This window comes from Phoxinus phoxinus, assembly GCF_949152265.1.
Source record: "Phoxinus phoxinus genome assembly, chromosome: 5".
Taxonomy (NCBI): Eukaryota; Metazoa; Chordata; class Actinopteri; order Cypriniformes; family Leuciscidae; genus Phoxinus; species Phoxinus phoxinus.
The window spans coordinates 3,231,729-3,303,817 of NC_136880.1; the positions used below are offsets into that span (position 1 = coordinate 3,231,729).

A 72,089-nucleotide genomic window follows, 5' to 3' on the forward strand; every position below is an offset into this window, starting at 1 on the left:
TTTTAAACTTCTTAAATCAGTTTAGGAATTATAGAATGTCAGCCAAACTAATTATCTCTTTACACACTATTAGCATGAACACATATTACATTTTTTCTTATGAACCAACAGATTCCTTTTCTTTAAGCACTGTCACCTGTAACTTAACTGTTAAATTAGTTCTCAAAAACACCAATATGGTATTAATTCACTCCGTTTTCACATTTCTATGACCGCATGGTCTCTGCCATCAGTTTAACATTCACCCATTGTACACGTGATACACACGCGGTCAACTTGAACCGAACTTATAGACATATATTTATATTACAATGAATACACTTCAAACAATGACACTTGCCATTTTTCACAGCCCTGACTTATATAAAGTGTATTTCTGCTACAATTTACTAATATCATACCTGGTTAGGGGAGATATAGAGTCAATAAAAGACACAGGACACGGAGCTGCTGCAATATCTTCTGAGTCTCTGTATTGTCTGAGCAGCGCACCCCCTCCCCCAGCAGGTGAAAGTCCCAAGATAAAATAATCAAATGATCGATCATCCATGCTAGGCAAGGAATACCAATCGCCATCATCCAATATCATGCATTAATGACATTCAGTTTATTTTTCAATGACAACAACATATTCTGATGACACTAATTATTATTAGTTTTATTTTCTCTTTTCCTTTATATATTTTTGTAACCACCATATGTGCGAGTCTTAAAGGGGAAGCAGTAAACGTGCTGCTGCTTGACCTTAAAGGGATGGTTCAACCAAAAAGTGGAGAAAAAGGGGAAATAGGCCCTATGCACCGCTGCACTACTTCCTGAACTTGTGCAGGCTCCTTTGTTTCCTGTCTGCCAGGATTGGCCAAACTGATTAATCCAGGTGTGTCTGATTATTGTTGTTGGTCAGACACACCTGGATTTAATCAGTTTGGCCAATCCTGGCAGACAGGAAACAAAGGAGCCTGCACAAGTTCAGGAAGTAGTGCAGCGGTGCATAGGGCCTATTGGTTTTGCTATACTGCTCAATCCCTTGAAAAATCATAAAACCAACATGAAAAATTATCGTGAATCATGTTTTTTTCTGAAATTATTTTTGCCCACCCTACCTGCATGTCATTTGAAGTAATCCCAACAACCGGAATCATAATTTACTAAATTGGGGTTAAACAAGAAAACTTAAATAATGAGGAATACATTTATTACTTCTGTGGTATCAGTAGTTTTGCCTTTTGTAAACCATGTTTCATACAATTGCACATTTGATTGCACATTTGATGACACTTTTAACTTTCTCAAGTAAATGTGATTCATTTAAAAAAAAAATTATGCCCTCCTAATATGTGGACACCTCTGCACTGCAAGACCTAAAACTCCCAATAGTAGAATTATTGGGAACTCACATGGAGGCTGTGACCCAGCAAATACAGAACATTGTCTCCAGTGCAGAGCGAGCTATGCCAAGAACACTTGGGACAGCCCTAAAGGAAACTTTTTCTTGTTCGATTTGCACTGGTATGCAAATTGGTCTCCGCACACCAGCCTTTGTCTTTTATATAAAGTTTCTCAGTACATCTGCACAATATTATAATTCTTATCTAATAACTTGCAATGCACAATTTGGTGGATCCTTAATATCCCATTGGGGTTCATCTTGGCATTGATGTGCATTTTGTGTCTTTACACCCTGCATTCGAATGCTTCTCCAATCTGATCTAAATCTACCCCCGACAACCTCCTAACATTTGCTTCAATTACATTGATTGTAATTGGATTGATGTATTGGGTGTATTTAAACTGATCTTTTAAGTTAAGTTTACACAACAACGATATGCTTAAAACTGAAGTTTTCTTCCGCGCACAGATGACACCATTGTCAAAACGATCTGCAAAAACGACTAAAAATGCTGTTTCTGCTGCCAGGCCATTAGATGGTGATGAAACCCTTTAGACTGAACATGAATGTGCATGATGCTATTTTCAGAGTTTCATGTTTTTGTTTACAGAGACTGTTTTAAAAAATGTGTACATTCAAACCGGTTTTCAGTTCCACTTCCTGCTCAGCTACTGTTCGGACGCTCTTGCTTACTGCTCCGCGCTTTGCTCTATCGCTTTTATATTTTTTTATATTTTATCTTCTTTTATCAACTAATTTTAACCTCAGCAAATCAGCACAGTGCTCAAACGCTTGGATTACTACAAAAAAAGCTGAATTATTTTATTCGACCAGCCTCCCACTGAAAGCTTACATTCCGGGGAAGAGAAAACACAACTGCATAAGGATAAGAGAAAATGCCTCTTCTGGAATCTACTTGCTGCACAAACTGCCACAGACTTTTACAAAGGATTGCAGTTCTTGAAACAAAGTTATTTGCGGGACTACCAAACCAGACGGAACACACAACAGAGCTCCGTCATGGACGCCCTCAGCATACCGGTGAGTGCCATGAATCTACTGCTCCTCAACAGGCCATACTGAGTGTAGAGAAACAAGCCGATCGACTTACAAATCGATGGCACACACAGGGAGCGAGACCCAAAGGCACCCGAGACATCAGATTGTCACGAATATCACATATTGCCGCAGTAGCATCCTCTACCCCAGATATGGCTCTGACAAGGATTGCAAACACTGGTCTCCTACCACCGCCTATACATCTTGAGAACAGATTTGAAGTATTAATGAATGTAAATGAGGAATCTCCAAACGTGATGAATGTGATCGAACACAGACTGGATAAGCCAGTAGCTAACACTGATGCTAACTGGCGCTCAAGGTCGAGCAGACAGCGGCACACAGCTCAGAGCCTAGCCGGGCACACGACTCTGATAGTGGGCGACTCCATTATCCGAAACACTAGTAGCAGGGATACAACTACGTGCTGCCTTCCACAAGCAACAATTTCTGATGTAAACAGGGAACTTGAGAACATTCTGATGAAACATAAGACTGCAAATCGACTCATCATTCATGTGGGGAGAAATGATATTCATAAAGAGCAGTCTGAACTCCTCAAGAAGGATTTCAATGAACTTTTTGAAACACTTAAAAGACTGAAAGTACAAACATTCATCAGTGGACCACTCCCAGCAAGAGGAACAAACAGGTTTTCACGGTTGCTTGGGCTTAATACATGGCTCCAAAAAACCTGCAATATAAAAGGAGTGAACTTCATTGACAACTTCAATCTTTTCTGGAGTCAGAGGCAACTGTTCCAACAGGACGGCCTCCATCCAAACAAACTTGGTTCAAGAGTGCTAAAGGACAATATCTACTTCTCCCTCAATCATCCTTCTGCAGTGTGTGCCAATCCACTCAACCTGAATGGCACACACACACCTGGACACAGTATGGATGACCACAGGACTTCACTCCAGCACCTGAATGGACATGCGGTTGACACGTCACCCAAGGACAATGATAACACCACTCAGCCACAACAACTTCTGCTCACGGACACAATCTCAGCTGAGCCCTGCCCACAGAGCTCAACACCACAAACAGACTGTGACATACTAGAACTGCTCCAAGATTCAGCACCCAAGGACGACTTCCTGGAAAACAGCCAGGGAAACCAGGACAGCATATTACAGCCTCCGATAACACCAGAGACCCTCTCACCAGACACGCTATCTCTATCTCCAGCATCTCCACTTCTGTGCTTCTCAGAGAGAATGGAAAAACTGGTCTATGCTGGAACCAAACTATCCCACTCTTTTGCAAGCCCGCAGATATCAACCAAAAAACGGCAGGCCCCAAAACCACCAAAGCCAGCTGGCCCCGCTCGCCCTCCCCCTCCTCCTGCAAGAGTTCTTCGGGCTCTGCCACAACGACAGAGCTCACACCCTCCTCCTTCTGCTCGAGGTGAACTAAAAACAACTGATACCAGCTCTCATTGATATGTGCCGGGTCCCCGCTATGATAACAGTAACTTTCTCAAATGTTTACAGAACAAGCGGGAACCCTGTGTGCCTGTATCTTTCTCTATTGCTGTTCGATTACATGATAGAAAGTCTAAGGCCTTCAAAAGCCGTACAGCAAACCCATCTAATCTGGTGCCTATTACACGCCAAACTAAGACTGCTGTGCGGACAAAAAGTAAGACTGTTAAGTTAGCACTCTTAAACATCTGCTCACTTAAAAATAAATCACTTCTAGTCAATGACTTAATAACCACATACAACCTGGATTTTATGTTTCTAAATGAAACTTGGCTAGAAGACAACTGCAGTGCAACTGTCCTCAATGAAACATCCCCTGATAACTATACTTTCATGAGTGTCTGCAGAGCGGGTAGGAGAGGTGGGGGAGTAGCTGCTCTTTTCAAAGATGTCTATCCATGTAAGCAAATATCATTTGGTAATTACCCGTCTTTCGAATATCTGGGTATTGTGTTAAAAGGTGCTCCACGCATTTTAATTATCAATGTTTACAGGCCTCCAAAATACTCTTCAGCTTTTGCTGAGGACTTTACAGAACTGTTATCAACCATTTCCTCAGAGTTTGACTGTTTTGCTATTGCTGGAGATTTCAACATCCACATAGACAATGCAGAAAACAATATGGCAAAAGAAATCAAAACTGTTTTAAAAACTTTTGATCTGACTCAGCATGTACATGGACCGACACACAATCGTGGACACACTCTAGATTTACTTATCAGTAAGGGTCTAAACATTTCATCGATTGTTATTAAGGATGTAGCACTGTCTGATCATTTCTGTATTTTCTTTGATATATTGATCTCTCCTGCCATTGAAGCTAGATCTGTGCCTGTCAAGAAGAGATGCTTAAATGAGAACACTAGTGTACTATTTATGAAGGCTATATCTTTAACACCAAGCATATCTGCTGACTCTGTTGATTTTCTCCTTGATTCTTTTAACTCAAAAGTTAAAAGTGTAATTAATGACATTGCTCCTGTGAAGGTCAGGAAGAGTGGTAGACAAAAGGCACCTTGGAGAAACTCAATAGCAGTGCAAAATATGAAAAGACAATGCAGAAAAGCAGAGCGCATGTGGCGGAAGACAAAACTTGTAGTCCATTATAACATCTACAAAGACACCATCCATGCTTTCAATATGGAGCTAGGCAAAGCTAGACAGACTTTCTTCTCAAATATTATAAACAGCAACTTAAACAACACACGCACTCTTTTTGCTACTGTAGAGAGACTGACAAACCCCCCGAGCCAGATTCCCAGTGAAATGCTCTCAGACAGCAAGTGCAGTGAGTTCGCTTCTTTCTTCTCTGAGAAAATCAATAATATCAGAAAGGTGATCAGCACATCCTTGAGTTGCACTGGGGTCAGACAGATCAGACCACAACCTGAGAAAGTAGTTACTATGTCTGATTTCAAAGAAATTGATGGCAAAATTTTGGAAGAAACCGTACAGCACCTTAAAACATCAACCTGCGCCCTTGACACTCTTCCCACATCTTTCTTCAAAAGTGTGTTAAACAGCTTAGAAGCAGATCTCCTAGAAGTGGTAAATGCCTCACTTCTCTCTGGAAGTTTTCCAAACTCCTTGAAAACTGCAGTTGTCAAACCCCTCCTAAAAAAGAGTAATCTTGATAAGACTATATTAAGCAATTACAGACCGATCTCAAATCTTCCTTTCATTGGCAAGATCATTGAAAAAGTTGTTTTCAATCAGCTGAACAAATTCTTAAGCTCTAATGGATACTTTGACAATTTTCAATCTGGTTTCCGATCGCATCACAGCACAGAGACAGCGCTCATAAAGATAATTAACGATATTCGCTTAAATACTGATACAGGCAAATTATCAGTGCTGGTACTACTCGACCTCAGTGCTGCATTTGACACTGTCGATCACAACATACTTCTTGACAGGCTGGAAAACTGGGTGGGGCTTTCTGGGATAGTCCTAAAATGGTTCAGGTCATACTTAGAAGCGAGAGGTTATTATGTGAGTATAGGAGACCATAAGTCTGAGTGGACATCCATGACATGCGGAGTTCCTCAAGGCTCAATTCTTGCGCCACTCCTATTCAACCTGTACATGCTTCCAATGAGCCAAATAATGAGAAAGAACCAAATCTCTTACCACAGCTATGCAGACGACACACAGATCTACTTAGCCCTATCGCCTAACGATTACAGCCCCATTGACTCCCTGTTCCAATGTATTGATGAAGTCAACAGTTGGATGTGCCAAAACTTTCTTCAGTTAAACAAAGACAAAACTGAAGTCATTGCGTTTGGAAACAAAGATGAAGTTCTCAAGGTGAACGCATACCTTCACTCTAGAGGTCAAACAACTAAAAATCAAGTCAGGAATCTTGGTGTCTCTCTAGAGTCAGACCTTAGCTTCAGTAGTCATGTCAAATCAATAACTAAATCAGCATACTATCATCTGAAAAATATTGCAAGAATTAGATGCTTTGTTTCCAGTCAAGACTTAGAGAAAATTGTGCATGCTTTCATCACCAGCAGGGTGGATTATTGTAATGGACTGCTTACTGGCCTTCCCAAAAAGACCATAAGACAGTTGCAGCTCGTACAGAACGCTGCCGCCAGGCTTCTGAGCAGAACCAGAAAATTTGAACACATCACACCAGTCCTCAGGTCTTTACACTGGCTTCCAGTCACATTTAGGATTGATTTTAAAGTATTATTACTGGTATATAAATCATTTAATGGCCTAGGACCTCAATACATTGCAGATATGCTCACTGAATATAAACCCAACAGATCACTCAGATCATTAGGATCACATCAACTAGAAATACCAAACGTTCACTCAAAGCAAGGAGAGTCCGCTTTTAGCTATTATGCCAGCCGCAGCTGGAACCAGCTTCCAGAAGAGATCAGGTGTGCTCCTACAGTAGCCAGTAGCCACATTCAAATCCAGACTCAAAACACTTCTGTTTAGCTTTGCATTTACTGAATGAGCACTGGGCTACTGTGCGTCCGACTGTTTGCACTGTATTTTATTTTTATTTTTTACTCTAAACTGTTTTAATTATTCTTATTTCTTTTGATTATTTTAATTTCTTCTATGTAAAGCACTTTGAATTACCATTGTGTATGAAATGTGCTATATAAATAAACTTGCCTTGCCTTGCCTTGCCTTGCATCCAAAACAGTTGCCGTAAAACGTTTGGCCATGTAAAATGTGGTCAATTGCTATCTGATTGTGATATCACAAATGCATGTTAATTCCAGGTGTATGGGAACCATTGACAGAACTCAAATTTACAAGATGATACATCAATGTATGGCTGGTTTGTAAAAGAGAGGGTTTTCTAAAATCTAGTACTGTTTTCTACTTTCTAACTGCGATTAAACTGTGGTGAGCTCTTTTGGTGTCTATTGCTCATGTTTTACTCTGTATATTTCACTTTCTTCCAGGAATTATGGAAAACCCAGTTTTGACATCATGCTGCAGGAGCATTGTGGGGTGCAAGCTGTGCGTCAATCAATGGGAGGCAACATCTACACAGTGCCCTAAATGCCGCTCCGAAGAGTACAACATCACCGAGGTTGCGGGTCTCTCCAGTGCCCTGGACGCAATTAAAAATCTGGTTTAATTGTCAATGCAGATCCAATAGTTTTAAACTTCAACAGAGGACCGCCTTCAAGGAAGTTAACGCTTGTCAATGGAGAGAGGCCAGACTCTCTGTACAAATGAAATGTAGAACCAGGGGCACGTTCAAGTTCAAAACGGTGCGCAGCGTTTTGCTACGGTTTCCGGGTTGAACGTCATGTTTCCTGGAAACGGCGTGCACCGGTGTGCACCGGGGTTAGAGATACGTTTTCTCTTGTTTGGTGGGTGTGTCAGAACTGCAGTCCAATCAGCAGCAACATGTATATAAAGCACGCTGTATTAAAGTGAACTCGCACAATGGGTTCAAGGAAAGTAATTTACAAATGTGTTCGATGCAGCTCGGTATACGCAACAACTGAGGATATTAGAAGACGTTTGTCTTTTCATCCTAAAATGCGAGGCAAATGTTGTATCACAATAATGAGGAACCACAGTTTCCACAAATCCCTTCACTCGATTGGGATGTTCTCTTTTGCTCTGTGCGGCAAGTGCAGTAACTGTAACATCGGGCATATTTTGTAGTATTAAACACATATTTATATATATATATATTTATATCAGGCTCCGAACATTCTTCACAAAGAACACAAAGAATGGCCTTCTCAGCTGCCATAGTTGCAACTCTTGCGTCATCAGAACAGTGTGTTCAACGCATCACCAGGCTACATTAACATCAACATAATTATGCTATAACCTTACAGTGCACGTACAGTAACCTGTGGATGAGAGCTTCAATTAACAACATGTTATATTTCATTTTTACTTAAGACTCTGCTTTGGCCAGTAGTGATGAGTCGATCAATAATGATTAGTTCATTGTTTTTTTAATAAACTTTTATATGGCTCATGAATAAAGTTGATTAGTTCACCTCCCGAGTCACGTGATGTGACATAAGGGAGAGAGGCACAACCTAACGCTTTTTGACATTCTCAGTTTGTGTAAATCTACTTAGGGTTCAGAGTATTTATTTTTTCCCACATTAATTTCCCACATGTCTAGTACAAATATGTGGTTTTGTTTTATTAATACAGTGTATACTTTTTTCTTGATATAGCCGAAAGAATTGAAGTGAAATGTGACAACATGCCCCATGTACGTTATAACATGTGAGAGGCACATTGTAACATGACCATATGACAGATTAAATAATAAATAATAATACATTTAAAGTCCCTGTAAAGTCAAAATTAAGTATGTATTCTGAGTTTGTCATATCACAGAAAAATGTGTTATTAGCCACCCAGACAAATTTGAATGATAAAAAAAGCCGGTAAGTACATACAATAAGCTATCAAAATCTTGAAAAAATGAGCAGTAATCTCAGCTCTCAAACGCTGGGGGCGTGTCCGCCGGCTGCACTGAAACCTGTCTGACTGACAAACAACTTCTCGAGTGACTTTATGCATGAAAGACTCAGTCTCTTTTGTGGTCGGAAGGGACTGGTTTGTGAACAGATAATAGTTTAAATGACTTGGCTAAGGAATCATATTGATCATATAAATAAACAAAAAAAATCACGTTAGAGGGTTGCAGAATTTAGTAGGCTAGCCTACTTACTGTGGACTACCTACTATAATTATAACATAAGCATAAAAAAGGCAGCCTACCCTCATTGGTGGGCACGCACTGCCGAGGATGGCACCAGGTGTCGGCGCGACGGGAGATAGTCGGTTCGTCCCCATTCACCAGTAACAGCGGATTATCAGAGCATCCCAGTTGTCTCCGACGAAAGTTTATAAAACTATCCCGTGTAAAGGCCAGAGGCGGGTTTTGGTGGTGATCCTCAGCTCTCCATCAAGGTGGCTCTTCACAAAATGAATCCACCTCTTCTTGATATGTGATCGTTTTTAGGAAATTTAAATAAGGACACCGATCTGTTTCATACATGATCGCATCCAGGTAGTAGCCTACGCATTTCCGTGACGAAGGCATAGCTAACTAGCAAAGGCTGTAGTATAATAACAGTACTGACAGTAACTCGCGATTGAGCGCCAAACTGATGCGAATATGCTTTATTTATATTGTTAGGAGCGGCAGCCTCAGGGGCTCCAGTGCGTCATCAAGTAGGGGCGTGTCCAGTAGCTCAGGGGCTCCAGTGCGTCATCGAGCCCCTGTTTTAGCCCCGCCCAAAAAAATCCGGAAAATAGCAATGGTGAAAAACTGTTTAATGGTCTAACTCCACAATTCAGTACTTCGCAGTTCACAGTCTTTGTAATATGTTTTAGCAATACATTTCTAACATTTATAATGTGTTTAGAATTTTTTTTAGAATTGCCTTTACAGGGACTTTAAAATTTAAACATTTAATTGTTCACTTTTGGTAAATGTATTGTTTAGTTCACTGTTTCCCGGGGGTACGTGGGATGATTTTCAAAACAATATAATCATGTTATAATTAGGGCTGGACCTGAATATTTGAATATCTGTCGGTGGGTTGGTATTCGATTTGAAAATTTGACATTCGAGTATTCGTTTTTTTTAGTTTTTTTTTTGCACACCTGGCATCCCCCTCGAAACAGTTCTCATTCGCGCTTGAATATGTTTTACATTTACACTATAAAATCTGGTGAAATGTAATTACTTGTATTTTGGGTTAAGCTGCGTTGCTTTGACATTGTGGAAAATAGAATAATAGAAACAAAATGTATTCTTTTTACCCGTTATTATTAATCTAAATTAATCTACTGCGAAATATAGGAAACTTTGAGATTTTACTGGGACGTCTGGCATCCCCCTCGAAACAGTTCTCATTCAGGCTTGAATATGTTTTAAATTTACACTATAAAATCTGGTGAAATGTAATACTTAACATATACCTTCGTTATAGCTACTTAATAAGTATATTTGCTTCTTCTTGTAGCCTACTACTAAAGTGTTCCTGCAACGGGAGTATTCTCTGGCTAGAGCGCAGAACTGCGCAGTTTGTATGGACAGAAGTGCCTGAGCTTGTATTTTGGGTTAAGCTGCGTTGCTTTGACATTGTGGAAAATAGAATAATAGAAACAAAATGTATTATTTTTACCCGTTGTAGGGTATATGCCTCGGACTCTGGGTCCATATGAATTAGCTCAAATGATCTATAGGGAATTTTAATAACTAATCATGAATATGATTAATATATTGCATATTACAGTTACATTAAATTATGGAAATTGAAGATAGACTATATGAATATATGAATAATCAATCACAACGAATTATAATTCCTCATTCATATATCAATAATCTTATTTAACTTCGATTATGAGATAACCTTTAAGGGAAATTCATGTAATGATCAAATAGGTGTTTGTCCCGCAAAAACCATCAAAGATCACCCATCAACCTCTTAGTAAGGCTATCCCTCCTCATAAACTCCAAGAAATATTAACTCTCTGGCCGTGAACCTTAATTTTCTTGTGTTTATAAAATTAAAACTACTTAATGTAGTAAATAACGAGCGCGGTATAGCTCTTGGATCTATCTCATTGACGTTTGTATTTTTACAAGCATTTTCACAGAAACAGTTGAATATATTGTTTTAATAAATGCAAAACTACAGAATATACGAACTACACATACTGATTACACTTTATATGTCTTTGTACATATCTTACAGGTGAACAATAAGACAAACGGATAACAAATGAGAGAGAGGGAGAGTTGGAGAGAGAGAATGAGAGAATGGGGGCGCGCGCGCCGAAGCACGCGCTGAGGTTGTAGAGAGAGAATGAGAGAAAGAGAGAATGGTCACGTGTGACCATAGAACAGCTAAAATCACAGACCTTTGAGAGCCCTCAAAATGCATCGAACATTAAAAACTCGTTAGAGTGGATACTTGCAAAAGGATCGTTGTGTGCGTAATGTGTCTGAGGAGGAGCGCGCGTTCTCTCATGGAGCCTCGGACAGGGCGCGTGCTCTCGTGTCTCTATAGCGAGCTGTTCGCGGGAGTTTTGAAGAAGGCCTCTTTTGGAAGGGAAGTTGCTGAAGGAATCATTCACGCTAAATTCGTTCACTCTTAGGTGAAGGCGAACCAAGGAGAATTTGAAAATGAAACAAAAGAACTTAGATAAATAAAATAAAAATGGAGGGAACTCCTGGAAGGAGTTCAGGATCGGAGACTTCACATGATGAGCAGACGATGAAGGCAGGAAGCGAGAGAGGGAAGCAGGGGGCAGAGCGATTTTGGCTTTTAAAGAATGTATGGCTCCACCTTCGTTTGGCGCGAGCAGCCAATCACCTTCAGTGTTTCGAAAGCGGGAAACTCTCTTTGTCTTGTCGAGAAGAGACCCCCTGCTGTATAATTTATGATAGGGCTTTTAGTAATTCCTATGACTGGAAAGAATTCATATCGAAATAATCATATCATTGCAGTCTATTATCGAGATTCAACTCCGTTAGGTCTTAAGATTCAAAATGGTACTAAACACATCGGGTTACGGTTACAGGAATACAACGTTTGATTATTATGCATTAGTCTAGACATTTAAAGTTCGATTGATGTTACACTAGGACATATATATGCTTTCCTATGGTTTAGAAACACATCTTAACACAAAAAGAAATATATTTATTACATTTAAGAGTGACTGGTAGCAGTTATTTTCTCTGTGTGAAGACACGTGGGTGTCTTGGTGTGTGTGTGCTTCTTTGGGAAAGGAATGTTTGGGTGTCGCGTTACGGGTCTCTTTGTGTGTGTGTGTGTTGGAATGGACGAAAGAGACAACGCTCTCGTCTGGTCACACAACGAATGAAGTGTATTAGAGAATCACGATTCATTAATTTGAAAAGCAGCTGTCATTGTCAATGTTGCTACACCGTTATTATTAATCTAAACTGCGAAATATAGGAAATTTTGAGATTTTACTGGGACGTCACATATTTAGGCTATTACAGTTTGTTCATTTATTTTTCGTTTTTCTTTATTTAAATTTCGTTTTTCTTTATTTAAATTTCATTTTTCTATATTTAAATTTCGTTTCTCTATATTTCAATTTCTTTTTTTTTTCAATTTTGTTTTTATGTATTTAAAATTTCGTTTTTATTCATTTAAATTTCGTTTTTATTCATTTAAATCTACCCTACTTTGTCAGTTATTTGTTAGTGAGAAAAATATTATAAGACTACCTTATTAAAAATATTGCTTAAGTTAACAGACCTCCGATTCTCAGCTCACTTGTTCATGGCCGCGCGGTAGTGTAACCATAGCAACATAGCTTTGAGTAACGTTACGGTTAGAACACTAGCTAGCTATGGATCAATGGCTAAAAAAACGCGCCGTTCCAGCAGCAGCAGTGCTAGCGGCAGCTCAAGTGAACCTATGGAAAAAAGAAAGAAAGCTGATAAGTCAAAGTACCGGCAATTTCATGAACAGTATGTCGTTTTCGGTTTCATGTCCACACCTACTGAACCGCCTCAGCCGCTGTGTTTCCTCTGCGGGGATGTTCTCTCTAATAATAGCATGAAACCAGCCCATTTACAACGACACCTAAGTACCAAGCATCTTTCCTGTGTCGGTAAGCCAGCAGAGTTTTTTCAAAGAAAACTATCGGAATTTAAGGGAAGTCAAGAGAAATTAAAGAAAGCGACTGCAGTGTCAACCAAAGCATTGGAGGCCTCATATGCTGTGTCGCTACTTGTCGCTAAATCCAAAAAGCCATTTACTATTGCTGAGGAGCTAATTTTACCTGCTGCTGTAATTCTTGCAGAAACAATGATTGATAAGAAAGTAGCTGATGCACTGAAAACAGTACCATTGTCCAATAACACAGTGTGCCGTAGGATTGATGACATGGCCGCTGATATTGTCGATCAAGTAGTGGAAAAGTTCAAACTTTCTGGTTCATTCGCGCTGCAGTTGGACGAGTCGACAGATGTTAGCGGGGAAGCCCAGCTTATTGCATTTGTGCGATACAGAGACATTTCTGAAATTAACGAGCACATTCTATTCTGCAAGAGGCTAACGGGGAGCACTACCGGTAAAGATGTGTTTCACGTTATCGACACCTTTTTCTCAGAGCACAATCTGGATTGGAAGTCCTGTATTCATGTGTGCACGGATGGTGCAGCATCAATGACTGGGAGGGTGAAAGGATTAATAGCGCAGATTAAGAAAGTAAACCCCGACGTATCATCCACAGAGAGGCACTGGCCAGTAAGAGAATGAGTCCTGAGTTACATGAAGTTTTGAATGACGCAGTGAAAGTGATAAACTTTGTTGAATCGCGGCCTCTGAATCACAGACAGTTTGAAAGGCTCTGTCATGACAGTGGCGCTGAGCACCAACAGCTACTGCTTCACACCAATGTACGTTGGCTGTCGAAAGGGAAAGCACTACAGAGGCTTTTGGAGCTGCGCAACGAAGTAAGCGCTTTTCTGGCAGAACACTCACATCCCCTTGTTGTTATGTTGGAGAACACAGACTGGGTAGCCCACCTTGCATATCTTGCTGATTTGTTTAGCAAACTGAACAACCTGAATTTAACTTTGCAGGGTAAAGACACACACATCCTAAACATGTATGACAAAGTGTGTGGATTCATGAAGAAGATCAAACTGTGGGAGAGTAAATGTGAAGATGGGGACACAAGTAGTTTCCAGCAGCTCAACAGCTACCTTTCTGCAGGTGATGTTGACAGAGCTACTATAGTGCAACTAGTAAGCACACATTTATCCAGACTCAACAGTGAGTTCAACTCCTACTTCCCTGATATTGAAAGCAAGTCTGCCAAACTTGACTGGGTCCGTAATCCTTTCATGACTGAACGTACGGATAACAACATTCCTACCAGACTACAGGAAAATCTGCTGGATGTGTCCTCAGACCGTGGACTGAAGATGAGGTACTCAGAAACAAACCTGTCACAGTTCTGGTGTGATGTGGAGAAGGAATATCCTGATTTGGGGAAACATGCACTGAATGAACTCCTGCCATTTGGATCTACATATTTATGTGAAGTGACATTTTCATCCATGGCCATAATCAAGTCCAAGCACAGGAACAGACTCAACTTGGAGAAAAGCCTGATAGCTGCTGTTGCCACACTGCCCCCAAGACTGACCAAGCTTATGAGTGAGAGACAGGGTCAAGTTTCTCATTGATTGGTGAGACCTTTTGTGTCATACACAGGTCTAAACATATTTAGAGTAGGCTGCTACTATGTATATAAAATGTGATCTTTGTTTTTGTATAATTGGTCTGGACACGTGAAGATGTGAAAAAGTCATACAAATATGTAAAATAATCATAAATACAAGTATGAGTTATTATAGGAAGTAAAAATCATCATTATTTACAGGTAAAATAAGTATTATATATAATAATAAATAAATAAATATAAATGTTACACTGCAAACCTAAAATTTACACCAAATCTAAAAATCACACCGATCACATGCGCTTGTGGGGGTACTTCAGGCAGCATAAAGTGTTTTGGGGGTACAGTACCCTAAAAAGGTTGGGAACCACTGGTTTAGTTCACTATTTTGAGAAGCTTGTGGACATAGTGGCGGGTTATTTTTACAAGTACAGTTTTTTGATAGTCAAAGTAAGTAAGTCAAAGATAGGCACCTGCCCCCATTTCCCCCCTGTAGATCCGCCCCTGCCTCTCCTGAGTACTGATCACTTACACACCTGCACATTATCAGCACTGAAATCAACCCCAGCATTTAAACCTCACCTTCACTCTCAGTCTTTGTCCGGTATCGTTTGGATCAAGACGCTTACGCTGAGATCTCTACAGAGGACTACAACTCTACTTACCAGTCTCCCTGAAGATTCCTCCGAGTCTTCCTCATTAATCCAAGTCTCCGGTGAATCCTCCTGTGTCTCCGCTATTCAAGTGAATCTCTATTCCGATCTCCATTCTGCAAAACTGTCATTCTTATTCTATTCATCTGGATATCAACTCTACTACAGTCCTTCACCTGCACTGCTGACCTTTCACCTGTTGATCAATAAATATAACATTCCCCTGCATCCTTGTGTCAGTCCATTCTGTCCTGTAACAACACTGTTGTCCAAAAACATTTTACTTCACTTACCCGTGCATCCCGTTCTTCGTTCGCCATGTTGGATTACTGACGTAAAGGCTTCATTTATGTTCAAATTAATCCCTATATTGCACAAAAGGTGTGCAAAACCGTGCTCCTTGAATGCACTCTCAGTGGCTTCCATATATGATTAAGTCCCATAGAGAAAATGACCTTCGACACACACACACACACACGTAAGCTGCTCTTCAGAGTCACTTCACAAGCTTTTCCCCGTTCCATCTGAGGAAAACTACTGTCAAATACACACTGAAACTGTCTGATTACATCTTACAAGAAAGTTTTAATTCATTTCAAAAGACACCATATTTGATGATACATTTGTATTAAATCATAAAACATAGAATCCAGACAAATATGAATAAAAAACGAACTTTAGGGAAAAATAAAAAAATATTGGGCCCTAAATGAAAAGGTAGCTTAGGCTACTCTGTGGAGTTTAATTGTGAACAAACTAATTATGGATTAAATGTATAAAAATACAAACCTCAGGATGTCAGTCATTTACAATATCCAGCATCTTGGATAATAGTCCAGAAACAGGGAATTTAACAGATTCACAGTTGAAATGTCTAGTTAAGAGGTTTTAAACAGGATTTAGAGATATATGTGGTATAATGTCCCGCTCCAGTGCAGTAGGTGTCGGTGTGCAACTGTTCAGCTGTTACAAACCCTCCTGTAAAACACACGAAGAAGAGGAAAACGAAAGCAACAACACCTGTTGACACCTGAACCTGTTGCTCACTGGATTTAATTTAATCTATGATCCAGAAAACATTTCTACAGATGTCAATTTAGCACAATGGCTACCAAATATAATAACACTCGCGACCATTTATGTGTTTAATCCACAATCCATCGAGACCAGCGAGAGATTCTGAGAACGACGCGCGCGGACTGACAACAAGCGGAACTGAGTTTAAAATACTGATAAATTCACTTCTTAGTGGACAAGACTGCAAGTAAGTTTAATACATTCTCCATTACAGTCGTTTATAATGATTAGGAACTGCATATTGTATATTAAGCGTGATTTAAATGTGAAGTTACAGAAGCTGTTCTTCTGCTACTCCGAACAGAAGAAGAATCTGCCAGAAATGACAATCTTTTGAAGTAGAAACACTAAAAGTTTATTGAGAAAGGTTTATTGAAAACAAATATGTTTTTGAAAGTTTTCTCCCATTTCCTCTTCCGTGTTCGGCTGTTGTTTTCATGATGTGAAATCGAAAGTATTTTTGAAGCAGACATTTACAGTAGACAGACAGATGAAGCCTAACGTCAATGAACAACAATCTGCTGTTATTAAACTGAATTTATTGTGATTTATGAATTGTAGTTATAGTTTGACCATTATAATTCTGGTTACTTTTACTCAATAAGTTATTTTAAGATAATTTGAAAGTAATGAAATCAACCACCGTTGTGAACTTGAAGTAATGATTAAATGACATTTAATCGATTAATTTAAACGATTCAACAATTAATAAAGATTGGGTAAATATGAGTGTAAAATGATATTATACTGTAATAGAGAATATATCAAACTGGGTTCAGTTTTCCCAGCACAGTGTCAATTTCTGTTCCCCAAATTCATTCATATTTAGAGTCAGTTAAACTCATTAAACAATCAGAAATGATTAAGACCATTCGGTTATTTTACGTGGCAATATATTTGTTTGTAACTCACTTTATTTTATACATTGTTTTTGCTGTTGTTGATGATAACTCTGCATTAGATAAGATGTTGTTCATCTGTGTAAAATGGTGTGATTTGCAGGTGATGCTGAAGGATTGAGTGTTGCAGAAAGCAGTGCTGGTCAGTTTCCAGGGTCAGTTTAGCTGCAGTATGTCAGAGGAAAGAGGAAAGGACTCTCTCTCTCAGATGAGTCTCTCAAAGAAACACAGGTAAGACTGCGTCTGTTTCACACTAGCAGTTTAAACTCCACTGGACTTTGTGTTTCCCTGTCAATATCACAACTTTACGCATTGCTTTATATTTGCAAATGCTTTGCACAACTTCAATTTTTAACTTCTTAAATTAACAGTGACATATTGTCTATAAAGCCCTGTTTGCTCTAAAGAAAATATCACAGTTAATAATTTGTTAATAACGTTCTAGACGCTGAATTATTCCAAATAAATGACTTTAGTTTTTAGATGATAAAATTATTGGCAGACATTAGGAAACGACTATACACTTAATTTACACGGACATTTCTCCTCTCCATTTCTGTCAATAAACAAACACTTGAAATTTTCTCTGAAATTAAAGTATTTTTAACATGTTTAATATCACTCATGTATATTAAAGAAGTTGTTAAACCAGTGTGAGCCAGTAAATCAAATGGTGGTTAACTATAAAACTGTTGATTGTCTGAGTGTGTGTATTTCTGTGGAGGATTAGATAAAGACACAGATGTGTTTCAGACACAGTTGATCCTCCTTTACTAAAGTGTGTTCTCTCTCTCTGGTATGTGTGATCAGTGTAAGATCAGGCTCACATGTGTCCAGCTCTGTGTCTCTGAAGAGTGACCGGTCTAAAGGTGATCCTCCAAACTTCAGTGAGAAAACACCATCATCTAATAAAAGGTATTTTGTGTGTTTACATTACATTAGCATTATTTGTCCACAGTGGTTTATGTGATTGAACTTGACTGCATAAAACAATAAATCACAATAAAACTCAATTCTTGGGAACATTATGAAACTCATTCAGTAACACAATTACACAGGCATAAATTCACTATGGAAAATAGATCATGCAACTAAACATGTATATATTTATCCATCCAACCATGGTCATGAATGAACAAATACACAGCTATACTGCATGTGATTACTATTTGCAAGTGTTTTCTCTCTGTTCTTTGTGTGATCAGTGTAAGATCAGGCTCACATGTGTCCAGCTCTGTGTCTCTGAAGAGTGACCGGTCTAAAGGTTATCCACCAAACTTCAGTGAGAAAACACCATCATCTAATAAAAGGTAATTTGTGTTACTAATTTTTTGTCACACGTTGACTGTGTTTAAAAGTTGTATCAGTGAATACCAATCATGAAACATGTTTAGATCAAACATTTGTCAGTATTCACAGCTAATGTTTATTTCTCTTTCTGTAAAATATCAGTTAGTATTTTTTATAATTTTTTTTTTTTTATAATAAAAACATTTATTTTATTTAAATTTTTATTTTTTGGCTTTCCTGTAGCTCAAACAGTAGAGCGTTGGCGCTAGCAATGCCAAGGTCATCGGTTCATTTCCCAGGGAAAGCAAGAACTGACAAAATGTAAAAAAATGTGTACCTTGAATGCAATGTAAGTCGCTTTGGATAAAATAAATGCATAAATGTAAATGTAATATTTTACTAATTTGATTACAGGCTTCAATGTGAGACATTAGACTCAGACGTTCAGACTCACAGGAACCACAAGCATTTCAAAGACAATCTTCTAGGGATCTTCCAGGTAGGAAAACACATTTTTATAAATGTTTAATATTTCTAACAAACAAATATGTTATTGAACAAAAAAATTTAATAAAATTTTTCTTGATAACTTATTTTTAATTTTAAACACATTTTAGCACAACATTTTAACAGAATTTTTTAATTTACATGTATTATAATTATTGAATAAATAGTGTTGACCAAATGTAGATGTACAATTTGGCTTAAATTGTGTTACTCTGTCTTGTAGGGCTGTCAATCTTCCTCTATAAAACTATTCGAATTCCATTCCTTATTTTATTTAATATTCGAATAATATTCAAATATTAAATGCTCAAATTCATCCTATTATTAATATTTGCGACATTACACAGGCTTATGGATCGTCAATGCCACTATAGCATTTGGTTGTTGTTACACGTTCTGTCCACTAGAGGGTCAGCTAACATTACAATAAACATTTAGAAACGGGTGATCGCGTTTTTTTATTAACAATAAAACAGCGGAACAAAATGAATGACTTTAATTTGGCAACTTGAATGGACATTTTTCCACTGATCAGTTGTCTGATGTTGTGTCAGAGTTTCACAACTCTGTCAGTGATTGTTGCGCGGCTAGGAACCGTGTACCATTGGCTCAAGCTTGTGAATAAAATATTTAAATCCAGACCCCTGCGTGATGTTGATCGGTCTCGTATCTTTATAGATAAACAGTGTCAGTTTGTCTGTAATCGCCTTTTGGCAGACAGCTGGTAAGCCCCGTGATGAAGAGAGAGGCAGAAAAGAAGTCATTCTTGCCTGTTTTAGCAGCGGTTCCTTGGACAGATCGCCTATAGTTTGTCAGGGTGTAGCGTTGTCAGATGTGCCTTAAAGGAACACTCCGACTTTTTGGGACTTTATCCTATTCAACTTATCCCCCAGAGTTAGATAAGTCCATACATACCTTTTTCATCTCCGTGCGTGCTATAAGTCTGTTTGACGCACCCACCGCTAGTGGGTCCTTCTCTGAAGGCGAAGCACTGCTACTTGGGCGGAGTGATAACCGCAGCACCTGAGACGCGCCGTGGTTTGGAGCAGAGAGTTCGTTCAGAGCGCGTCTCAGGTGCTGCGGTTATCACTCCGCCCAAGTAGCAGTGCTTCGCCTTCAGAGAATATAGTTCCCAGTATTTATACAGTTAAAATATGTCTGTGTCTCATGTGACTTTGTTTTTTGTACACTCTGTGACTATACAAATCACAACATGTAAATAGGAAAATGTTTGCGTTATTTTGTGACTTATTTGGATTAGTATGCTAGCTGCAACCATTTACATCCAGTCTTTGTGCTAAGTTAGGCTAGCGGTGGGTGCGTCAAACAGACTTATAGCACTTACGGAGATGAAAAAGGTATGTATGGACTTATCTAACTCTGGGGGATAAGGTGAATAGGCTAAAGTCCCAAAAAGTCGGCGTGTTCCTTTAATGGTGCGTTCACACCGGACGCGAATAGCGCGTTAGGCGCGAGTGATTTCAATGTTAAGTCAATGCAAAGACGCGTTACGCTCTTGAGGCGCGAATGGACACAAAAGTGGTCAAGTGTATAACTAGACGCGGCAGGCTAGAATTTGACGCGCTATTCGCGTCCGGTGTGAACGCACAGTAAGGTTGCAAGTTGAGGAGTGATATTTCATTCAGATTTTGCATATTCTGCTAATTGCCACTTCTTTATTTGTGATTTAATTTTCCCATTTATGATTTGAAATCCAAACACCTTCCACACATCGCTTCTCAAATTGTCAGGAGTGGTGATCTCTGTTTCCATGGAGACAGTCCTCGCCGCCATTATTGACAGTATTGTTATGACGATGCAACGTGGATAACGCGCACAATTGTGTTACGATTCAAAAATGTATTGTTTATCAGACGAAACAAAAGCATTTCATTTCCGCATGCGTGTGTAACCCAAGTTGGCGAGAAAAGCAAGATTGCATATAATAAAAATAAATAAAAAAATTAAAAAGCAATATTCGAATAGTAACTTCAGCATTCGAATAGTATTGATTTTTTTAATATTCGAATTATATTCGAATTTCGGAATTCGTTCCAACAGCCCTACTGTCATTTCTCTTACTTTTGTTTGTAGGATCTTGAGAGCAAAATAATCACATTTCTGAAGAATGAACTGGAGAAGTTAAAGAAAATATTACAAAAAGAAAACACACAACACTTTGTGAAGGACTTTATTGAGAACAGATCCAGTATCAAAGAATCAGCTCTTGATCTCACACTACATTACCTGAGAGAGATGAAGCAAGATGAAGCTGCTGATGCTCTAGAAGGTGAGAGACTCATGATCATCTGTCTGATTGTCTCTTATAAATGTAGGAGAGAAAATAAGACTCAAACTATCTATGTTCTGTTCCTGTGTTTAGATGAGCTGTTCTTCATTCCTCAGCTGAAATGTGGCCTAAAGAAGAAGTATCAATGTGTGTTTGAAGGAGTTGCGAAGCAAGGTGACTCCACACTTCTGAATAACATCTACACAGATCTCTATATCACTCAGGGTGGCAGTGAACAGGTCAATACTGAACATGAGGTGAGACAGATTGAAGTGGCTTCCAGGCGCCATGAAGCACAAGAGATACAGGTTGAATGCACAAATTAGTTTGAAGCGCCTGAACAAAACAAGAAGATCCGAACTGTACTGACAAAAGGAGTCGCTGGCATCGGGAAATCAGTCTCTGTGCAAAAGTTTGTTCTGGACTGGGCTGAAGGAAAAGAGAATCAAGATATCAGCTTCATATTTCCTCTTCCATTCAGAGAGATGAACTTAAAGGAGAAAGAAAAACTAAGTTTGATGGACCTTATAACTAAATTTTTCCCAGAGACAAAAGGACTGAACCTTACAAGAAGGAATCAGTTCAAAGTCCTGTTCATCCTTGATGGACTGGACGAATGTCGCCTTCCTCTGAAGTTTGATTGTAATGAGACGTGGTGTGATGTATCGTCTCCAGCCTCTCTGGATGTTCATCAAAAGAAATAATGATGTGAAAAACACTCAGGCTGATGAGATCTCTAAAACACAGCAGGAATCAAACACTGAAGACACTCCCAAGACCCTGACACAAATGTACACACACTTTCTCCGCTTTCAGATCCAGCAGAGCCGCCGAAAGTATGATGGAGAATACACACCAGATGTTTCCTGGGATACAGACGCCATCCTTTCACTGGGGAAACTGGCATTTCATCAGCTGGAAAGAAGCAACCTGATCTTCTATGACACAGACCTGGAAGCCTGTGGTCTTGACGTCTATAAGGCATCAGTGTACTCAGGCATGTGTACCCAGATCTTTAAGGAGGAAACAGGGATCGTTCTTGGGACCATGTACTGCTTTGTTCACTTGAGCATTCAAGAGTTTATTGCAGCCCTTTATGCACATCTGTGTCTAGACATCAACAAGACAAGCGTGTTTGATCATGAGTCTACAGAACTGGAAAACAGAAATGAAACCATGATTGATTTTCTCAAGACTGCAGTGGACAAGGCGCTCGAGAGTGATAATGGACACCTGGACCTTTTCCTTCGCTTCCTCCTCGGTCTGTCACTCCAGTCCAATCGACGACTCTTACGCGGTCTGTTGACACAGCAAGACGGCAATGACCAGAGCAACAAGGAAATAGTTCAGTACATCAAGCAGAAATTAGAAGATGATCTTCCTGCAGAGAGATCCATCAATCTGTTCTACTGTCTGAATGAACTGAACGACCAAACTCTGGTGAAAGAGATTCAGACCCACCTTAGCAAAGGAAGTCTCTCATCTGGTGACCTTTCACCTGCCCAGTGGTCTGCTTTAGCCTTTGTGTTGTTGACATCAGAGGAAGAGCTGGAGGAGTTTGAGCTTCAGAAATTCAAGAAATCAGACGAGTGTCTCATTAGATTATCGGCAGTCATCAAAACCTCCAAAAGAGCTCTGTAAGTCTTTTATTATATTTTGTCATGTTTAGCTCTCATCTAAAATGCATTTATCTACATTACTCTATAGTGATTCCCCATCATAAACATGAACCTATACCTGTAAAGCCTGACATCGCGCCTGTTTTTGTGTGTGTAGACAGTTTATCAAACCTTAAGACAAAATATAAAATACCATGTAAAAATGTTTGCATGTTTGTTTTGTATCATATAATACACCATATTTGTATGACTTATAGAATATTATATATATAAAATATATATATATATATATATTAAAAAAAAATATATATATATATATTAGCTCATACTCATATTGAGGAAGAAAAAAATACATATTTTATTCATATATCCAAACTGGGGGGAAATAATGTAATTTGGTACAGATGTTATTAATATTGCCAAAAAGTTAGATGAAATTCTGAAAGGTTATAGTATAAAACATTGAGATTTTTATAAAACAGGATACTTAAATAAAGAACTTATATATTACCACATCATATATTAGTTGTCCCTCTGTTTCTCCCAGTAATTAGATATTTTAAATGTTTATTTCTATGAGTAATTCTGTAGTTCAATGTAATATTATTTTAATGCAATATGTAGATCAAGAGATTTACAAATAAACATTTATCAGAAGCCTGTTGTATCATATATGATGTACACATTTTAAGATGTTTTTTCTACAAAAAAAGTTTTTTATCGTTCTAAATCTCTCTTTTTTTCATATAATCTTTTTGAATATATTTTTCTAATTTAGTAATTAAGTAAAATAATTATAAATTTCATTTCAGAAATTGTTAAGGATGCTTTTTTACTATCTTTAAATTAATGATATATCACCCATTGGCCACCCTGCTCTCTAACATATCTGCATCAGCCATCGATTGACCTTAATCTTGAAATATTAAAAACAAATAAAATTTCTTAGGTTAAATCATTAAAGATTTTATGTCAAAGAGACATGTACATGTGAATGGAGGCATTTTTAGAATTATAGTGAAAGGCCTTTAACCCTCTGGGGTCTGAGGTGTTTTCTGGGTCCTGGAGGTGTTCTGACATACACTGACATTTTAGCTTATTTCTGTTAATTGTGACATTTTCATGGCTAAAGTCTTATTATACTGTATTCAGAACAAACTCTGCTACAATAATATGTCAGCAGCTTGTATGTGAAAGTTTGTAGTTTTGAGATAATAACGTTTATGCATGGTTTGTGAAATTTCTTTGAAATAATTGTCACTGAAATAAGGTCATGAAACGCATACTGATTATTTATTCACAAGACTTTTGAAAATTGTATCACGTAGCCTAGAATATTTGAATCAAAATCATCCTGCATACTCATTCAGATAAAACAATATATTGATTTAAAATTTGTAAGACATGTCTTGTGTAAGAAAGCTGTATGCGAGGTAGGCGTGAACCACCCATGCATATTGATGTGCTTCAGACCTGAGAAAGACAAAGACCCATAATGGCCCTATCAGGTGCTATCAGGCCATATCATTATGAGGAACCTTGCACAAAGAATGAGGAGTGAATTTAAAAAAAGAATGGCTTTTTGATTTTCTGGATTTATTTACAACACAACATAATCCAAAGATACACAACAATGGACAAAAAAAGTACATTATTGAACACACTGATCACACCTTTGTGCTATTCCTGAAACATAGTACATACCTGTCATTTCCATATTGTTTGATTTTTCATTTTACCAAGTCAGCAGGACTCCATCAGTGTTATCTAGTCCCTGTAAAAAACAAAACAAAAAAACAACTGAGAACATATAAATATATTCCTTAGACGTTATGAAATGAGATTGGCGTAAAAACACGAAGCCTATGTTTGTCGCGTTTTGCTTTTCAAAACCCAAACCCACAGAGTGTGCAGAGAACATTATTGAAGCAATCGAACCGCTCCAAACTATGAAACATTATTGCTAGCACATTATAATAATAATAAATTTGTCACTGATTGAATACACTAATGCACAGGATATAGTAGTTTTTGAAGATGAATGTTAGTTTAACTCAGCCTCTGTGCTGTATATGCTGTTTATGCAACAAAATAAATGTAAAATGTATTTAATATTTGTATATAGAACATGTATTGTATGTGTTCCATCTAATTCTGTGTTGTGATTTATTGTAGGTTGAATGATTGTAACTTAACAGACAAAAGCTGTTCAGCTCTGGCTGCAGTTCTTGGATCAGACACCAATCTGAAAGAGCTGAACATGAACAATAATAATCTGCAGGATTCAGGAGTGGAGCTGATCTGCACTGGACTGAAGAATATAAAGTGTAAATTGGAGATACTGAGGTAAGTTGAGCCACAGGAGTCACATGACTAGAGTGAGGTGCGATGACTGACAGGACGATGCCGGAGGCAAGAGCGCAAGAGAACTTTTGTGAAAAATTCAAAGATCTTTTATTTATTTGTTACAACGTGGGTATACCATATAAATCCTGTCATTTTGCTATTTTATTGTTGTTGTTGTTTTTTCATTCATTTTGTTCCAAGAAAAGGAAAGATCTAACATTAAATATCAGAATAAGAGCTACAGATCCTGAGGGCCATTGGCAAGTATCTTTTCTTGTAAAAAAAGTGCTCCACATGGCTCTGGGGGGTTAATAAAAAAGCTAGTTATTTTAGTCGATACAGTTTTAAATAAGGATATTTTTCTTACACGAACCCATCGCTTCACTTCAGAAGACCTTTATTAACCCCCCAGAGCTGTGTGGAGCACTTTTATCATGGATGGATGCACTTCGATGGAAAAATATACAGCCATTCACTGCCATTATAAAGCTTGGAAGAGCCAGGACATATTTTTAATATAATTCCGATTGTATTAATCTGAAAGTAGAATGTCATATACACCTAGGATGACTTGAGGGTGAGTAAATCATGGGCTAATTTTCATATTTGTGTGAACTATCCCTTTAACAAGACGACTAAGATGGGCTTCCTTGTTGTAGAGGCGACTGGAAGAGCGATCATTCAGATTTATATTGTTCAGGTTTAACTGATTATTCAGCTGAGTGTTTTCCTCTCTGTTCTAGACTCTCTAACTGCAGTGTGACAGGAGAAGGTTATAAAGCTCTGGCCTCAGCTCTGAGATCAAACCCTTCACACCTGATAGAGCTGGATCTCACAGGGAATGATCCTGGAGAATCAGGAGTGAAGGAGCTCAATGATTTACTACAGGATCCAGACTGTCAACTGAAGACACTGAGGTGAGACGGGATCTAAGTTATATGGAGGCTAAATATTCATAACTAATATAATATTTTTGCTATACAATTAGCTTGACAATTTGTTGCATCAAAATGATCAAGATCAGAGGGTTGTTCCATAAAACAAGATTAGAATACAAGCCAGGCTTATTTTGGTTAGTCAAACTTATTGTCGATTGATTCTTTTTCATAAAGCAAACTTAAAATAGTTCAAACTCAGTTACTCTGGCAACTTATGCTGGGAAACTAGCCTGGTCCAGGGCAGGCTAACTGTCAGGCTAAGCCTCAGTTGTTGCACAGATCCTCTGCACAGATCCTCTAACACTGACCAATAGGAACACAATGACTGATATTCTCTCATACCATTATTTGACTTTATTAACCACTATCAGTCCAAAAATAAATATACAAGAAAATCAACTTAAATAAGGCTACAATGATAAATGAGATAATATAGACCTACAAACGTGTTAAATTGTATATGAAATGTTTATGTTATCGTTGTTATATCGTATATATATCCTACAGTTTTTCTTTTCTTACTGGCTGAATGTTTTGTGCCCAAGATTTAATTAGATAGTTTTAAAGATTTATGAATGCATTTCTCTCTGGTTTTAATTGGCAGCTGTAGTACATTTTTATGGTTATTAGAAGAACATTAGAACATTACAATCTAAAATAGAATAAAAAAAGCTTATTAAAGCAGAAGTTAAAATCACAAAATTGACAATAAATAATTACAAAAGCACAGATTACATTTTAACTGGTAAGATGAATCTGTGCTTAGTAATTGGACTATATTAGACTTGATTTACCCCATTACAATAGTCCATTTACAGTTATTTCTATAATAAAAAATACAGTTATTATTTGTAGGTTTAAAATTCTAAATAATGCACATCTAATGTCCAACAACAAATGTTTTAGCATATATATATATATATATATATATATATATATATATATATATATATGTACTTTATTATGTCTTTCAATTCAAACACATTTAGTACAAATGTACAGTTAAAGACATAATATTTCCCCCCAATAAATCCTTCTTATTAGGGCCCAAGCCTTGAAAAGGCGAAGGCCCTATTGTTTTCCAAAGGATTATTCTTCTTAACTATTATTAGGGCCCAAGCCCTGAAAGGGCGCAGAGCCCTATTGTTCTTCTAAGGGTTTTTTGTTATTCTTCTTCTTCTTCTTCTTCTTCTTCTTTATAATAATTTTTTTTTCAAGGTTTTTGCCACTTTTGGGGGCCTTAACGTGCTCAAAAACTCTTGAAACTTTGCACACGGGTCAGAACCCGCGGCCATTAGAGCCGGACTGAAGCTGGTACCCGGGCGTGGCAGGGGGGCTCGACAGCGCCCCCTGGAACGGGGTCCGAAAACTTGGTCCATAAATCAAACACGCTTGCATGAAATAATATGAAACTCGGTACACTTATAGATCTCATCGGTTCACATATCCTTCATGCTCTGACTTTTTACCCCAGCCCAACAGGAAGTCGGCTATTTGGGGTAGTTAGAAAAACACATGCAATGGAATTTAAAATACTCCTCCTAGACGATTCAACCAATCACCACGAAACTCGGTGTGCATGAAGTCAAGACATGGAGGATGAAAAGTTGCGAGGGGATTTTTGATATCTCGAACGGTTTGGCCGTGGCGAGGAAACGAATTTATGGCGAATATTGGAAACAGGAAGTGTGTTATAACATCCTCATACATTAACTGATCTTGATGAAACGTCAGCAGTGTGTTCGTTGTAAGAGGCCGATCACATGGATGTGACTATTGTGAGTCAAAGTTATAGCGCCACCAACTGGCAGCAGGAAGTGTGTCACTTTCAAAAATGCTTTGAAATCACCCTCTTATTTTTACCCGATTTGCTTCAAACTTCATCTGTATAATGTAAACACACGACAGATGTAGACCTGTGAAAGGATTATTGATATCTTTAATACTGTCGCCATGGCAACGCTTTAAACTTTTATATTCTTTTTGGATGCATTTGAGGCTCTTAACATGCTTCAAATTGCATGAAACTCAACATGCATTTGACATTTATTGTGTAATAGACATGTGCGAAGTTTCAGAAACGGGCGTGGTAAGGGGCTCAGTAGCGCCACCTTTAGTCAAAAATGGGGTATTAGTTTTACCTACAGTAACCAAACTCGGTACGTATATTCTTCTCTTCGATCCGGACAACTTTCTGATTTACAGTCATTAGCTCCGACCAACAGGAAGTCAGATATTTTGGTTTGAATGTGGACTGTTTGGAGCATTTTCCCTCTGTGTGTGTGTGTGTGTGTGTGTGTGTGAGGAGGGGGGCTAGTTTAGTTTAACCATTTCTCTGCTGTGTGCAAAATCTCTGGCACTTTTGAGGGCCTTAACATGCTCGAAAACTCTTGAAATTTTGCACACAGGTCAGACCCCGCGGCCATCAGGGCCAGGCTGAAGCTGGTACCCGGGCGTGGCAGGGGGGCTCGACAGCGCCCCCTGGAATGGGATTCGAACACTTGTCCGTATATCAAACACGCTTGCATGAATTAATATGAAACTCGGTACACATATAGATTTAATCGGGCCGAACAACTTTCCCTGGGTCAAGTTTTACGCCAGCCCAACAGGAAGTCGGCTATTACGGGTTGATTGGAGAACGCTTGCTCTCGCATTTGAAACACTTCTCCTAGAGAATTCATCCGATGACCACGAAACTCGGTCAGCATGAAGTCAAGACATGGAAGATGATAAATTGCTAGGGGATTTTTGATATCTCGAACGGTTTGGCCGTGGCGAGGAAACAAATTTATGATTAAAAAAGGATGCATAAAGTGTGTTATAACTTAGTTATAGTTTTACCTACAGTAACCAAACTCGGTACGTATATTCTTCTCTTCGATCCGGACAACTTTCTAATTTACAGTCATTAGCTCCGACCAACAGGAAGTCAGATATTGTGGTTTGAATGTGTATTTTCTCTCTCTCTGTCTCTCTGCCATTCTGTGTGTGTCTGTCTGTGTGGGGAGGGGAGGGGAGGGGGGATGTGTGTGTGTGTGTGTGTGTGTGTGTGTGTGTGTGATTTTGGTTGGGTGACAGTTATAGGTAACAGTTTGAGAAGAGTTTATAGTTTAACAAAAGCACAATGTTGTGTTTCATTGTGAGTGTACACAAATATAAGGAAACACTTTGCATTTTGAATGATGTTCTGTATGAACAAAATGACGGAGTGTGTTTTTATGTCTCCATTGTTCGATCGAGCCTCACACACACACACACACACACACACACACACACACACACACACACACACACACACACACACACACAGCATTCCAGCATTGCAATCTTGACATCGCAGAATGTTCATTATAGCCTTAATAAAATATAATAATAAAATAGTCAACCTTACATATAAAAATTACACTGCTCTGTTTAAATAGTCATTTGTACAGTTTGTGCCGTTCATAATAATTTTTTTAAATTTTTCTATATTGGAACGTGAGTGTACAAAGTGTACAAAGTACAAAGCCTTTAAAAAGAATAGTTTAGCATCCAAAAATGTTAATAATATATATATTATTATTATATATATAATAATATATATGTTAAAAATAGGGGGAAAAAAAGAATTTACATAATATATATATATATATATATATATATTTTTATATATATATATATATATATATATATATATATATATATATATATATATAATTAAAGCTGCAAGCAGCGATGGAGGGCCCAAGCCGGTGGCACCGCCACCCGGTGCCTTTAGTTCCACTAAAGGCACCAGGGTGGCGGTGCCACCGGCTTGGGCCCGCAATCGCTGCTTGCAGCTTTAATTATTATTATTATTATATTACTACCTTTTGGGCACTTTTGGGGGCCTTAACGTGCTCAAAAACTCTTGAAACTTTGCACAAATGTCAGAACCCGCGGCCATTAGAGCCGGACTGAAGCTGGTACCCGGGCGTGGCAGGGGGGCTCGACAGCGCCCCCTGGAACGCGGTCCGAAAACTTGGTCCATAAATCAAACACGCTTGCGTGTAATAATATGAAACTCGGTACACTTATAGATCTCATCGGTTCATATATCCTTCGTGCTCTGACTTTTTACCCCAGCCCAACAGGAAGTCGGCTATTTGGCGTAGTTTAAAAAACACATGCAATGGAATTTAAAATACTCCTCCTAGACGATTCAACCAATCACCACGAAACTCGGTGTGCATGAAGTCAAGACATGGAGGATGATAAATTGCGAGGGGATTTTTGATATCTCGAACGGTTTGGCCGTGGCGAGGAAACGAATTTATGGCGAATATTGGAAACAGGAAGTGTGTTATAACATCCTCATACATTAATTGATCTTGATGAAACTTCAGCAGTGTGTTCGCTGTAAGAGGCCGATCACATGGATGTGACTATTGTGAGTCAAAGTTATAGCGCCACCAACTGGCAGCAGGAAGTGTGTCACTTTCAAAATGCTTTGAATTCACCCTCTTATTTTTACCCGATTTGCTTCAAACTTTATGTGTATAATGTAAACACACGGCAGATGTAGACCTGTGAAAGAATTATTGATATCTTAAATACTGTTGCCATGGCAACGCTTTAAACTTTTATATTCTTTTTGGGTGCATTTGAGGCTCTTAACATGCTTCAAATTGCATGAAACTCAACATGCATATCAGATTTATTAGGTACTAGGCATGTGTGAAGTTTCAGAAACGGGCGTGGTAAGGGGCTCAGTAGCGCCACCTTTAGTCAAAAATGGGGTATTAGTTTTACCTACAGTAACAAAAATCGGTATTTATATTTATCTCCCCGAACCGGACAACTTTCTAATTTACAGTCATTAGCTCCGACCAACAGGAAGTCAGATATTTTGGTTTGAATGTGATTTGATGGGAATTTTGCCAGTCTCTCTCAGTGTCTGTGTGTGTGAGAGAGGAGGGGGGGCTTTATTTTAACCCTTTCTCTGCTGTGTGGGACTTCTCGGGCACTTTTGGGGCCCTTAACGTGCTCGAAAACTCTTGAAACTTTGCACACAGGTCAGAACCTGCGGCCATCAGGGCTGGGCTGAAGCTGGTACCCGGGCGTGGCAGGGGAGCTCAACAGCGCCCCCTTGAACGTGGTCCGAAAAACTTGGTCCATATATCAAACACGTTTGCATGTAATAATATGAAACTCGGTACACATATAGATTTAATCGGGCCGAACAACTTTCGTGCTCTAAGTTTTACGCCAGTCCAACAGGAAGTCGGCTATCATGGGCTGTATGAAAATGCATGCCCCTGGAATTTGATATACTCCTCCAAGAAAAATTATCCTATCGCCACCAAACTCGGTCAGCATGAAGTCAAGACATTGAGGACGCTAAATTGCGGACGGATTTTTGATATCTTGAACGGTTTGGCCGTGGCGAGGAAACGAAGTTATGGCGAGAAAAGAAAAACACAATGTGTTATAACGTCTTCATACATTTATTGATCTTGATGAAACTTCAGCAGTGTGTTTGTTGTAAGAGGGCGATCACATGGATGTGACTATTGTGAGTCAAAGTTATAGCGCCACCAACTGGCAGCAGGAAGTGTGTTACTTTCAAGATACTTTTGACTAAAGTGGGTGGGTTATTTTTACCTACAGTCACAAAACTCGGTCTCTATATTGTGCTTATCGATCCGGACAACTTTCTCATTTACAGTCATAAGCTCCGACCAACAGGAAGTCAGATATTTTGGTTTGAATGTGGTTTTGTCTCTCTCTGACAGAGTTCCCCCTGCCATTCTCTGTGTGTGTGTGTGTGTGTGTGTGTGTGTGTGTGTGTGTGTGTGTGTGTGTGTGTGTGTGTGTGGGGAGGGAGGGCACACACACAGACAGCCCCCCCCCCTTTTCTGTGTGTGTTTGGAGGGGAGCAGAAAGACTCACACTGATGCAAGCTCTAAAGCAGACTTCTTCTCGACAGTCAAAGCGGGGTTACGTTATTGCCCGTCGTGCACAGGAACCCGAAAGGCAACGGGGTGGCGGATTTTTATATATATATATATATATATATATATATATATATATATATATATATATATATATAAATATAAATAAATATAGCTGCAAGCAGCGATGGAGGGCCCAAGCCGGTGGCAGCGCCAGCCCGGTGCCTTTAGTGTAACTAAAGGCACCAGGGTGGCGGTGCCACCGGCTTGGGCCCGTAATCGCTGCTTGCAGCTATATTTATTTATATTTATATATATATATATATATATATATATATATATATATATATATATATATATATATATATATATATATATTTTTCTTTTTTTTTTTTTTTTCCTTTTTTTCTTTTTGTGATAATACCCACCAACACATAATTGGAACAATAACCAATAAGTACATAGTTCGACACTTTTACATATGAAAAAAGGGAAAAATTAAACATTCACATATTTATATCAAACTCTTATAATGACATAATTCCTAATAAATTATTCAAGTAATATTTTTTTAAATATCAAATATTAAATAATAAATATTAAATAATTAAAAAAATAAAATAACAAATAACTAGAATTAAAAGGGAGGGAAGGTTATTTAGTTATAGGCTAATATGTATTCCTTTATTTTATGGAATATTCTTTGATTTTAGAGTTGCACATATCTTTTCAAAATGTATACTTTTGCTCTTAATTTCATGTTATCCTCTCCATAATGTACCGTATAAACTAAATCCAACCAAACATTCTTGCTTTCTCCAAAAAAAAAAAAAAATTGCTTTACAATCTGTAATTCTCAGCATTCTAAATAAGTATAAGTCATCTTTATTAAGTAGCTTAGGTCCAAAACCCAAAACTATATTTTGTATCTTTATTATATTTGGTTTCTTAAATTCTTCCCTGAATTACTTCCGTTTAATTTTTATTATTATTTTAAGTTTAACATTTTTCTATAAATATTTTTTATAAACACAAGAAATTTTATAAAATATTTCTGGTGTTATAAAATATCGCATAGCCTATTATTTTTCCAAGCAAAATGTATATATTAGTCAGAATTATCGCGCTCCGATTTGGCGCACAAGCGCGCAGCAGCGCTCGTTCAATATGAGGTTTAGCAGCAAAATGGAAATATTTGCTCGATTTTTCTAAGATTTACAGATGGAGAATATTCCTGTGAAATGTAAGTTTTGCAAACACCATGTTTCAAACGCATAAAACGGCACAAAATATATGCAGTTTGATGGTGGATCGATTTGATCTATGGTCGACCTCTAGGGCTGCTTAAGAAACGCGTGCACACGCAGTTATCTAGACTAGATAATCCTGGATCAAATTAGTGGGATTGCGTGAACTTGAATGACCTTTTATGAAACCGCTTTAGCCCCAACTTATTTGTTAGGTTCATTCAAGTCGGGTTTTGGAGTTTAATCCCCGCTTTTCTTGGCGTCTTTTATGGAACAACCCTCAGATCAGATGCTGCAGCTTCTGTCACGATGATGATAAACGTCAACACAGTTTAGTTGCGATACGAGCTAAAGGACAAATAGACATTATGGGTCAGTATATGGGCTGCTATTCTGGAGGATACCTTGATCATTTAAATGAACAATTTTATTTTTGTGCACACTTCTCATCAAAATTCTAGATATCCTTTTAGTGTAATAGTTTTCTGAATACAATAGTTTTCCATCAAGCCCAGATTCACTGCATCTCTACAGCAGGTCTATGAGTCTCCAGATGTTCACAAACATGCAGTTTCACAGTCAGTTTTCTCTGTGCTGACGTTTCTCACTTCTCCTGCTTAAAAGCCAGAATTAATTTCTCTTAATTTCACACTCTGTATTCATACTGAAAACCATGATCTAGTGAGCTTTTGCCCTTCTGCTCTGTGAGACGTTTCTGTTCTTATGCAAGTAAGTAAGTAAATTATATATATAAAGCACATTTAAATATAGCAGAGCTTAGGTGCTCTAACCCAAAAGTGTTGAACATAGTAATGAAAAATAAATAAATAAAAGCACAGAAACGTAAAACCAAACAAACCAAACAGTGAAACAAGGATATTAAGTATCAAAACGCCAGGGAATAGAGATATGTTTTAAGTTTTGATTTAAAAATGTAAATGGAAGGTGCAAGGCGGATAATAGGGGTGACATGATCATATTTCTTTGTTCCCGGTCAGCAGCCTTGCAGCTGCATTTTGTACCAACTGGAGGCGACCAAGTGATGACTGAGTTTGCTTTAGGACTGAGTGTCGCTCTAGTTTCCTTCAAATTTATATTTATTTGTGTATTTAAATGTTCAAATAAATATACATTTATCGTATCAATCTTTTTTGTAATGCAACAGACATTGAGTTGAGAACTGAATTGACTCTTCTGCAGGTTCGTGAGTCCTGCTGAAGAGGAAGCCTGTCAGTATGTGGATAGAGTTGTGGGTATAAACCCGTTACTCCAGAGAAAGCTGAATCTGAGTGGACATGAACTAGGAGACACACGAGTGAATCAGATCGCTGCTCTACTGCAGGATAAACACTGTCGACTCAACACACTGACGTGAGTATTGCTCATTTATTTATAATATTACTTTACTTTTAGGCAGTTTTTCCTCAGCGTCACAAAGAGCCACAACAATTTAAAGTAATAAAATTAAACAGCAAATTAAAAACACAATTAAAACGTGATATCAAGCTTTAAATATTTGGTTAAGACAGACAATTTAATCATGGGTCAATAATTATTTCAGTAACTGTAGAGGCAGAACAATGTTTTTGTAACATCAGAATCAGAAATGTTCATAACTGCTTTCAATCAATGTTTGTATTTCTAGTGATCAGTGGTTCAAAACGTGTATCAAACTGGCAAAGTCGCATGATTTCAGTAAACGAGGCTCCGTTACGTTATAACTGTTTCGACACATTTCAAAATGTCAATGGTTCACCGCTGAGGGGCGATGATCTCTGTGAACCCATGAATCATGCAGATTTACTGAGATTAAACAAGTGCCTGTGGGTTTAATGTGATCTCTGATCAGTTTTATACATTTGTAGACGTTTTAATTTGACATTAGTATAATTAAAAGGAATAATAGTAGTTAAGTTTCGTTTGGCCTGTTTAGCTGAGCCATCCATAAAATAAACAAAACAAGCACTGAAAATTGATAAAAGAGCACATATTATACAGACACTTGATATTTAATCATATTAGATGATTAGTTTAAGGTCCACAGTAAAATCAACCTAGGGTCCTTTGCACCATGACCTCGAGCCAAACACCCCCCCAGAAGCCTTTTTTTCCTGGTCGAGACAATATTAAAGTTACCACTGAGGGGCGATGATCTCTGTGAACCCATGATTCATGCAGATTTACTGAGATTAAACAAGTGTTTGTGAAATATTGTAAATAAAGTTAGAGCTTATTTAGAGAAATCAGCAGAATGCCTTAGTGCAGGCGCTAACGGCTCCAAATATGTATCTCGTAATTTACCCCACTAATAATGTCCATAATGTTACCAGACTTCTATATTAGTGCAAATAGGTTCCGTACTCACAAACTTCCCAATGCCTCGTTTTATAAGTACATCATAAGTTTATTAAAATAACACTTGCCTGATGGGTTATGCCACTGCTAGACCGGACGTTGACGTCACTTCGGTGAGTTGAGAAAAGTCAGTAAAAGTCCCTTGCAGAACTCACCAGTGCCATAACACTACATCCTTATGCTTTGCTTTCTGCCAGGACTTTTACTGACTTCAGAACAGTGAATCACTTTGCCACGAAATTGGTTTAATTGATTTGAAGCTTTGAAAAGCTTTGTTTGTATTCAAATAAACGTGAACAAAACTAAAAAAACAAAGACTTGACTGAGAAACATGAAGGTCACCAACAGCAGTCACAGGGAACAAAGCCAGACAGAAGACAATGGCAACATGAAGGCAGGGCCGTACACAGGACTTTATAAAGACTGAGGTCCCAAAATTGATGTTGCTGTGGGGGTTCGGGGGACATTTGTGATTTTCCTGATCTACACATGTGCAATTTAAGGTGTTTGAAGGCCAAAAAATGGATATCATTAGCTTCAAAAGCATGTCAGTGGGCAGAAGCATACATTATTAGTCAAGCAGAAAACAGATTCTTAAACATGAGAATCAGATTAATAATCATAATAATAATTCGTTATATTTATATAGCGCTTTTTTTAGCTTAAATGTTGCAATGAATGATCCACACTACAAAATTGAATGCATAGATGTTATGCTTATTTTGGACAAAACACAATCACTTATTCCAAACAGGAATGAGAAATGATTCAATTATTATTTTGCAAAGATGTTACATTTCAATCAAACGCCAATGCAATCCTTCTGTGTCCAGAGGCATATGAGCAATATGTGTGAGCATCAAAGATCAGTTTCAGCAACTTGTTTCTTTCCTGAATTAATCAATGTTTTTGGACTAATCGGTTCAATTAATGGTTCAGTTGCTCACTCATAAAGACAGTCACGTGTCGCCCCCTTCTGGCTTAATGATGCAAGTTACACAGACAAGTGGAGTAATACAGTGAACAGTCCCAGTGCTGATACTGGGGAAGTATTCAAACACATTCGAGGTATACAGATATATATATTTATACAATAATACTATTATGGAAATATATTTAATAGGTGCTTGTGCTGTTAAACTGAGTTTATAGTTTCCGCTGTAATAGCGAAGAACATAATATCTGTGTTAAATATGAATCCATTGTAATAATGATAATCTCACCCTGGGCACAGTATGTAATACCTGCTCTTCCTCTCTCATCTTCATCACATTCTCTCTTTCTTCTTCTCTCAGTCTCCTTATCTTCACCTGTATATCTTCCCTTCCCAAAGCTGAGCTGTGATTGATACAGTCTTTGCAAACTGATTATTTCTGTCTGTTGTTCATAACTTCTATCGTAAAACAGCGGTTTAGTTTCACTGCCTGCATCATATCTCACACTTTATGACCGTTAACTGAAGCGGGTCGTGAAGCTGCGCTGGAATCCGCGCTCGACTCGCAGCTTCTGTGAACATAAAGCCCGTCTACTTTGACTTGATTGGTCATCTAAAACATGGTGACATTGACGAGTGTTGTTAGTCCGCTGAAGCAGCTCAGATGAGGTCGTTTATCGTGGTGATGTGCAATATCATTACAGCACCAAAGCAGAGTTAATATTAGCCAATTATTTCACAACCTTCATTATATAGACCATATATAGACCCTTTCCAGCGCTGCGCTCGTTGTCTTTTGACTTCCGGTCTGCATTTCACAGCGATCTTGCGTATTTATGAATGAACGGCTCGTTTTAAAATCTTCCCGGTCTACTGACATTTGTTAAGACATCTGCTTAAAACATTACCATGCTCACGATAACTTTCATTAACTCTACAATAAGTGAATCCACTTCACCAGCTAATTACTCCTGGACAATACAAATGCAATAATCCATATTCACCTTTCATATTTCACTTCCAAAATATTCAAACTGTTTAAAAATACAACCTATAATATTCAACAGGCAATATTCGGTCCATTTTATTTCGCTTTACAAATTCGCTTCCACAAATTCAGTGGTTCAAATTCGACAGTAAATTCAACATTGACATCCAGGAACTGCAGGAAAAGCAGTAGATTACCGAGCATAATCTCCATCTGCTGTTAGTCGACCTCACCAGCAGGGGGCGCAAGCGCGTGTTGTTGACGAAGACCAGAGCAACAGTTACAGCAAGCCATTCATTCATAAAAACTGATTTATAGAAATGTATGTGTATTTGTGAATATTATGAGGGCTGTTTGTATGTGTATTGCTCAGAAAAACACAAAAATAACCCATTTCCACGTATTTGGTAATCCTTATAAGTGCTTTTATTATTTTCAGTGATGTGCAGCCTGTACATCTGTTCACATCTCAAAAAATGTGTTTTAGGGGGTTTCATGACCCTTTAAAAATTATATGAAATGAATGTGTAAACGAACATAGAGTAGTTTATTTAAATGAGCAGTGTGTAGTCTTTCTCTGTGTTACTTGCATCTGGATATCCCTGTTTATTTGTCAGCAAAAGTCTGCTGGATGAAGCTAAACACGCTAGTTGATCATCATAAATCTGATTCATTTTATTTTCTCTTTCTGTCTTCAGTCTGAGTTATTGCAGAATTACAGAGGAACAGAGTCTCATCCTGACTTCAGCTCTGAACTCAAACCCGTCACACCTGAGAGATCTGGACCTGACCGGGAATAAACTAGGAGACTCTGGAGTGAAAAACCTCAGTGATCTTCTGATGAACCCACAACTCAAGCTGGAGAAACTACAGTTAGTGTCATAATACTGTACAGCAATTACAGTGTGACTGAAGTTTATTTATCTGAAGACAGCAGGGCTTATGTTTCATTGTTTATAGCAGTGCACTTTATGGGGTTTCCCTATTGCTCACATTTTATGTGTTTTTATCTAGATAGTAATTGTTTAATATCCAGCATTTGATGCAATGTACTGATTGTGTACATGCAGAAATCTGCCTTTTCAACAGAGAATAAAGAAGAGAGATGTCAAATAAATTGTTAAAATGAAAGAGAAGAAACCGTGTCTTCAGCGCACAGAACTAGTGTGACTGGGTTTCAGAACAGACTATTGGACACTAAATGCTGCTGTAGCTCTTCAATAAGATGATCATCATAGATGTGAACTATTGTTATTTCTCTGTCTTCAGTCTGAGTGATTGCAGTATTACAGAGGAACAGAGTCTCATCCTGACTTCAGCTCTGAGATCAAACCCGTCACACCTGAGAGATCTGGACCTGAGCGGGAATACACTAGGAGACTCAGGAGTGAAGCACTTATGTGCCGTACTGAAGGATCCACACTGTAAACTGGAGAGATTGAGGTCAGTCACGTTCACATACAGGAATCAAAATGCTTAAAATCACTTCAACAGTTTAAGGCGAGACACTACAGGTGAATAGGGTAAAATGTGTAACTAGCAGATATCACCATGAAACTTTCCCAGTTGATTGCCTACATTAAGATGAGAAAAAAATGTATTACAAGTTTTCTGTAATTTAATGTTTGAATATGCAAATTAGGCATTGTCTAATTAAATATGTGCTAATTTGCATATATTTTAAAAAATGAAATCTGAGTTTTGGATAAAGCCAGGTTCAAAATTCTTTTTTTATTGTGTTCACATATTAGATGGGGAAAAATTACAGAGGGATTTATGGATATCTACTTTTGTTATCCTGTAAATCAGAATATACTGTGAATAGCCTTAAAAAATAGATTTTCGCCACGTTTTTTGGAATAAAATGTTACATAAATCAGGCAAGGAATAATATATTTACAAATCCCTCAGTAAATGTCTTCATAATATAACTCGGCACAAGACTGGAAGGTTTGGTGTATATTGGTGCAACTGAAGTGGAGATTTCAGACTTGGAGAATGAGAGAAAAGTCATTTTGAGAAAACGGGCTTTAAAGGGGTGGTTGATTATGATTTCACTTTTCTAGCTTTAGTTAGTGTGTAATGTTCAGGGTTCCCGCGGAGTCTTAAAAAGTCTAAAAAAGACTTAAATTCATAAAGTGAAATTTAAGGCCTCAAAAAGTCTAAAAAACAGAAGTTTAGGTCTTAAATTTAATTTACCCAAGTCTTAAAATTCTTACCTTCGTTCATTTTGTTAATTGTGGTCAAGCGTTGTCCGCGGAAAATAAAACGTTGGTTGTTTTGTTTTCCAGTAGGCTACGTGATGATGATAATCCCATTGCGTGATCACTGCAGGTATAACTCCTGTAAACTAGGTGGCGGTATGTAACCCGCCAATAAAGTGAAGGAAGTTGGTTCACTAGCTACCTGCCCGCCGAATTCGTGCAACGTTAAGTCAGGGCTGTCGTCGAGCGCGTCGTTTTCAAAGATCATGGGGAAGTGTGTGTTTAACATGACTTGGCTCGATAAGGGTGAGTTTTGCAGCTGGTTACAAGCTGTCCCCAGCAATAGATATGAAGCTCGCTGCAAAATATGCAAGAAGATAATACAGCTAGGGACATTGGGTGTGAAGGCGCTCGAGTCTCATGCCAAAGCGGACAAACACCAGCTTGCCATGAAAAACCTTCAGCAGAGTCAAACCATCTCACAGTTCTGTTCGGTATCCCAGCTGCCTAGGCCTACATCATTGTCGATGCCTGGTCCCTCCGGACTCCAAGGCAAAAATGTTACAGCTTCGTCGAGTCGGTCTGATCTTCGGGCTACTTTCGGATCCACTGAGACTTCAAAATCGGAGGTACTTTGGATTCTCCACACCGTGACAAAACATATGTCATATAACAGTAACGATAATATTAGTGACGTTTTCCAGGCAATGTTCCCCGACTCAAACATTGCAAAAACGTTTACGTGCGGACCGAACAAGATCGCTTATATAGCAAAATTTGGTATAGCGGACTTCATCAAGAGAGATCTAATTAACACCATTAGCGGAACGTATGTCATGATGTTCGACGAAAGTTTTAACTCGTCCACCAAATCCAAGCAACTGGACCTCCACGTTCGTTTCTGGAGCAATGGAGAGGTGCGGTCGAGATACATGGGATCTCAGTTCATGGGACATGGGACAGCGCAGGACCTCCTGAAGCATATCGAAGTAAGTGAGATTGCCTACTTTACTGATTGGCCTCGGACGTAGCAGCTAACTTACTTATCAATTTGTAAATCTGCATTTGAACATCATGTCATAGGCCTACCCCATCTAGGGGAATATGCTAAAAATGTAGTGTGCTATATTGTGTAAAATGTGCATATCGTCCTATGATCTATATGATTTATAACATCTATGCACCATTGTAGCCTTAATATGTTCGTCAATTACCTTTTTTTTCATGACTAAGACGAGACGATGGCAAGACTGCACCACTGTCCAAAAACGCTAACTGAGACTAAATTAACACGCATTATTGTTGACGAAAAAAGACGAGACGAAAATGTTTTGCATAAAATAATAACTAAGATAAAATCTCTCTTCATTTTCGTCTACAAACGTCTCTGCTTTTTCATCAGCTGTTAATATTCAGAATGAGTTAGGATCCCGCTTATTACATTGCTACCTACCAAATAAAACAATGATTTGACACAAAATTATGATTTAAGTTTATTGATTTAAAAAACGATTGTATGCTTCCGCTAAAGAAAATAGTGCGCTCCGTCTCTACGGTTAGAATCGTGTGTTCACGGCAACGCTCTGTATTTCATGGCAACGGTGTGTTATAGTTAGCAGCGATCTGTTATCAAGAAATAAAATAGTGTGTGCGTAGAAAGAATTCGTCCACACGCCGCTCAAAAAAAATATAATAAATAAATAAATAATCCTGAGCGCAACAAGTCCACCGTCTAGGCAGGCTTTTTGTGTTAAATTATATTTCCTGTCGCTGCGCAGGCTTTTATTGTACATGACAGCTTATGTCCCGATGAACGGCCCGGACGATTAGTATCAATAAAGTAAAAAAGGTGATGTGCAGTCAAGCTCGAGTCCTAAATCAGAAATTGTAAACCAGACACGTTTAACATTTGCATTCAACAAAAATCATTCAACAAGTGTATTTTGTCAGGTAATTATGACATTTAACCAATGTTTGAGATATGTGAAACACTTTTTTACTGAAATGTTTATCAGTAATAATCTCAGTAATAATGTGTTATTTTAAAAAGACTACTTTTTTTTAACAAAAACTAGACTAACATATATTGAGTTATTTTTTGACTAAAACTAGACTAAAATTAAAAGACTTTTAGTCGACTAAAACTTGACTAAGATACCTTGAGTTTTCTTTTGACTAAAACTAGACTAAAATGATTAGAGACTTTTAGTCGACTAAAACTTGACTAACAAAAAAAGATATGTAAATGACTAAATATCATATGACTAAAACTAACAAGGACATTTGGCACAAGACTAAGACTAAATTAAAAATAGGTGACAAAATTAACACTAGAAATAGGCCTAATTGTTGGTTCTATCTACAGTCATTGGTTCCAAATTGAATGTCTGTTTTATCAGCTGCATCAGCTCCATACTAGAAGAAAGGTTGCAGTTTAACATGTAGCTGAATTTATACATGAATGTAATCTTTAAGCTTTTTTCTTCTTATTTTCCAAAAGGAGGCATTACAGCATTTGGACCGCAGCAGGTTGATTTCAGTGTCCATGGATGGACCGAATGTGAATTTTAAGCTTTTGGACCTACTCCAACAGGACCATGCAGAGAAGTATGGGGGTGCACAACTGGTGTCCGTCGGCAGCTGTGGACTCCACACACTTCATAACTCCTTCAAGGTGGGATTTTCGTCGTGGAATGTGGATAAAATTTTAAAGGCCATGCACACTCTTTTCCACAACGTTCCTGCAAGGAGGGAGGACTACGAAAAAGTCACAAAATCTACACTGTTTCCCAAGCCATTTTGTGGCCACAGGTGGCTTGAAAATCTCCCAGTTGTTGAACGGGCGCTGGAAGTCTGGCCATCTCTCATGCTGTATATGGACGCTGTGCACAAAAAACAGCTCCCAAATCCCAAAACAGCATCTTTTGACACCATCGAAGCAGCCATTAAGGATCCCCTTACGACAGCGAAGATGCACTTTTTCATGACTCTGGCCAGGACCTTCCATCCGTTCATGAAGAAATACCAGACCGATGAACCTGTGATGCCTTTCTTTGGCAAAGATCTGGCTGAGTTAATTAAGGTAATTATTTATGGTATATGGTTATGATTAGTTGGCATGGGCTTATCATCTTATTTGTTTATTTATTCATCTGTGATGCTTTTGTCCAAAATAACAAAGTATTTGTCACATTTTGGGGATTGCATATAAAATGTTGTAGGGCCAGTCTCCTATTGTATGCCTGTAGTGGGATTTATGTCGAAAAATGTGCTATATAAATAAAATGTACTTACTTACTATTGTAAGCCCAGGTAAGTGCCTTCTTAAATTTATGAAATCCTAATGAATTAGATGAGAGAATTAGGATGTCATTGTGTGAAATATAAAAGGAAATTAAATGGGCTAATGGTACTTTTGCCTACTGACAGAGTCTACTGAGACGCTGTATGAAGAGAGAGGTCCTCCAGGACATCACTCCTCTTCAGCTCACCAAGCTTGATACGTCTGACAAGACCTTGCTCCTCCTCCCCCAGAAGATTGATATTGGCTTGGGTGCTGAGGCAGCAGTCAAGGTATCGTGTTTGGTAGTTTTGGATATTTATTATGATCAGTATGTACGCTGAAAGTATAATTTTGCTAAGCATACTAAACGTATTTGTGATCTGTATGAGGTTTGATTGAAGAATGGTTTGATATGCTTTTCATTTCCAAGGTTGTGCATGCGTTCAGACAATATTGAACCTATGTTTTTGCCTGCTTTCTCCTTTAAAAGCAATGTATTTTGGATGGTGATTCCCCATAATGAAGTGTAGGTTCACATAGATCATGTGAAGCAAGTATGATTCTACTGAGACATCCCAATCACAGCAAATAAGAAATTGTATGACCCCATTGCATAAAGTCACATAATTGGCCTATGCTATGACTTCATGCCATGTGGTACTTAAAACTCCATTTTGATATTACTGACATGTATTGTTTTATTGTCCAGGACAGTAAAAGTGCAGAGCTAAGGATCCTTGAATTTAAGAGGGAGTGTATGCAGGGCCTCTTAAACATTGTCAGAAAAGCACTGGAGAAGAGCCCATTGAAATATGCTACAGTTAGACAGATGGAGTGTCTGGACCCGTCTATCATGTTCAGGGACCCAGACAGATGCAAAGATCAGATGAAGGCTCTTGTCCAGACATTCCTGAAGAACAAGCAGCTGACAGGAGGTGTACCTGCTGGTAGGAATGGTTTGGAAGGGGTTATGAACCAAAGATTGAATACCATGCTCAACTATCCTTAGATTTTTTTATTGGGCTTTATTCAGACCATTAGTTGCAGACATTTGCTCTGACAATTGACACTTTCCAATGTCCTATCAGGGTATTGGTTGAGCATGGATGTTTCACTTTTGTCATTCCCCCCAATGGTCCTGTACCTGTTCTGTGTGCAGTGGCTTAGATACACTGAATAAGTTTCATAATTTTATACCGGTTTTTGTTGTAGACATTTAGAGAATCCTGAATTTCCCCTTGGGGATCAATAAAGTATCTATCTATCTATCTATCTATCTATCTATCTATCTATCTATCTATCTATCTATCTATCTATCTAGAAATAGTGTTTTTACCTTACACAGGTATACAGGTTTTAGTATACTCGTTTCCTTTATGTGCGTTGGAACAATACAAAAATGCAGAGAGAAAAAAGACAGGAGTGCCAATATTTTTCAGTCATGACTATGCATATTTGACTGACTTATTTTCTCACACTTTTTTGTAGGGGATGCCATTGTCCAACAGTTTGAATCGTTCCTGTCTGCTGAGGCAAGGAATGAAGAATTCCTTGCCTTCCAGCCATTTGAGAGACGCTTAGACACCTTCTTGCATGAGAGATTAAGAGGTCCCTACCCTGCTGCTTGGGTTTTTTGCCAGAAGTTACTGCTCTTTTCACATGGCCAGGCCACTGTTGAAAGGGGATTTTCCATCAACAAGGAGGTGGAGACCGAAAACATGCAACAGGACACAATTGTTGCACAAAGGCTCATATGTGACTTTGTTACAATGCATGGGGATGTCACTCAGGTCCCCCTTACCAAGGAACTTATGGCATCTGTGGGTGCAGCCCGGTCAAAATACAGACTCTTTCTTGATCAAGAGCGCATCAGAAAAGAAAAGGAATCTCAGAGTCAGAAAAGAAAGCTGGCTGAGCAGTGTCTGGTGGACCTTAAGAAAAGAAAGACAAACTTAGAAGATGTGTCTGCCTGTCTTGTCAGGGAGGCAGATACACTAGCAGAACAAGCTGAGGGCACAGCAGGCTCCAAGATGGCTCGGCTTCTCTCAAAGTCCAATGCCCTGAGAAGGGCACACAAAGAAAAACTTGCAGAACTGAAAGCCCTTGAAACTGAGATTGATGCTAAAGGGGGTGAACTCAGACATATGTAGGGTTAGGTTGTATGTACTAGTGTTGTGTTGGGAATATGGATATCAGAAGTTCAGTATTTTCATCTGTTTTATTGCTGTGTTTCTTTGATATTTTTCTCTAAGTGTATCAATAAAAACTAGAATGTTTACGAATTTCTGGGATCATTCTAATGTTTCTATTTATGTGTCGTGTTGGTCTTAAACTTCACACATAATGGTCTTAAAAGGTCTTAAAAAGGTCTTAAATGTAACAAACTGAAACCTGCAAGAACCCTGAATGTTGCTGTTTGATCATAAGCAACATCTGCAAAGTTACAACGCTCAGAGTTCAGAGCAAAGGAAGATATTTGCTTCTAAAGAAAAGGACGACAACAAACGTCTGGTAGGAACTACACGACATTCCTCCCGGGTTAGTGACATCACCAACCCTAAAATTTACATAACCCCGCCCCCTGAACACGATTTATAGATTATCATGACAGAATATGCTAATCAATGACTAGAAGATGGTTAACTCCACATCAGCTGCATAAATTCATCAACTAACCATTCAGAAATGTCCCGTTGCTTCTACATGTTTTCAATTCTTCTTGAGTCTCTCCATCATTGTCTGACTCCGGGTTGAACATAAACTAAAAGTTTTTGAAATTTCCAGTGTGTGTGTGTGTGTGTGTGTGTGTGTGTGTGTTAGGTAAAAGGACACAAGCTGTTGAAGCTCCGCCCCCTGTGCAGCTCATTTGCATTTAAAGGAACAGACACAAAACTACGTATTTCTGCTCAACTTCAAAAAGTGACAACTTTAACATGCTATATAGAAATATCTGTGGGGTATTTGAGCTAAAACTACACACACACACACACACACACACACACACTCTGGGGACATCAGAGACTTATTTTACATCTTGTGAAAAGGGCATTATACCGACCCTTTAAAGATTGCATCAGCCAATGAGATTGCGCATTTAGAGTTAAATCCCCCCTTGTACTTTCACGATTGGTTGCTGATAAACAGGAAATGACCATATTTGGACCCGACAGCATTGTACAGGAGAGAGAGAGCTTTCTAACGGTGTGTGTGATGACAGGGAGCAGACAGAGATCGCGGAGCAGCGGATGATTTATAACACCAACTTTTGTTGAATTTATGAGAAATCTACACACGCAAACAGACAAAGTGCAGTAAAATAAAGACCTAAATGTGTATTTCTGACTTTTTTACACCACAAGTCTGAAAGAAGACATGTTATTGAAGACAAATATCCCAAAATCTCAAAATTGACCAGTGAAAAAACCCGATGTTTTTGCCTGCCGTGTCTCTCCTTAAACTAACACACTTTATTCTCAATATCTCACAGTGAGTCTGAGGTCACATTATATTTCTGCAGACATTTTCACCGTAGTATTTTGTGATCTGGTGAAATAAAGATGAAGATCTCTCTTCCTCTGTCTGCTTTATTTGCTGATGAAGATGATGTGACGTTACAGAATAAACAGTTTTCTTTTCTTCTGTCTTATTTTCTTCTCTCTCTGCTAATGTAGGTTAAGAGGCTGTGATATGACCGATGAAGGTTGTTCTGATGTGACTTCAGCTCTGAACTCAAACCCGTCACACCTGAGAGATCTGGACCTGCACTGGAATAAACTAGGAGACTCTGGAGTGAAAAACCTCAGTGATCTACTGATAAACCCACAACTCAAGCTGGAGAAACTACAGTTAGTGTCATTATACTGTACAGCAATTACAGTGTGACTGAAGTTTATTTATCTGAAGACAGCAGGGCTTATGTTTCATTGTTTACAGCAGTGCACTTTCTGGGGTTTCCCTATTGCTCACATTTTATGTGTTTTTATCTAGATAGTAATTGTTTAATATCCAGCATTTGATACAATGTACTGATTGTGTACATGCAGAAATCTGCCTTTTCAACAGAGAATAAAGAAGAGAGACGTCAAATAAATAGTTCAAATGAAAGAGAAGAAACCGTGTCTTCAGCGCACAGAACTAGTGTGACTGGGTTTCAGAACAGACTATTGGACACTAAATGCTGCTGTAGCGCTTCAATAAGATGATCATCATAGATCTGAATTATTGTTATTTCTCTGTCTTCAGTCTTTATAGATGCAGTATTACAGAGAAACAGAGTCTCATCCTGACTTCAGCTCTGAGATCAAACCCGTCACACCTGAGAGATCTGGACCTGAGCGGGAATACACTAGGAGACTCTGGAGTGAAGCACTTATGTGCCGTACTGAAGGATTCACACTGTAAACTGGAGAGATTGAGGTCAGTCACGTTCACATACAAGAATCAAAATGCTTAAAATCACTTCAACAGTTTAAGGCGAGACACTACAGGTGAATAGGGTAAACATTTTAACTTGCAGATATCACCATGAAACTCTTCCAGTTGATTGCCTACATTAAGATGAGAAAAAAATGTATTACAAGTTTTCTGTAATTTAATGTTTAAATATGCAAATTAGGCATTGTCTAATTAAAGGTGCCATGTGTAAAAATTGAGGTAAAAATATCCAAAAAATGAGCTACACGCATCAAAAGAATGAGAAGAAATAATGTCATTAAAAAAATGTCAAGTTATAGTGCTGCAGAGATTTCAACCTTAATTAGCTTTAGCATTACTAGCCACGGCCCGACAGGTGTCGTAATACCAGTTTCGGCCATGGGAGGCGGTGTGCGGGCAACATAACCACAGGCCAACCTGCAATACACGAATAACTCGCACGGCTTGTGGGCGTACTTGAACCTGATGTCAATCGTGTGGAAAGTACAGCCCACTACTTCATTTCAATTCAGGGAAGAGAGCGGAAGGATGGCTGAAGCCCTTGGCAAGAGACCCCCACCACCACCTCCCGCTGCAGGGAAAAACACCGCGCTCTGAAGCACAAATCAGATCAGATAAGAAGAGGACCGCTCGTCGCGGTCCGGGCTCGAAAGCGCGGGGGACGGCGAGCGAACTGCAGCGCATAGCCCTGTTTTACAACGTTCAGCACCCATTCTGACACGCCCGGGATCGCTTCCCATGCTTTCGCACGCATAGCTAGGGGCAGAATGGTCTCCGTGTTCTGACCGCCGCACTGTGCGGGTTCGAGAAACTGAAATGGAGGTATCAGCGCGGCGCACGCGCCCTCGTTGACTGAATATTGCTGCTCGCTGACGACAGCAGCCGCTGTTTCACATTCAATGACTCGGTCGCTGAGGACGGAGAACAATTTGTGGCACGAACAGGTCATTTGCAGCCTACTGTATCTTTCAACAGTGTTCGTGTTTTTTTTTACTATAGTAGAGATGATCGGTTCACGTGCGCTGTCTGATGTTGACCAATGATGTTAACAGAATGCTGTCTGTCAAATTAATTTAATTCAAACAATGTGTATATACAACTCGAAATGTAATATGAACAAAACGAATATGAACATATTCACTGGTAAAGGTGAAGGGGAGTAGCTTGAAGATGTCATGTTTCAATCACTTGACATCACCCAACGTTCCTCTGGAGGCAAAACGTCCTCTATTAGGCTTCGGCTATGGCTCTAGGGTTGTTGTGAAGGTAGGGGCGGAGCATAGAGACTATGCCGTTTCTCGTCTGTTACTCTAGAGTAGACCAATTCACTTTATGGAGGTATACTGCCCCCATCTGGTATGGAATGTGGAGTATGACTTGATTTTTTTGCCAGACAATACACATGGCACCTTTAAATATGTGCTAATTTGCATATATTAAAAAAATGAAATCTGAGTTTTGGACAAAGCCAGGTTCAAAATTATTTTTTTATTGTGTTCACATATTAGATGGGGAAAAATTACAGAGGGATTTATGGATATCTACTTTTGTTATCCTGTAAATCAGAATATACTGTGAATAGCCTTAAAAAATAGATTTTCGCCACGTTTTTTGGAATAAAATGTTACATAAATCAGGCAAGGAATAATATATTTACAAATCCCTCAGTAAATGTCTTCATAATATAACTAGGCACAAGACTGGAAGGTTTGGTGTATATCGGTGCGACTGAAGTGGAGATTTCAGACTTGGAGAATGAGAGAAAAGTCATTTTGAGAAAACGGGCTTTAAAGGGGTGGTTGATTATGATTTCACTTTTCTAGCTTTAGTTAGTGTGTAATGTTGCTGTTTGAACATAAACAACATCTGCAAAGTTACAACGCTCAGAGTTCAAAGCAAAGGAAGATATTTGCTTCTAAAGAAAAGGACGACAACAAACGGCTGGTAGGAACTACACGACATTCCTCCCGGGTTAGTGACATCAGCAACCCTAAAATTTACATAACCCCGCCCCCTGAACACGATTTATAGATTATCATGACAGAATATGCTAATCAATGACTAGAAGATAGTTAACTCCACATCAGCTGCATAAATTCATCAACTAACCATTCAGAAATGTCCTGTTGCTTCTACATGTTTTCAATTCTTCTTGCGTCTCTCCATCATTGTCTGACTCCGGGTCAAAAAGTGACAACTTTAACATGCTATATAGAAATATCTGTGGGGTATTTGAGCTAAAACTTCACACACACACACACACACACACACACACACACACACACACACACTCTGGGGACATCAGAGACTTATTTTACATCTTGTGAAAAGGGCATTATACCGCCCCTTTAAAGATTGCATCAGCCAATGAGATTGCACATTTAGAGTTAAATCCCCCTTTTACTTTCACGATTGGTTGCTGATAAAAAGGAAATGACCATATTTGGATTCGACAGCATTGTACAGGAGAGAGAGAGCTTTCTAACGGTGTGTGTGATGACAGGGAGCAGACAGAGATCGCGGAGCAGCGGATGATTTATAACACCAACTTTTGTTGAATTTATGAGAAATCTACACACGCAAACAGACAAAGTGCAGTAAAATAAAGACCTAAATGTGTATTTCTGACTTTTTTCCACCACAAGTCTGAAAGAAGACATGTTATTGAAGACAAATATCCCAAAATCTCAAAATTGACCAGTGAAAAAAAAACGATGTTTTTGCCTGCCGTGTCTCTCCTTAGACTCACTGTGAGATATTGAGAATAAAGTGTGTTAGTTTGAGTTCACATTATATTTCTGCACACATTTTCACCGTAGTATTTTGTGATCTGGTGAAATAAAGATGAAGATCTCTCTTCCTCTGCTTTATTTGCTGATGAAGATGATGTGACGTTACAGAATAAACAGTTTTCTTTTCTTCTGTCTTATTTTCTTCTCTCTCTGCTAATGTAGGTTAAGCTGGTGTGATATGACAGATGAAGGTTGTTCTGATGTGACTTCAGCTCTGAACTCAAACCCTTCACACCTGAGAGATCTGAACCTGACCGGGAATAAACTAGGAGACTCTGGAGTGAAAAACCTCAGTGATCTACTGATAAACCCACAACTCAAGCTGGAGAAACTACAGTTAGTGTCATTATACTGTACAGCAATTACAGTGTGACTGAAGTTTATTTATCTGAAGACAGCAGGGCTTATGTTTCATTGTTTACAGCAGTGCACTTTCTGGGGTTTCCCTATTGCTCACATTTTATGTGTTTTTATCTAGATAATAATTGTTTAACTTCCAGCATTTGATACAATGTACTGATTGTGTACATGCAGAAATCTGCCTTTTCAACAGAGAATAAAGAAGAGAGACGTCAAATAAATAGTTAAAATGAAAGAGAAGAAACCGTGTCTTCAGCGCACAGAACTAGTGTGACTGGGTTTCAGAACGGACTATTGGACACTAAATGCTGCTGTAGCTCTTCAATAAGATGATCATCATAGATGTGAACTATTGTTATTTTTAAACTAAAACACTTTATTCTCAATATCGCACAGTGAGTCTGAGTTCACATTATATCTGTGTAAAATTCTTCACATTCATGATTTGTTTGTAAGATAATCTCTCTTCCTCTGTTTGTGTCTTTCTAGACTATATGACTGTGGCATTACAGATGTTTCTTCTCTAACTCAGTCTTTGACTGACTCAAAAGCACTGCAGTTTTTAAAAGAGCTTGATCTGAGAGGCAATAATATAGGAGACTCACAGCAGCGGCTCAGAGACGAGCTACGAGACTCAAACTGTGTCCTGAGGTGAGGAAACATCACTCTGAGATATTAAAGACATCTTCATTTTCCTCTGATATGTGAACAGACCTTTCAAACATTCGTGAAAGGAAATTATCATTAAGCTTTATTGCAACAAAGGGTTTGTGTGGGAACACAATGTGAAGTTATTGAAATGTTGAACACACAGGAGGAAAGAGAACAGAAGCTCACGGTCACAGCTTTACACATCAACACCTGCTTTATGAACTGTGTCAGTAGAAGTGAATCATTTCAGTGTGAAAACAGACTTGGTCAGATTGTAGGAAAGCGCTGCACTCCTGCTAAACTCAGTGCAGGTCCAGCTTCAGCTCACAGGAGAAATGTCTCTGTCTCCAGTGTGTTTTTACTGGGACGAGCCACACGTCACACTCCTCTACACTTACTTTACTCTCAGTGATTTACTAAGAGCCGACAGACATGTTTAAACTAGAGGACAAGCGGCTTTAACTAAAGGTGTGTGTTTAACTCAAAGTAACATTAGTATTTGCTCCCTGTGGTTTATTCCATACGCCGTACACTCATTAGTTTCTCCTTTACAGAGACTCAATAGGAGTCGCACCGACACACACACACACACACACACACATACATATGAAAATTATTCAGGTTTTAAATCTATTATATTTAAAAACACAAATATCTATGCAGGATCATGTAAAGTTGGTAATTAATCTGATTACAGGAATTCAATTGAACTTATTTGTACTCAAAAAATTTTTATTGAAATATAATAATTTGCTCTTTGTTCCTCTGAACACTGATGTTTTCTCTTCTGTTCTACTTTACAGAGATGAAGATTGATCACCAAACGTCAGAGTAGATGAAGATCGATCACCAAACGTCGGTGGATTGTTTGCATCATGGATTAAATCTGTGAACTGGAGATGAGAGGAGCAGAAACCATCAGGAGATCCACAGAAGAGTCACTGCTGTCTATGAGGAGAAATAACTGTGTGATTAATGTGTTTCATACAGGAGGAAGAGACTCAGACTTCACAGTTAAATAAAGCAGCATGTGTGTTAGCATGCGTATTAGAAACATGTGATATTGAAAGATTAATGTTGGTTTATTATTCAGCCAAATGATGGTTTAGTTGTAATTAAAGGTGAACAGAGGAAGAAGCTCAGATGAGTGTCCGCAGAAATCTCCACTATCAGGCCTGCAAATATAATAATGTTTGGGTTGAACTCATCCATAATTATTAAAATATTTCTAATCATGAACGTGATTGTCAAGTATTGCACATAAATGTTTCAAAGATATAAAGTTTACATGTAACTTTTAAACATTTACATTATCTCTCTAACACAGAATATGTTTATTGTTATTGTTTTATTGTATATGAAGTTAGTTATGTGTGTGTTTGATGCACAGATCTACAGTGTATTGTCTTTGTCCTGTGGAGTCTCTTCTCCTCTACAGACCGACTAAACATGTTTACCAGTTAACAGCATTTGTGTGTCTTTCACTCGCTCCTCAGACAGCAGACGGATGTGGGCCACGGCAGGCAATGATGCGGCACTGCAGGCCTTCTTATGGCCCGCACTAAATGTGTGTGAGTCGGAAGTGGCCCACGTGTAAAATGGCAAATATGGCCCAAATATTTTAAATCACACGTGGGCCTTTTTAGGCAAAGATGCGGCGCTCATGGCAATGTGTAATCTGAATATGAGCCTAAAGGCCCATATGATAAATCATGAATATGGCCCTAATATCACAAACCAAATGTGGGCCGCCTATGGCAGAAATGTGGCACGATCGACAATGACTAATCTGGGTGTAAACTGAATATGGCCCACATATGTTGCAGCAAATGTGGCCCAGTTATCTTAACACATATCTGGCCCAGTTTTGGCAAAGATGAGGGACAGTAATCACTGTGAATCTGAATGTGAACCTAAAGTGTCCCACACATGACATGGCAAATATGTCCCGGTTACATTGCTGTGGTGAGCAGGACGAGGTCGAGGGTCGTGGGAGGACGAGGCCGGTGGCGTGATTGATAATGAGCGACACCTGTGAGGCGCACCGGTCTCGAATCTCTCACGGAGGAGCGGAAGCATAAAGGAGGAGCGACGACAGTGGAGATGGAGAGAGGAACAGGCCTGGACTTGTGTTGTGTTTTAATTAATTCATCATTTTTATTTGCTATCGCAAAATATGTACGTTAGTGTGATATACACGTGGAGCCAGTTTGGTGATTGCTTTATTTTGACTTGGTGGTCAAAATAAGGAAAGGATTTTGCAGCGTTTGTAAAAAGGTAATTAAGCTACAATGGGAATCAACGCAAAATCTCATATGCGATCTGACAGCCACAAATTCTCAGGTTAGGTAAAGTAAGTCAAATCTGTCCTAAATGATAAGCATTTGAATTTCAATACTTACAATATTTAGATCACAGAAGACTTCTCCATGGTCAGTTCAGCTCAATCTTTTGTAAAACAGAGACTTATGGCAGACGAGCTTCTTGATTTCAATTATATATATTTTTTTATTAAATACAGGTTAACTAGTTTACATAAAAGGTACTAATGTATAAAACAAAAATAAAAGTAAATCAAAATCAAATCATTTACAAGCTTTAACTGCAGGAGGCGCAATGGCATCCAACACCGGAGACGTCCTTTACGAATCAGCGTCTACCTTGACATTCATTTTCCAGTCCTGTTATAGTCCATCATACTTTTGACATTTGGAAACCCCTCAGCATGCATTCAGTCCGTTACAGACAATCTGTCCAATCCGAAGTCTTGAACTATGGAGCCAGAATAGTATCAATTATAATTCACGCAAAAAAACATTCACACATGCGTAGTGTTATGGAATATGCACATTTTTCTATTATAAATATGCCTTTTTGTGTATGAAGTACTTATGTGTTATTGTTAGTGAGGTATTCAAGTAGGGCTAGTTCATCAAGGTTTTCAGCCAGTAAACAGGTGTATCGGTCAGGACACAGGAATAAAGACGAGGAGATGTAATTTCTTCTGTTAACTGTATTGAGCTCCAGCAGTTCTCATCAGAACATTCCAATATCCAGTATTGTCATTATAGTCTGATAACAAACAAATAAATCACCATTAGGTACTGTCATTTAAACAGTTACAGTACTTAAATTACTATCCAACGTGAATAATAAATCCACATACATAATACAAATCAGGATCATCAAACATAAATATCTCAATAAACATTGATATGTCCCTTTAAACATAATCTACACTTACATAAACTAGGATATTACTCTTTGAAGAAATATAAGGAGCTTCATATTAAAATGAGACTGTATTAAAAGGGGTTTACAGAAGGAGCAATGGCGACATCCTCTGGCCAGACAAGGCTACTACACAACAGCGTCCGCACATGGTCTCCGGAGCACGATATTAACTCTTCTTAACTCAATATTATAAACGTTACTGTAACTTAGACATCAGAAGGCTCACACCAGTTAACTTATTATTTCCTACAGTGTTTTACTGCATAAACATTGTTCTATCACGATAAATCTCACTTATCACGCTGGGCACATGTTAATGCATGGTAATTCTACAATATAGAAACACAAACAAAACAAAGAGACAGTCACTTACTTCTCGTCATTAACTCAACACATGAATATTGGGAGCTGGATCATTCAGGAAGGACTAAAGAAGCTACACAACACATGTATGTAGGCTAAACTATGCTGGCGAACTGCGCAGGCTCAAACTGAGCTTGACGACGTAGATGTGACGTGAGCAACCTGTAGGTCTTCTAGTAGCTGTGCCGAGAGAAATCTGAATCATTCCCTTCCGAATCTCGCAGAGACGGAGAGCGTGAGCATTAGCTGTCCATGAGCTAGCAGCGGGAGGAACTTTATCAATCTCTATGGGCTTCTCCCTTGACTTTATGCCTCCACGTCCCCCCGATCGCCCGTGAGCTTCTCTGCCTGTCCATACGGTAATTTCTCGACTTGTGCGACAGAGTCGCGCGGTTATGACGCAATCGTTAGCCTATTTTTACAAAAACTGCTTCTACAGGGCCATAACGTAAGATACAAGGTAATGGAGCCTTTTATACATTTTCGTGTTTCTTTAGAAATAAACAATGGACAAATGGAGTCTTTAAACGCCTCAGATGTAAAGTTATTCGCTGTCAAAGTGACGCCAAAATGAATGGTCAATGGAATGCTAACAGCAGGTGGGGGTCCGCTAGCTAATGGCGGCGCCCGGGGATGCTTCAATGTCTTGCGGAACACTGCCCCCCTGCTAATAAGGGGAGAAGTTTCACTCTCGCTAGACTTCCGGCTTCTGTCTGGTTGCAGTTCCACTCTAGCTCCACATGAGGGCGCTCACAGGATGAATGCAGAATGAATGAAGGTCTATGGAGCTATACCCCTCAAAATCCACTTTTCTCAGGATATAATTTTTTGCCTAGTAATTTGAATGTTGTATTCGAAAGGAGATACAAAAAAATTGCACATTGCTGGGTGTTAGATTTTTTAGAGTCACTTGTTTGCTTTAAAAAGTCTTTTAAAATGTCAATGAAGTCATACACATCGTACGACCGGAGATACTCCTTTACGGCAATCCTTCAGTCACTTTGGTGCTTTCAGAGCCGTTTAAAATTAATTATTTAACGGCTCTGGTGCTTTTGTGCTCTGCACTTTCTTTTCTCTCGAAGCAACACAGCTGAGCCAGAGCTGTGCTGACACAGGTAAATACACGTGCTAGAAGAGTTTTTGTTTTGTTGTTTTAAAAGACGATGCCGAAAATACACACACACACACACACACACACACACACACACACACACACACACACACACACACACACATATATATATATATATATATATATATATAAATTCAGAAAGGCTTGGGTTACCTTTTTTCGTCCTTGGGAAATGAGAAATAGGACAACCCTTGCCCACTATTAGAACAATTTATCATTGCACACCTGCGAGGCATTTTTCTCCTTTTTAAATTATTGATATTTACAGGGAATGTCTAATAAGGCGAGAAGTTTAGACGGGCTCTGATATTTAGCGGGGTATGTGTTTTTTTAAGGTGTCAATACTATACCATATGTATCCTGTTTTTATTAACATAAGAATAACACAACAAGTACTCAAATTCAATTTATTTTCCGTGTACATTTCACAGTACATACATAACCATAGGCAGATAAAAGTGCCAGCAAACAAAAAAAAAGTTGCTGCGTTGAAAAGAAAAACTTGGGCGAAAAAGTCCGCCTTAACATTCTGATCCCGCTTCGGATGCCATCAAGCGGTATCTCTGGTCGTAATCAGTCCTTCACTGACCAATCAGCGTTCATTAGCAGAATGCTAGCGTGTTATGGGCAACAACAACTCAACCTGTAAGAAATCGAAAGGACATAAGTACTCGTTCTTTCAACTTTCGACCTATAACCCATGTTGAACTTGCCAAACCTACAATCAAATCTGAGATTTCTCAACGGCAATCGGGTGAAAGGGACACATTTAGCCGTCTAGCCCCATAGACTCCCATTCATTTTGCACTCATGGCGATCGCCCCCAGTGGGACTCTGGTGGAACTACAACCACAATTTGGTACAATAGGACTTAATAGGGAGTGGCTCCATAGACGGGCTCTGTTATAACTGACAACTAATGAAAACCCCAAATTCAGTATCTCAGAAAATTTGAATGTTGTGAAAAGGTTCAATATTGAAGACACCTGGTGCCACACTCTAATCAGCTAATTTACTCAAAACACCTGCAAAGGCCTTTAAAGGGTCTCTCGGGCCCTGTCCCAAATGACACCCTAAGCACTCGCGGTCTTCCTCTGAGTCCACACTTTCGTGACGTAACGCCGCTTTGACTGTCGGGAAGAAGTCTGCTGCGGAGTGCGCATCAGTGCGGGCTTGGCAAAAGTGCGCATCAAGGGCGCAAATTGACCGCAGCTCGCGAGCAGCCTTCTGAGAGGTAAAATGACAAATGGGACACCCTACGGTCTCACGGACTTAACGGACACGCGCACACGGCAGCCATTGTAAGTCCACAAGACCGAAAGTGCATATGAAGTGTGCCATTTGGGACAGGGCCATAGTCTAGTTCTGTAGGCTACACAATCATGGGGAAGACTGCTGACTTGACAGTTGTCCAAAAGACGACCATTGACACCTTGCACAAGGAGGGTAAGACACAAAAGGTCATTGCTAAAGAGGCTGGCTGTTCACAGAGCTCTGTGTCCATGCACATTAATAGAGAAGCGAAGGGAAGGAAAAGATGTGGTAGAAAAGAGTGTACAAGCAATAGGGATAACCGCACCCTGGAGAGGATAGTGAAACAAAACCCATTCAAAAATGTGGGGGAGATTCACAAAGAGTGGACTGCAGCTGGAGTCAGTACTTCAAGAACCACCACGCACAGACATATGCAAGACATGGGTTTCAGCTGTCGCAAGCCACTCTTGAACAAGACACAGCGTCAGAAGTGTCTCGTCTGGGCTAAAGACAAAAAGGACTGGACTGCTGCTAAAGGGTCCAAAGTTATGTTCTCTGGTGAAAGTAAATTTTGCATTTCCTTTGGAAATCAAGGTCCCAGAGTCTGGAGGAAGAGAGGAGAGGCACAGAATCCACGTTGCTTGAAGCCCAGTGTAAAGTTTCCACAGTCAGTGATGGTTTGGGGTGCCATGTCATCTGCTGGAGTTGGTCCACTGTGTTTTCTGAGGTCCAAGGTCAACGCAGCTGTCTAACAGGAAGTTTTAGAGAACTTCATGCTTCCTGCTGCTGACCAACTTTATGGAGATGCAGATTTTTACTTTTAGCTTCTGACCAAGGCTGTATCTCAATACTAGTTTTACTCGATCTTAGTGCTGCGTTCGACACTATAGATCATAAAATACTCTTAGATCGACTTCAAAATTACACTGGTGTTCAGGGACAGGCACTAAGCTGGTTTAGATCGTACCTATCAGACCGTTACCATTTTGTCCATTTAAATGGGGAAAAATCAAAGATAACATCAGTAAATTATGGAGTGCCGCAAGGATCTGCATTAGGCCCTCTGCTATTCTCAATTTATATGCTGCCACTTGGTAATAATATAAGAAAATATGGAATACGTTTCCATTGTTATGCTGATGACACTCAATTATATATTTCATCTAGACCAGATGATAACACTAAATTATCTAAAATGACAGAGTGCGTTAAAGATATAAAATATTGGATGACGTGTCATTTTCTTCTATTAAATTCAGATAAAACGGATGAATTACTGATTGGTCCAAAAAACTGCCCACAAAACCTCTTACAATACAACCTTAATCTAGAAGGATGTCCTGTTACTTTATCCTCTACAGTAAAAGACCTGGGTGTTATACTAGACCGCAACTTGTCTTTTGAAAATCATATTTCAAATGTCACAAGAACAGCCTTTTTCCACCTTAGAAACATTGCTAAGCTACGTAATATGCTATCAGTTTCTGATGCAGAAAAGTTAGTTCATGCATTCCTCGAGACTAGATTACTGTAATGCTTTATTAGCTGGTTGTCCTGCATCCTCAATAAACAAGCTACAGTTAGTCCAAAATGCAGCTGCTAGAGTTCTTACTAGGTCAAGAAAATATGATCATATAACACCAATTTTATCATCTCTACACTGGTTACCTATTAAGTTCCATATCAATTACAAAGTATTGTTACTGACCCACAAAGCCCTAAATGATTTAGCTCCTGTGTATTTAAGGGATCTTCTATCGCCCTACAATCCATCGCGCTCTTTAAGATCACTAAATTCGAGGCTCCTGGTCGTACCTAGGATATCTAAGTCCACTAAAGGAGGGAGGGCGTTTTCACATCTAGCTCCTAAACTCTGGAATAGCCTTCCTGATATTGTCCGAGGCTCAGACTCGCTCTCCCAGTTTAAAACTAGATTAAAGACGCATCTCTTTAGCCAAGCATTCACATGATGCATCTCATACCTTTTATACAACAGTTAAATCAGATCAAATGCATTCATATTATGAACAGCAGCTACGCTAATTATTTCCCATCTGCCTTTTTTTGTTGTTATCTCGGGACGCCAGTAGAGTTCAGTAGAATAGAGTTCACCAGCTCCAGTTATGTATCCAGCCTCTCATGGAGACTTCAGATGCCCCGACGTCTGTGAAGAGACGACCCAACGCCGGCGATATGTTATGCCCTAAATTAATACATGATTAACTAACTGTATTTTTCTATGTACATTTCTGAAATGCATTTTCTGTAAAGCTGCTTTGAAACAATATGTATTGTGAAAAGCGCTATACAAATAAATTTGTATTGAATTGAATTGAATTTCATTTTCCAACAGGACTTGGCACCTGCACACAGTGCCAAAGCTACCAGTACCTGGTTTAAGGACCATGGTATCCCTGTTCTTAATTGGCCAGCAAACTCGCCTGACCTTAACCCTATAGAAAATCTATGGGGTATTGTGGAGAGGAAGATGTGATACGCCAGACCCAACAATGCAGAAGAGCTGAAGGCCACTATCAGAGCAACCTGGGCTCTCATAACACCCGAGCAGTGCCACGGACTGATCCACTCCACCACGCCGCATTGCTGCAGTCATTCAGGCAAAAGGAGCCCCAACTAAGTATTGAGTGCTGTACATGCTCATACTTTTTTCTGAGATACTGAATTTGGGATTTTCATTAGTTGTCAGTTATAATCATCAAAATTAAAAGAAATAAACATTTGAAATAGGTATGTCTGTGTCTAATGAATGAATATAATATACAAGTTTCACTTTTTGAACGGAATTACTGAATTAAATAAACTTTTTCATGATATTATAATTATATGACCAGCACCTGTATATATATGTAATCCTATAGTGTTTCAGTAGGTAATATCAGTTTACACTTCTAAACTTTCTTTTTGCCATTAATTGTAATAATCAGTTATCAATAATCAGATATTTGCACTTATATAGTGCAACTTTTCTAGAAGAACATTAATGGAATCAGTTTTGCACCAACATTGTAATTCTGGCCAATACCAATAAGTTGATCATGTCCATGTTGGTCAAAAACTTTATAAAGGAGATGTTTAACACAACATTTCATCTCCAGAATAATATTTTGAATGTCATTTGAAATGTAATTTTTAGATATCAGATGTATAACCAGTTTTAAGTTCTAGATACAGGTTTGAATTACTTCTGAGTTTCTGATCAGTATATAACTGATTTCTTCCAGGTGTTCAGAAGATGCCCACCGAGTAAACCACTGACGTTTCTCAAGGTACCTGAGGTTTAAATCAGAATTTGACCATCATTGTAAGTACATGAGCTCTTATATAGTTAGAGCTTACTAAAGAATGTATTCTTCTTCTGTACAGAAGTGAGGCTGAAATTGAAAACCTTGCGGAAAGGACCAAAGGTCTGCGGGTCAAATGCTGAAGTTACAGCTGTAATCGAACATTTTAAGGCACATAACCAAACTGACCTCACTGACTGAAAGACCACTGAGATCCTTTCCGTGGGTTTTCAGTTTCTGCCTCACTCTCATTCTCTGTACAGAAGAATACATACTTTAGTAAACTCTAAACACATGAGATATCATGCACTTACAATGATGGTTGTATTCTAATGATATTATACTCTTCTAGAGCTGATGTACAGCCCACACAAACTTTGTTGAATACTTTTCCTGTTATCTGTGTAAATCTGCTTTGAAACTTGACAATTCTGTTTACATTTTCTGGAAATAACAGAATTGTGTTTTTGGGTAAACCGTCCCTTATAAGTCGGTTTCTCTACATGTTGCAGCATTAATTGCATGTTGAGTGAGTTAATTTTATACATTTCAAAGCCTGTTTGATGACATCTTTAAAATGGTCCTGTTTCCAAGGGCTGTTTTGTCAATCTTTCCGAAGTTTTGAATGGTTCTTCTGCTTGCCATTTAAATATGTCAAAACAGTAATGATGCTGTATGGTTTCTGAAAGTTTTATTGACCATGTTTTAAAGTTTGTGGATGTCATTTTCCTCTTAACATGGCATAACATGATGGTTTTACATGGTAAAACTGGAAAAACTCTATGTTTATGATGATATTCTTGAAGTCATAAAGCACTTCTAAAACACTTCTGTCCCTGTAATGTTGTAAGTTCTTTTGTGTAATGTATTGGAGATCCGGTACTCTTTAATCACCTTAGTCTTGGATAATACACCGTGTTGTCACGTTTGTATGTTGTGTGTGGGCATGTACCATTAAACACACTCGTCCTTATAATGTTGGATTGTGCAGTTGTGTATTGTGTTTAAGATCCAGTACTCCTAAATCACCTTAGTCTCGGTAATACACCGTGGTGTCACGTTTGTGTGTTGTGTGTGGTCATGTGCCTGTAAAACACATTGGTCCCTGTAATCCACCGAAATTACATATTTTGTGTATTGTAAAATGAGTGTCCCCATTATCAGGTCGGGCCCCAAAAATCACAATTATGTCTTAGGCGGGAACATTTTAGGATGGGCGGGAATGTCCTTGTGTACCACCAAAATATCATGTTGTCATATTTTCTGTTCTATTGTGTGTATGAACATTTGAAGTCAGATTTGTGATCTGCAGATTAAAACAAAATTTGTGATAGTTCAACCCGGTCTCACGGCAATTCGTACGAATTTGTACGTTTTTTGCTAAATCGTACATATTTTACGATTTGCCAAAATCGTATGAATTCATACGAATGACCTACCCCTGACCCCGCCCCTAAACCCAACCGTCACGTGGGTTTAGACAAATCGTACAAATTCGTACGAGTGAGGTCGTACAAATTGCGTACGAATTAGCCACCTTTTAATCACTCGTACAAATTCGTACGAATTGGTCGTGAGATAGCGTTGGATAGTTTTATCATCACTGTAGGGCATTGGGAAAGGTGTGTCCCCTTATACCACCACCAAACTTGTTTGGCCATCAAAGTCCTTCTATACCACAAAAACGTGTGTGTGTGTGTGTGTGTTTATTCATTCTTAATAAGAACTTCTGTTTCCAATAGACAAAAAATGTTGCATTGGCTCAACTACAAAAGATTTGTTACAGAATAGTTGCATCTCTCCAGAAAACAAATAATGTCAAGTTGACTCAAGTAAACGTTTTTTTTCAGGTCGTATAACTGTTATTTATAAAAGTTGAGTCAACAAGAAAAAAATACGTTTTTTTTTGTTGTTGTTGTATGAGATTTTTACAGTGTAGATTTTTGCTGAACCAACACAACAAAATCAGTCATTTCAACTTTTTTTCAAGTTGTGTTTTTTACAGTTAGATTTACAAATGCTCGGTGGAGTATTCTCGAAGGGCTTTTGAGGCATCACCTCTAGTGAATGTGCAGGTCTGTAACATGATAACTGTAAGAGGAAACAGTTAGAAGGCTATGGCAACCCTGAACTGAAAACAAGTAGGCCAACTCACTTATTAACTATCTGCTTCTGAGACAAATGATACAATTAAAAATAATTTAATGTTTTAAAAGAATACATTTGCAAAATAAGCAAAGTGGGGGCAAAAGCTGAAGTTGAGAAGAATAACTAAAGACTAATCAGTTAGAAGAGAAGTTGTATGCCATCTGATGAATGATAGTAGTTATTATTATCCAAATATGAAATGCAAGTGGAGAGTATTTTCTCCCCTAACGTTACTTGTTGTGACAAGCAGCATTCATCTTTACAACTTAAAAGTACTTGCTCTGCTCAGTTATATACAGTAACTTGAACAAATAAGCACAAGTCAACCTGTGTAACAGAGTTACAATTGTATTTAGTTTTATTGTGAATCCTCCTGAATTCAACAGCAGTTATACATTTCATGTTAAAATAGTGCCCTCATGTGGTTTGTTTGGGAGCTGCAGACAAAAATGCGTGGTTTGACGGAATATAACGTAACACAGCAGTTGCTATGGGGAATGTGCGCTGTTGGTACGTATATTCATGCTCCGTCTCATTTTGACGATATTTGTATGATTATAACGCAAAATGACGATAGCGATTTCAAGTACTTTTGTGATTTGGTTTAGCTAATGTCGAAATCATTTAATCTGAGTATTAATGTATATTTGATTAGTTATGGCCTTTTGTGAACTTCCGTCTGATAGTGCTCTCGTTAGCAAGGCCACGAGGTTGTTAATTTTATCTTATATTTTATTTAGATGTGTAATGTCTGCAGCGAAACACCACTGAGAGGATGTTTTATTTCACTTTTCAGTAAACACAGATCAACAGAAATGATGTGTCCTTGCATTTATTGGAGAATTGGGTCCACTGACTCCTGTTCATCGGAGTGCATGCGGAATATGTGAACGAATTGGTCAAATCACAACGCAGAATACGATAGAGAGACCAGATCCAGTTACAGAAGCGACAAGATCCGTCACACCTGCAATACCAAACAAGACCACAGAGAGATGCTAAATGACTGAATATAGCTGCAGTAGCCTATCTATGATAGCTATTCAATTCTGAATTATTAAACACACCAAAATACAAATGAAAAATAAAAACATCCTGAATGTGTGGAAACTCAGCGATCTGAAGGCGGGTCGATGTCGTGAACAGTTCCTCTGTCAGAACAAACAATCGTGTCTTTATTTATCCCTTCATTTAATTATTTAACAATATCCCTTCATTTTATATATATATATATATATATATATATATATATATATATATATATATATATATATATACACACACATACATATATATTGCCGACGTAATATAACTAAACCCAAGCATTCAACTTAAAAAAATGTTTTGCTCTTCCAACGTTTTATTAATTTGGCGTTTTTACAGCGTTTGAGTCCTTGACTCAAGAACTGCCATGAACGAATCGTTCAGAGAAGTTTTGTGAACCAAATCAAACGATTTATTGAAAAGAGCAGACTCAAATGAAGGATTTTGGCCGTATTGGCGGCTGCTATTTAGAATTCCATTATATGATGTCATAATATTCCGGCCGCGGTAAAGTGCAAAGTTGATTGTCTGTTGAGTTCAGGAGGAAAACAGTGATCAGCAGTGCTATCAGACCGTTGATATTGGCTAGTTCAACTCGGATTTTTGGATATTTATCAATCTATTGCAGAAGTCTATCGCAGACATATTGATTTTTGCTAGTGATATTGGATTTTTGGATAAGTGTCAATCCATTGTGATCGATTGCGATGCATTGCGAAAATGACATTTCTGAGCAAACTTTTTGGGTGCTTTAGCTTCTTGTTGCCAAGACACCATTCGTCAAGACAGTCCAGTGATGGCAACCTATGCAGCAGCATTCAGGAGGAGCCCATCCAGAGACCTCCAGAAGATACAGACATGGAGGAAGAGATGGACTACGAGGACTCTCTTGTTGAGCTGGAAATATTGCCAGATTTCTCCAGTGCGGCAGAACCACTGATGATTCCAGTGGAGGAGCCTGAATCCCAAACTTCACATGCTGGAGTGAAAATATTTCCACGTTCCTGCACAGTGGCAAAGCCATTGTTGATCCAGGTGGCACCCCAACACCCTCTACTAGATGAGGAGGAAACATGGACATCTTTCTCCACTGTGGCAGAACCATTGATGGCTGAAAAGGAAACTCCCCCTGATGAGGTGAATAAATCGCCATGTTCCTCTACTAAAGGGGCAGAAATACTGATGGTTCAAGAGGCACAAGCTGAGGAGGAAATACTGCCATCTTTCTCCACTGTGGCATTGATGGCTTAGTTTGAAGAACTTGAGAACGAATTGCCCAGTTCCTTCACTAAAGTGGCAGAAACACTGATGGTTCAGGAAGCACCTTGGTATCTCACTCCACTTTCTGAGGAGGAAATGTTTCTCCACTGTGGCAGAACCACTGATGGTTCAGATGACTCCAGCTGAGGCGGAGCAAGAGCGTCCACCTCAAAGGAGAGGGAGGAGAAGGAAAAAGAAGGAGAGACAGACTCTTCATGCTCTATGCTCTACACAGCTATGCTCTTCAACTATAAAACTTCCAGGTGCAACTCCACCAGCAACGCCAAAACATGCTTGGATGGATGTCAGTCCTGCACAAGATACCAAGGCTGAGGAAGAGACGATACAAAAGGAGAGAGAGGTTGAAGATACTCCTGTAATGAAAATGACGAGGTGTGTACACTGTAAACAATTATTGTTGGTTCATTGGATTAATTAATAGTAACTCAAAATATTATGCTATGAATCACATTATCTAAGTTGATTTGACAAAAAATAAAAAGTGTGATAAAAAATCATGAAAATATTTTTTTTTTAACAGTGTAGAAATAGTGGAGGTGGATCTGAGACAATAAAGGAGAAGGAAAAAGGAGAGAAAGACTGAATATGCAACTACACCACCAGCAAAAGCAAAGCTTGCTTGGACGGAGATGGATGGAGACAGTGCAAAAGTCACACATAAGAAAAAAAGACGGGCTCTGGTTATAGTTAACCACAATTGTAACTTTATAATGAAAGTGTTTTTATAAAGCAAGACACCAGAAGTTGTTGTTAAAACATTTATTAAGAAAGTGATATAGTATGAAGGACACTTCTAATAATCATTCTAATCATTTATTGAGAAAGTGGTTTATGAAGTAAAACATACCACACTGAATGTTGTAAGCATTTATTAAGCAAATGGCAGAGTAGAGAGAAATTGAAAATGTATTAGAAAGAGCTTTGCTAAGGAAAGAAGAAAAATGCAAGCATTCACCCGTTTCAAAACGCAGAGGTTCTCCTTCACCCTTGATCGTCGTGTGTGTTGCGGACGAGACACAGAATGCAACAAAGAAAAGGTCAGAAGAAGGAGGACGAAGAGGCGAAAGGCTTTACATGAACAAGACCTAGGGAGTTTCCAGGAGGGGATTTCTGAAGATGTAAAAGAGTTTGATGGACTTTAAAGATGCCTTGCCATTGCGCCTCCTGCAGTTAAAGCTTGTGAATTATTTGGTTTTTATATACTTTTATTTTTATTTTCTATATATTAGTACCTTTAATGTTAACTAGTTAAAGATAAGCGCTCTTTAGTCAAGAGCAGTGAGTGATTTTCTCTGTTCCTGTGTTGTTTATTCTGCTGTCACCGCTGCACATGTGGATCTCACACGCGGGCCGTTCTCTCACAACTCTTAACGTTAATTCAAGACTTTACTTAACTAATTTAAGACTTCTCTCATGAGGATACTCAACAAAACGGACATTTTGGCATAACTGTGTTATTATTCATTCAAGGGTGAAAGTCGATTCTGGCGCGCGTCGTTGCGCGTTGTGTGTGTCAGCAGGACATTCACAGACATGTACAGCGCTCTCTTTTGTCTTTACGCGCTTGCATGTTTTAAAGCATTTACATGAAGAAGAACATGATTATATAATGTAACTCTAGCCAAAGGATGACAGAAAAAAACGCATGCTGCGTTAATTGCGTTAAATATTTTTAAGGCGTTAAACTGAAAAACATTAATCGCATGCGTTACGGTTGACAGCACAGACATAACCAATGTGTTTATGTGAATACGCGGCAAGACGAACGTTGTGACAATGTTTTCGTGTGTATTTGACCGTAAGCGCAAGAAGCCATGAAAAAGAGGCAGCTTTATGTGGACGCACTATGAAGCACGGGAATGATATCAGGCGCAACCACCGCAATTCAACGAACGCCGAAAACGTATGATTTGCATTGTTATTATAAATTTGTGTGCATTATTTGTTGTTGTTAGAGACTTCCGACAATCCGAGGTTGATGGTACATGTTTTTTTTTACACATTAGTAATTTTAAAATGTTTGATGGAGTTTTTACACGGCACCCCTGCTGTCGCCGGAAGGTTGGGAAACGCTGGATTACGCAATAATCCAGATACAGTGAAACTCTGGTGGCGCCAATCAATCTACAATCTTTTTTGGTGGCTGCAGCGGGTGTTGCATTTTATTTTTTCACTTCATGAACTATTGTGAATTTACATAATGTATTCAAATTAATAGTACTCACTGCAAAATAATACTAGGGGTGGCACAGGGGTGGCCAGAGTTTATACAGTGCGGCCCTGGCCACCCCTTGGGGGCGCCCCTGCTTCTGTGATCTAAATATTGTAAGTATGGAAATTCAAATGCTTATTATTTAGGGCAGATTTGACTTACTTTACCTAACCTGAGAATAATTCAAATAAGGGTGTTAATTAGTTAATTAAAAATAAGAATTACGCACCATAAATCAGTAGCCAATTTCACATGCATGAAACCTAATTCACATACACAACAAAAAAAATCACGTGTGAAAAAAATATTCATAAAAAAACAATTCAAAATAAAATTATACAAACGTAAAATACGTTTCACAAACGTAAAACACAATTCGTAGATATACAACTGTTGGCAAAAAGTTTCGAATGTTTGAAATGTACGAGTGTATCGATGAATCTGAATGTGCAAATCGTCAAATTCGCGTGTGAATCGCCTCGGATTTGTGTGTGTGTGTGTGTTTTTGAGACTTTCCTGGCAGAGCTCTCCTCCCACGCGGGTCTGTCGTACTCTTTAGCCAATCAGATTTGAGCTTACCATTCAACCAATCATATATGGAAGCCACTGAAAGTGCATTCAGGAGCACAGTTTTGCGCACCTTTTGCGCAATATGGATTAAAAGTCTGAGTATATGCGGTTTATCGTTTACACATTCAATCAAGACAGTTACAGTTTTTCTAGTTAGAAAACTTAAAAGTAAAAAAACTAGACAGTTGTAACAAGACAGTTACAGTAATTATAAATTAAACTGCAATCAGGATAGTAAAAAGAAAGACGTGTAAAGACTGAAGTAACATTTTGAGTGAAATTATCATTCTAAATAATCTGATTTTATAAATTGATGTTTGTTAGGTCAGTGTGAACTCGCTTTTACAGTAACAAATACATTTCAAAACATGTGGCCTAGTTACTGTTAACCACTAAGTTGAAACAATGTAGTTCGATCAAGATAAACAACATCAGATATTTAGAAACAGCTGTTCAACGTGTAAATATATTGTCTGTACATTAAATACATATTTTTTTTAAAATAATTTATAACACCCTAAAGCACAGGGGCGGCTGGCCAATAGAGGGCGCTAGGGCCCATGCGCAGCACTACTAAAGTCAGGACGACGAGTCTTAGGGCGACATTTTTACTGTATGAAATTACAATGGCAAACAAAATGACTCTCAACTCTAACTCGGTACAATCTCTCCTCTGAGATCCGTTTGAAAGGAGAATTTTAGCAAATAAACTCCTTGTGAAAGAGATAGGCCCAGATCAACCTGATATCTATATCAGACAGTAGGCTAGTGATAAAGGGAAGCAGTACGTGCGAGGCTTCTCACGTAGCTGGTGTACTAGAAAGGCCTGGCTGGCTGGCTGTGGTCATGCTAATGCCTTATTTTGCTTTTTAAAACTACAGGGACAGATCCAGCATGGACAGTTACCGGAGTGAGGGATATGAAGCACCTGTTGGAGAAAGTAACGAAACACAAGAACACCAAGGTACACATGGAGAATTCCGTTAAGCTAGCTATACTGGGAAGAGTTAACATCGCTATGCAGCGTGACGAAGGCCACAGGGTTGCGGTGAGGAAACACAACGAGGAGGGGGATAAAAACCGGAACATCTTATCCAAAATAATCAACCCGGTGAAGTTTTGTAGGGCTTTTGAGCTGGCCTTGCGTGGGCATGACGAGACTGACACCTCGAACAATCCCGGCATTTTCAGGGGACTGGTGGACTTTGTTGCCTCACTCGACAGTGTGCTGGAGGAGCACCTTAAGACAGCCACCGTTTTTAAAGGTACGTCAAAGACCATACAAAACGAGCTATTAGACTGCATTCTGTCAGTGCTGAAGGATTACATTCTGGAGGAAGTAAAGCGCGCGGATTTCATCGCCATACAAGCCGATGAGACGACTGACATTTCCACCCACTGCCAGCTGGTGCTTGTGCTACGTTACATCGACGGAAACAACGACATCCAAGAGCGGTTTTTCGAGTTCATTACGATCCAGAATGCCTCGGCAGACACCATCGCTACAGCGCTTCTGGAGAGGCTAAGCATCATACTTCCAGATGGACAAAAAGCCAAACTTATCGGCCAAGCTTATGACGGAGCTAATGTAATGAGGGGAGTGCAGCGCAAGGTAATGGATGTCCATGAAATACTCACTAACTCCACTGCTATCCGCATCAGCTGAATCTCATCATGCAGCAGGCAACGTCACACATCCCCAAAATCGGCACTTTTTTTCCGATCTTGCAGGATTTTCTGCTTTCTTCTCCAGGTCCCTAAAGTTAGAAATTGAATTATGTACCTCACAGGTTACTAGCTGCTATACAGAGTCCTTATGTGTGTATATGAGTCAGTGGATGTGCACGTGTGGGAGTTAACTAAAACTTTATTTTTGGACCAGGGCCTCTATTCCCTCTCTGTGTGGGGACGGTGCACCGGACCAGCAGCAGCCTATAGCGATGGAGGATACTGGGAACAGGAGAACAGCAAAGGCTGGCTACAGAGGTAAGTTGAGATGTAACAGTCAGTGTTTCCTATACGAAGATGTTTAGGCCTGTGGTGGTATGTAGCTACGTAATAAAAACCTGAAGGATGGCATATTGCCACATCTGACGATTGATGGAGCAGGTGGTCTGCAATTTATATTTGCACCCTTATTCTTGTTAGCTCAGTAGATTCCAGGTTTATGACAAAGCAGTCACAAGCAGTAAAATAATAGCAGTTTTCATTGGAAAGAAATTCAGTGCGTAAGGAATCCTCACATGTGACAGAAAATATCTGGTTTATATATTGAAATTAAACCTTGTTTTGTATCGGAAACCAATAGGGAGTTAGTGAGGAGAAGTAAACGTAGTGTAAAGTGCAATTAGGAATAATGGTGTTAAAACCTTTAGTAATCATATTTGACTCGTTCAGTCAGAATCATTTTCAATAAAATAGCTTTATTGCAAATTTAAGCTGATGAATCTTTTACAGGTGTGTGATACCATCCTGACCCATGCCAAGGAGCGGTTCTCCTTCACCCAGCACCTCATCAGCGCAACACTGTTGCATGGAGAGCTGTTCCCACAACACAGTGTGAAGTTCCCTGACACACCGCTTGAAACAACAGTGGAGGCGCCGCATACCCCATGCTGAACAAGGCCAAGCTCAAAACAGAACGGTCCCTCATCTATGAGAACGAGGAGTTCAAGGCTTGCAGTGGTGCAGTGCCTCTGTACAGAATACAGAATTGTACAGAATAGAGCTGTGTCTCTGGCGTGATGTATTCGTAGGGGTAACAAGCGTCGACCACAACATTCGGCACACACTGGAGGACAGTCACTCCTGCTGGATATCAGCAACTCCTGCCATTTATTCAGCTGGCATTATGTGTTCCTGCCACACATCCAGGCCAGCTTGCATGTCTTTTCTGAGGGGTGGGACAACCATCCCATAAGAACAGAGCACAATCTAACACCCAACCAGTTGTGGCAAGTTGGCCAGTTCCAAAATCCAATTATGGATCCAGAGGTCAATTTGGCATCCACGTAAAATGGAGGCAAAAATTAAATGTGTAAAACCAAGTAAAACTTTTAACCAAAAATAAAAATATCTATGAAATTAGTTTTCTTCAGAATGAAGCCATGCCCAACATTGAATGGGAGGACAGCGGATACTCGGAGGACCCAAGCCTTGGGCTGCATGTTCCTGTGCTTGACATTTCATTGACAGACGATGAAATAGCACAACTTAAGAAACCATCGACCCCATGCAACATTCTGAGTCTTATGGAGGAGAGCTCTATCTTAGCACTGTCCAGTATGTTGAGAGATTAACTGAAAGTTAGTCCATGCCAAATTTCATTTATGCTTTCTTGCCTTGTTGTACACCGGCTTAATCTGTATGTGTGGAGCTTTCATTTTTCATATTTACCCACTGTACAATATTTATTGGTAGAAAATAACATTCATTATTTGTATACACCTACTAGAGTTTACCAACAGGTACCAAACACTTTTTCAACATTGGTGTCCTTTAATTTTTTTTTTTACATGTACATGTGGTGTGTATATCAACAGGTATTATCAAACATGTTTTCAACATTCAAAATTGGTACACTTTATCTTTTTTTAACATACATGCTATGCGGTATCTATATACCAACAGGTATTACTCAAGTTTTCAACATTAATGCAAATTTTATGCCAAAAGAAAAGTTTCTTATTCTCACAACTTAAAGTCAGTGGGAATCTAAACGGGTCTGTTTATATATGTTATGTACATATCAAACTATATGTATAGACTTTATTGCATTTAGGCCAAACATTAAAATGTTATGCAGCATGAAAAATTGTTTTAGGTTAATCTAAAAAAACAATCCTACAGTTTCCATTTGAGTGAACTATTCCTTTGACATCTGATATGGCTTTCTAACACAGTTTTTACTAACAAACAGGTTTTTACTGTGTTAAAAGACATTCAAGAAAACATTAATTTATACCGACTTGAAAATAAATTTGATTAAACGTTTAAAACATTGTAAAAGTTTGTAACACTTTAGCCTCCTGTCTTTTCTACTCTTAACTTAGGCTAAATCCTTTTCACAATTTAACCCTCAGGGGTCTGAGGTGTTTTCTGGGTCCTGGAGGTGTTCT

The 72,089-nt window shown here is 38.8% G+C and overlaps 2 protein-coding genes across 3 annotated transcripts; both read left to right on the plus strand.

Moving 5' to 3' along the window:
• Nucleotides 1-16,290: 16,290 nt before the first annotated feature.
• Nucleotides 16,291-53,549, plus strand: LOC306998057 (NACHT, LRR and PYD domains-containing protein 12-like). The gene is given in 19 exon segments (XM_079611807.1): nucleotides 16,291-16,563; nucleotides 17,379-17,506; nucleotides 18,086-18,190; nucleotides 18,481-18,585; nucleotides 18,980-19,064; nucleotides 21,167-21,362; nucleotides 21,456-21,685; nucleotides 21,689-22,052; nucleotides 22,054-22,999; nucleotides 25,157-25,327; nucleotides 26,071-26,244; nucleotides 34,631-34,801; nucleotides 38,406-38,579; nucleotides 38,977-39,150; nucleotides 46,866-47,039; nucleotides 47,437-47,610; nucleotides 50,583-50,756; nucleotides 51,270-51,431; nucleotides 52,235-53,549. Coding segments are annotated over 18 exon segments (3,651 nt in total). The 5' UTR covers nucleotides 16,291-16,563; nucleotides 17,379-17,447; the 3' UTR covers nucleotides 52,248-53,549.
• Nucleotides 41,172-45,474, plus strand: LOC306998049 (uncharacterized protein). 2 transcript variants are annotated; one of them, XM_079611798.1, is made up of 3 exons: nucleotides 41,172-42,993; nucleotides 43,341-43,484; nucleotides 44,683-45,474. In XM_079611798.1, exons 1-3 carry the CDS (start codon nucleotides 42,457-42,459, stop codon nucleotides 44,773-44,775), a joined length of 774 nt encoding a protein of 257 aa, XP_079467924.1. In that variant the 5' UTR covers nucleotides 41,172-42,456; the 3' UTR covers nucleotides 44,776-45,474. The 2 variants fall into 2 exon arrangements, with proteins under 2 accessions (XP_079467924.1, XP_079467923.1); XM_079611797.1 differs by lacking the exons at nucleotides 41,172-42,993; nucleotides 43,341-43,484 and adding an exon at nucleotides 43,956-44,141 and having other exon boundaries at nucleotides 44,683-45,368.
• Nucleotides 53,550-72,089: the final 18,540 nt, after the last annotated feature.

What these genes read in the sequence shown, in the direction of transcription:
- LOC306998049 (XM_079611797.1), top strand. Translation starts at nt 44,024, where the DNA reads ATGGAGTGTCTGGACCCGTCTATCATGTTCAGGGACCCAGACAGATGC. An exon ending in GACAGGAGGTGTACCTGCTG is followed by an intron (nt 44,142 to 44,682) that starts GTAGGAATGGTT and finishes ACTTTTTTGTAG; the next exon opens with GGGATGCCATTGTCCAACAG.